At 42.6% G+C, this 72,089-nt stretch overlaps 2 protein-coding genes across 6 annotated transcripts; both read right to left on the bottom strand.

Annotated features, from left to right (window-relative positions):
* Nucleotides 1-1,655: 1,655 nt before the first annotated feature.
* Nucleotides 1,656-40,474, bottom strand: LOC147615670 (acetyl-CoA acetyltransferase 2-like). 5 transcript variants are annotated; one of them, XM_086778228.1, is made up of 8 exons: nt 40,157-40,474; nt 38,797-39,250; nt 38,444-38,510; nt 4,267-4,511; nt 3,941-4,084; nt 3,628-3,810; nt 3,396-3,506; nt 1,656-2,369 (listed from the first exon to the last, which is right to left on the bottom strand). In XM_086778228.1, the coding sequence occupies exons 2-8, from the start codon at nt 38,851-38,853 to the stop codon at nt 2,076-2,078; spliced, it is 1,101 nt and encodes a 366-aa protein (XP_086634354.1). In that variant the 5' UTR covers nt 38,854-39,250; nt 40,157-40,474; the 3' UTR covers nt 1,656-2,075. The 5 variants fall into 5 exon arrangements, with proteins under 5 accessions (XP_086634354.1, XP_086634350.1, XP_086634351.1 ...); XM_086778224.1 differs by having other exon boundaries at nt 38,797-38,903; nt 40,157-40,438; XM_086778225.1 differs by having other exon boundaries at nt 2,184-2,481; nt 3,305-3,506; nt 38,797-38,903; nt 40,157-40,444.
* On the bottom strand, nt 27,551-30,345 carry LOC147615671 (uncharacterized). Its single transcript, XM_086778223.1, has 2 exons — nt 28,121-30,345; nt 27,551-28,024 (listed from the first exon to the last, which is right to left on the bottom strand). Exons 1-2 carry the CDS (start codon nt 29,153-29,155, stop codon nt 27,566-27,568), a joined length of 1,494 nt encoding a protein of 497 aa, XP_086634349.1. The 5' UTR covers nt 29,156-30,345; the 3' UTR covers nt 27,551-27,565.
* Nucleotides 40,475-72,089: the final 31,615 nt, after the last annotated feature.

Here is a 72,089-nt window from a genome sequence, read left to right on the forward strand (position 1 = left end):
TGATGTGGTTTCCTGGTTAGCACTACCTCCTAGAATCAAGATTCATCTTGTATTTCATATTAGTCGTTTGAAAGAACGACTGGGTGAAGGTGATGAGGTTGTGCCAATGAAGGAGATTCCTAATCTTGAGGACATGACTAGGTATATTCCAATAAAACCCAAGTTGGTTCTTGATCAATGTACTAGACGATCTCGGCATACCATCTGTTTTGAGTACTTGATCGAATGGAAAGAGAACGGTATGAGGTCGAGGTTACGTAAAAGTCAATGCATAGTTTGAAGAGTTGCTTCCCCAAATTCATTGCTGGGACATCAATGGTTCTTAAGGGGGGAAGTATGTTATATCCCAAGGCTAATTAGGGTTAAGACCTTTAGGTTAGGTTAACCTTAGCCTAAGGATCAGGCATCTTAAGTGGAAGTTAGTAGCTTTCATGAGATGTGCTATATTTGGCCCCTGGTTAATAGGCGGCCTATACAAGTGACTTTATGAGTCAATTTGAGTGAGAACTCCTCAAACCTAGACTCCAGGCCTTGAGACTACTCCGTGCTTACATCCGATGTAGTGGTGGTATGGGACGCCAAGGACTTTGCACACGGAGTCATCTCATACCCCCTTGTGCTCCGGGGTGAGCCTGAATGGCTTTATGGTTGGGCGGCAAGCTAGATGCCAGTGTATATGTGTGTTTTCCTTGTTCTTTATGCTTAACCACAGGGTCTGTTAGCCTAGGGGCATGACAGCTGCAGCTGTCCCTCACTTTTGATTGACTACCCCGGTGCTCGAAACCGGTCTTTCATGTATTTTTCACTACCTGAAATTCAAAAAACTCGGTTAAACTTTGTCCTTGTCTTGAGAAAAACCAAAGAAAAGTTTTTAAGCTATAAAACCGGCCAATAATAGGATTTTGATTAAGAAAACTGCTCTCTCCAACCCTGTCCTTTTTCTCACTAGCTGGTAAAAAAGTTATTCGTGAACACTCCACTAGCCTATCTGAGCTCTAGTCCACCCGAGTAAATGATGGTAGCATGTCAATCAATGGGTGTTCACTGTGTCTGTAAACACTTCATGGCTATCAACAGCATCCTACACTCCAGATTTCTCTTGCAGACAGCAGGCATACTCTCCGGGCATCCTCGTTGTGTGAATAGGGCAGCAGCCCGACCATGTCAATGAGGGTGACATCAATACAGGCCATGTCATTGAGGGTGACATGCCACATCATCCTTATGAGTAAAAGACATGAATGTTTGATTTTTTAGGGGTGGCTACACACCACATCCATTTCTCTCCATAGGATGGGCAAGTGTTGCTACCAATATGGGGTAGGTATTTTGATGCAGCCACAACGTTTACACAGGTAAGCGGCTGCAAAAAGGTGAAGCTGTCCGGGCAGCAATACTATTTGCAAAAAAGTATTGTGAAGCTGTTATCTTCTGATTGGACTAGGAATACCTACCCATCCCAAATTCAGGGACTTGTGCAATGTGGCTGCCCAAGGTTTTCCAAGTGGCATCCTAGTCAATGAAAGTTTGTCATGAAACTCGTAATGGATGTCGGAAGGGCTCTTGCCCAATGGCTAGCTCACAACCGAGCCTACACAAAAAGAGGTCATGAGTTCAAACCCGGAAAACCCAAAAGGGTGCAGGAAATCAATCGAGAGATCCAAAAAACCTTCAAACATACTCTGAGAGTGATTACATTTATTTAGGTGTCAGGGTTTGAACCCCTTACCTGTAAATATACTGACATTTATACACTGCCTATTTTACAATCCATAGCCTCAATTATATTTGCCGGACGCACACCTTTGCAGGATAAAAAGTAATCGAGACATCCAAAAAAACCTTCAAACGTACTCTGAGAGTAATTACATTTATTTAGGTGTCAGGGTTTGAACCCCTTACCTGTAAATATACTTACATTTATACACTGCCTATTTTACAATCCATAGCCGTGATTATATTTGCCAAACGCACACCTTTGCAGGATAAAAAGTAATTCAACTATGCCTGCTGTATGAGCAAGCAATCTGTTCTGTACAATCTTGGTCACCACGCAACCTTGATGCTGGGATCTGTCAAGGCTTCCCAGTTTCCTGAGTATCTTTGTTCTGGTGTCTGTGGCCAATCTCATGCTCATATAATCTATATTTCTTCTCTCTTTCGATAACTATGGCCGAAGCTCCTCCCCCACCATTACACACAGCTGCAACTCCAAGATTCAAACCTTTGAGAGCAAGGCTTGTGATCAAACTGATAATAATTCGAGCTCCAGAGGCACCAATAGGATGCCCAAGTGACACAGCTCCACCATGGATATTCACATGTTCAGAGGATAAACCCAGCAGTTTCCGATTCGCAAGGTCCACCACCTGGCAATGAGGCTCATCACGTTTAGAATCATCTCTTGCACTCTAAATTTTTCCAGAGTATCCTTGTGTTTAGTTGCCACTTCTAAGTTTGGTCGTGGCATACCTTGCAAAACTGTTATTAACAAAAAGTTAAACAAAATCCAATAACGATACTCAATTCGATGAACTCCTTGCATCAAAGTATGGTACATGCATGCATACATACTTATGTGCATGCACCCATTACAAACATAAATACATGCATACCTACATCCATAAAATACATGCATTATAAGCATACATACATGCACACAAAAATGTATACTTGCATGCATTCATGCATACAATACATACTTGCATGCATACATTACACACATACATACATATATTAAACTCAACAAAAATCAAAGTGCATCTTAAAACCATGAGAGTCTACTCACAAAGGCTTCAAATCATCAACTCCATCATGTATAACATAGACTACATGCTATGATATCCCCATTCATGCCATCAGCACCCTAGAGTAGATGCAGATTCATGCATAAAACTATGTCTGCTTTAATAGACAGATTTTCATAAATAAACCACCATACTGAGTTCCTATCACTTCTCCCGAGGTGAAGGGCAAACTCAGCCGTGACGACGGCAAACTCACACACACACACACACACACACACACACACACACACACACACACACAATAGCTGGTCAGCAGGCAAATGCACCGCTTACAATGGAATTGGCATAAACCAGCTGGCCGCAATTTGGATGAGGACTTCAAATCTGCATGTCTGCTAATACCGCAGAAAGATATACCAATGGAAACAAATGCACATACATACATATGTACACATGCATACCAACCTATATACACACACACATGAATTACAAACAAATGAGGTTACACATACACACTTACATGCATACATGCATTACAAAGAAACAATATTACATACATAATGTAAGTAAATAGGCAAGTTGGGTATATCCAGGAGAAGACTTTGATGCACCCAGGCAAGCACCCAAACACACATCAGGTAATCTTACTGAGAAAGCTTCATTGATTTCGAACAAATCTATATCCTCCAGATGCAGACCAGCTTGATGCAATGCCAGAGGGATAGCGAGTGCTGGGCTTGTGGGGAACTTTTCAGGTGCCTGCTTAGAGAATGTTTTTAAAAAAAGGTTAAAACATGGAACTTCATCTTGCAGCAAAGAGCAAACCAGCTGCAAGCAAGACAAACTTTGCAAATTCTCTTTGAAATTTACAAGTGAATACCTGTTCAGCATCACAAAACCCGCGTATGCGAGCTAGAATTGGGAGCCCATTTTTCTCAGCATATGCAGTGGATGTTAGTAAAAGGGCAGCCGCCCCATCACTAATGGAGGAAGCGTTTCCCGCCGTAATTGTGCCACCAGCTTTAAAAACAGGAGGCAGGGATTCAAGCTTATCTGGATCAAACTGCAAACCAGAAGCTAGAGTGCTCGGAGTGCATTTTTGGGATTACTATTATAGCCAAAAAAAACATAGGCCTGATATGCCCTTTTATAACCGATTTCTAAATTTTTCCACCCCAAAGAAACATGCACACCTTGGAGCAGTCCTCATCGAAATCCACAAATATACTCTGCTTCCCCTTCTTGCCTGGAAGAGTCACCGGTATAATCTCCGCCTTAAAAGCGCCTGTTGCTTGGGCAGCAGCTGCTCTCTTGTAGCTTTGAATTGCATGATCATCCTGCCATCAAACCTATATGAGTAGAACAGCTAGGCTGGTCCCCACCCATGTCAGATGGCAGGCAGGATTGCCCGTCCATCCCTGATGGCACGCGGGCCTAGATGGGCTTGTCACTCAGGGACAGCGCTTCTCTGTAACCAGCCTTCATATTGAAAAAATAGAATTTTTTTGAAGAATCCTACCTGCTCTTCTCGTGATATTCCCATCTCTTCTGCGCACAACTCTGCAATTATCCCCATCGAGACATCCTTCATGGGGTCTTTCAGCCCATCACGCAGCAGACTATCCATCAAGCTGTAGTCACCCAGCATCTTTGCAGGGTGTACTCTGGGTAATAGATATGGTGCATTTGACATGCTTTCCATTCCTCCAGCAATTACAGCCTGACTCATACCCAACATGATGCCTTGCGCTCCAAGCATCACCGCTAAGACACCAATAGAAATGAGAAAACAAAAATTTGTAACTCAGACATTATGTAGTTGTATCCAAAGATATAAACAAAGATCCAAAATATCCTCACAAAAGTTCAGAAACCCACTAAACACCCTGCAAAAAGGTCACGCAATCCTAACGCTTGCCCCTGTGCAGTACCCCATTTGAACCATCCACTATGAAAGAGGAGGAAGAAGGGGCCTATGCAATGAAACCCGAAAGAGGGGGAAGGAGTTGGGGCCCGAGGAAGGAGAGGGGAGAGGGGGGGGGGGGGGGAGCATAAGGGCTCATGGGTGGTAAGGTAAGCTGCTCTGCATGACATGAAATTAGCGCGAGTATCAACATACACATGCAAAAGGATATTTCAACTCGTGAAACATATAAATAACGTTAAGGAGCCCCACAAGGAGGCCAAGTCTATCATGCGTCGACAAAACTAAGGCAGATGAGTTCTATGGACTCAAACAGAACGGGTCACCTATGCTTGCTTCAATTTTCTAGTAAGGTTATCACTTTAGCACAGTAGTTAGGGTTATCTAAGCGGGTCAAGATGGATCAATTCATTCGTGGATTGGATCCTAACATTCGGTTCATAGTTCATAACTTTGAACCCAGCACATATGACCGGGCTTTGACTCTCGCTCAAAATGAAGATGAACGGAGACGAGCCAAAACAACCACAGTCTAGTACCAAACCCCAACAGTAGCAAACTGCTTCACAGCCGAGAAAAGGTAATTCATCTTCTAAAGACAGTAAGGACGGTAGTTCTAGCTCTAGTCCAAGAGGTAAGAAGCATACACCTCATCATCGGCCGCCGCTGGCGAGGACTCAAGCCGGCCTTTCGCCCCCTCAGGCTCCGTCGCTCCAAACCTAAGAAAACCCCCGAGGCAAAGACTAAAGTAGGCATCACTAGAGGCTATCTTTCCTCCAGAGGAGGAAAGGAAGTACCAGATAGAAAACCGATGTTTTTTCTATCATACCATTGGGCACGGTAAGAAGAGCATATGGCTCAACATCATTCACACCCTCCGTGGTCAGTGGGGGAAGCTACAAGGAGGTTCTGACCGCATGTGAAAGCAATGGAAAGCCTTCTTGAGACTTTGGAGGCCTGGCCCTTTCCTCAATCACAGATAGAGGCGATGACCCCATTTGGCACTATAGACCACCTATGTGGTTATTTCCTCCCCCCCCCCCCCCCCCCCCCCCCCCCCCCGTATGAGATAGCCTTCTCCTCATAGAGCGGCCAGCCAGAGGAGAAGCACCTCTCCCCCTTATGATCAGTTGTTTCTTGCCCTTATATGAGGCAAGTTTGTATTTAGCCCTTCGTGGTTGTACTTAGCCCTTTGTGGTTGTTTCCTCTTTAACTAATTGAAGGATCTTTTTCCCCAAAAAAAAAAAAGAAGGATTGACAGAAATGGCAAACGGAGCAAGCCTCCAAGCAACCTTCTTCCACAGTTGCCACAACCTCTCTTGCTCCACCAGCACCACCTATTACCACCAATGCACTTCAGCTTTTACCTTCTATGCATCGTATTTGATGCTAAGTAGGAGGGTGAGAGTGATGCTCCACAGAAAAGCATGATCCAAGCTTATGGCTCTGCCAAGGGCCACCAGTTTGTAGTTCTATTTAACATGGGCAATTCTGAGGACGCCATCTCTCCGCAGTTGGCTACCAAATGAGTTGTACATTAGTGCCCTATCATTTGGATGTGGACGGGTTTACACCTGGCTTCCGCACCCACGTTTCTCAAAAGGCACAACAGTTTCCTTTCCAAGTTCAATGTTGGAATTAGGGTTAGGGTTGCAGCAATGCACACACACAAGATAGAGAAGCTTGAGAGCACACAAACTCACTAGATTAGAATAAACAAATGTGTGCCAAATACAAAAGATAAGTACACACCCCAAAATTAGTAGATAAGAGGACGAGAAAAAAACCTCTTAGTGAGGGAAAAAGTGCCTCGACGGTCCTAAGTGTGTTCACACACATCACTACTATATAATGCCCCTGGAGTGATGATGTGAACATGTACAGGGTATGGCCGATCAATCTTGAAAATGCAATAAGCCCAAAGCTTTATGAAAAGCTTCGAACTTTTCACAAGGAAAAGCCTTCGTGAATAAATCTGCCATGTTGTCATGTGTAGGCACATAGACCAAGCTGATCTTTGCGGCGGCAGAGAGTCTTTCCCTGACACAGTGGTAATGCACCTCAATGTGCTTAGTGTGAGCATGAAACACTCGGTTCCTCGCAACTGCTAATACTCTCTGGCTGTCAGTGAAAATCGTAGTGCTAGACGACTGTCCAACACCCAAATCAACCATAAGACGTATGAGCCACACATACTCAACTGTAGCTGTAAAAGCTGCCTTGTAGACTGCTTCTTGCAGAGCCATGATATACATGAATCACCAAGACGAAAGCAAAACCCACTAGTGGACACTCGTGTGTCATAACATCCAGCCCAATCTGAATCACTGAAAGCATGCAGCTGTGACTCACCCCCCTTTGGATAAAATAATCCAAAATACTAGGTGCCCTGTAAATAGCGGAAAACCCGCTTCACAGCCTGCCAATGCTTCGTACCTGGGCTATGCATAAATCTGCTCAATTGTGAGACCGCATACTGTATATCTGGCCTCGTGTTGCAGTGCCATAGTAGTTAGGAAACGCGTTTCCTACAAGGAAAGAAACGTGGAAACGTTTCCTTGTAGAAAACGCGTTTCTTTCACACAAGTTTTATAACATTTTTTTTCCCCCAAAATCCCACGTCAACATCAGGCGAGTCTTTGGATAATTTATTCTTTGATTTCCGTACGCCGCTTTCCCCTCATCGTCAACATCGAATACAAGCGCTGCCCGGCTTACCCCAAACCTGCACGTTTCCTCCCTCGAGTCGCGTGTCTACAGCTAGGTGTGTTTTTTATCAATCCTCCTCGCTAATTTTAGCCAATTTGGGGCAAGATGAAGATGCTGCAAAATGGGGATTTTCTTCACAGAGACCCCATTAAGCCTCCAACGTTTGCCTTAGACTTTGCCCAAGGGTCTTAAAAGCAGCTATGTAATCCATTACATGGCTGATTTTTGTCAATTAAAGTGGTTTGAAAATTGGGGGTTTCTCTGCAAGCAGACTCCTTCAACAAAATGCCTCGCACAAGAGATGATATGTGGACCCATGTGATTGAATCGGCCTCCTACAAGGGTGGAGGTGCTTCCAAATGGCAGTGCAAGTATTGTGGTTTGCAGTCCAGTGGCAGCATAGACCGGGCGAAGGCCCATTTCACAGGTTTAGCGGGGAAGGGAGTTAGCTCTTGTCCACTTGTGCCGGATGCTATCAAGGCATCATTACAAGAGTGGAAGAGAGCCAAATTATTAGGCCAAATGAAGTTACCGACAGAAAAGGAGAGGAATGAAGATGAGGAGGAAGATGTGGATGTCTTAGCCACAAGTAGTACAAGTGTATCCAAGAAACAAAAGGTTTCAGAAGGTAGCTTTGCACCACGGCCACAAAGGACTCCCATTGCGCCAAGGCCTTGCAAAGAGGGAGCATCAAAGCCAATCTACAGATGCAGGCAAAGCAAGAGGCCACCCGAGAGCTGACAAAGCTCTTCATACAATGTGCTTTGTCTTTCAATATTGTGCGCACCGCACGATGGAAAAAGGCCATGAGGGCAATCAGCCGCATAGGATGTGAGTGGGAGGGACCCTTTTATGCGGCTTGCGCACACGGGAGCTCAGAAGGGAGAGACAAGCTGTGGAGATGGAGATAGAGCCTCTCAACAAAACATGGAAAAAATATGGATACACTCTTCTATGTGATGGATGGTTGGATGTTAGAAAAAGGAATGTTTATAACATCCTCGTCTCATCATGCAAGGGCACAATGTTCTTGCGTGCCATAGATGCATCCATGGCAGGCACAGTGGTGACAGGTGAGTACATTTGGCGACACATTCGAGAGGTTGTCATGGAGATTGGGCCACAAAATATAGTGCAGGTGATCACTAATAATGGCTCAAACTGTGTCTCCATGGGAAGGATGATTGAGGACGAGTTTCCTGCCATTCTTTGGACTCCATGTGCTGCTCATAGCTTGGACCGCCTCATCGAGGATGTGGCAAAGATAGGTTGGGTGTCAGACATCTTTGAGACCTCTCGCATGATGGTAAAGTTTGTGACAAAGAGGCCAAAGGTGCTTGCTATGTATCAGGCACATAGCGACTTAGAGCTTCTCAAACCTTCTACTACTAGATTTGCATACACATTCATTGTGGTTGAGAGGCTGGTGAGAGTCCGCCATGGACTCCTACGCATAGTGGTTTCCAAGGAGTGGATGGCTTGGGATGATCATGATAGTCCCAAGGCCATTGCATTTGTACGTGTTATCATGAGAGACACTTGGTGGCAAGAGGCTGAAGCTCTCATAAAGGCCATTCAGCCTATTTATAGTGTTCTTCACATCACGGACATGGAGGGCAACACTCTGGGACTCCTGTACGAGTTCATGGATAGAATTGGTGAAGCTTTGAACCGCTGCACTGTCTTATCAGCAGAGAGGTATGCTGCATTATGCATGCACTCTTAGTCTCTTTGATTCTTCAATCTTGTAAAATATCATGTTTATGACATTATCCTGTATACATTTCATGGCTGTTTTTTTAGGGTTCACGACATCCAAGCTGTGTGGAACACACGATGGGATTGGTTTCATATACCAATCCATGCAGTTGCTCACATATTGCATCCTCTTTGGAGAAATGAGGAGCAATACAATAATGAGGAGCTTGAGGATGGATGGCAACAGTACATCCAGAGATACACAGGAGGGGATGCGGACCTGCTAGGGCAGCTGGAGGATGAGCTACTTATTTTCCGAAATGGTAGCTTTAAATTTGGTTCAGTGACGGCCAAAATGCGGGAGACACAGCTACAGCCAGTGTCATGGTGGGAGAAATATGACATCAGCACCCCTCACTTGGTGAGTCTTGACTCTTGGTTCTTGAATCTTGCATAAGAATCCACTTGTAGTATTATGTATACTTATAAGTTATTTCTAAATTCTAATAAGGGCTTCAACTTCTTTGGTTGCATGAATTATGACAAAAATCCCTCGCCATTCGAGTCCTATCACAGAATTGTAGCTTGGGTCCTTGTGAGAGGAATTGGAGCACTTGGGCCCTCTTCCATACAAAGAAGAGGAATCGGTTGTCCACTGTTCAATTAGAGCGGTTGGTATTTTGTCATTGCAACCTCCGCCTAATTGAGCAGGTAGGCAATCCCATCGACCTCGCCAAGTCAATGTTGATAAAATCGACATTGAGAAAGTGAAAGAAGTCCCAAAGATTCTTAGAGAGGAGCGTGACATTTATGCCATGCTATATGAGGAGATCACACCACCTGCACGTGTTAGTCGTGCACATTCATCTACAGCAACACGTGCTAGTTCCAATGCAGCAAGTGAGGCGAGTGTAGCAGCTGAGTCTTCCTCCACATCCGATTCACATTCTCACAGTGAGTCTGAGTTTGACGATGATGAGGATGAGGAGATTGAGGACTTGCAAGACTAGCTACTAGCTAGGCTGAGAGTCGAGAGCCAGAGCCATTGTCCATGAGCCATGTGGCTTATCATGATTTATTATGTATGGCTTATGGGCATTGGGCCATGACTATTGATTCATCATGATTCATGTATGATCATTGATGTGACATGAACACTTCAAACTTATAAGTTTTAACCTATGTAGTGTGACAATGTCATGTATGGTTTGACATTGATGATGGATGATTATATGGTTTTTGTTATTTGTGATTCAAAGACTATAGACTATAGGCTTCAAATTGATGTTTCCATGTATTCTATGCATTTAGTGTTATTTTTACATATTTTATATAGTATATATTTGAAATTTTGTACATGCAAAAACCTGTAGGTAGGAAACTTCGGGCTAATTTTACGAAACCTGTTTGAAACGCATTTGAAACTTTTAGGAAACCCGTTTCAAACAACCCCCTAACTACTATGTGTTGTACACATAAAGAAGGGATCCAACAGCCTCCTGATACAAACTAGCATCAAAAGAGTCTCCTGCATCTTGAAGACTAAGTCGAGTACACGTCTCCATAGGTGTAGCCACAAGTTTACAGCCTTCAAGATTAAACCTCTTCAATTGCTTTTGTATATATTTAGATTGCTGTAACTTGGTTGAACACAATGCTAATCAATACACTTAAAATACACTAAGATTTGATGGACACATGCTCAATACAAGAAGTAATTTGCTAAATTAACAAGAGATACACAATGAGCCAGAACGGCCGGCCCCTCCCTCAAATAAAGTATATTGATCTTGGAAGAAGCAAGTACATAGTGTCATGGGCATTTCTAACTAGATTTCCATACCAATGCATATGAATACAGTATTGTAAACAAGTGGTTGTCGATGTACACTTGCAACTCACACTACCCTCTCAAGTGCCCATGTTCCCTACCATCTGCTCTCTATTGTTCCACCAACACATGGTAGCAACAATCTGCAAGAGAGCACGTAGGACAAGAGAACACTACACAGGGTATGTGATCTTGTAATCCGGTTCCTCCCTCCTGCTACTTGCTTTCATATTTAAGCATAAAAGCTTACCAATTGCAAGTAGAGTCGATGACAGTGGAAGTCTTCGCGATGGAAGTCCTTGGAGTGATGAGGTCTTCGATTTGTCAAATTTCTTCGCAACAAAAGTCTTCAAGAGGATGAAGGGAACCCTGGGAAAGCTTCCCCTATGGTTCAACTTGAGGAAGGAGAACTAAAATTAGGGTTCTCAACAAAAAGACCAGAAATTACAGCAATAAAGAGAGCTATTTTGCTAAATTTCAATCGTTGGGAGTGTGTAGGAGAGTGATTAGCACCCGGAAACACTCTTGGAAGCTTGGGAAACACCTTAGCAAGCTTGGATATGGAGTTGGGAAGGAGAAAGTGCAGAAAATACAGCCCAAATGCCCTCATGAAGGAGGCGCCTACCTCTAGAGAGAGGAGTGAGGTGGTGAGTTGTCCACTCTGGGTGGCAAGCAAGTGCTTTGTGGAGCAAGCTAGAGAGGACACATGGCTGGTTACTCCCTTTGTACAAAGGGGATAAGGTATGGGCGGTGGACATTGGGTTTTGTCCACCTCGGGACATCAGTGTGTATAAACGCCGGGCTGGTCATAATTTATTAGAGAGTTTTGGTCGCCCAAAACTTAATAACATGTCATTCGGAGTGTGTGTGTAAGCACAACACCCAAAGACTCGAAGATGGGAAACAATCGGTTTCTCGCCATAAAATGCCTCAAACGGAGTCCTGTGAGAGAGAGCGATTGTAAGACAAGCAATTGTAGGGCAAGCGATTGTAGGGCAACAGTTCAAAAGGTACACCGCAGTGTTGACCGCTTCTGACCAAAGGCGTTCAAGCAACTCTGCTACAAAGAGCATGGAGCATGCAATATCCATGACGATAAGGTCCTTGCGCTCCACCACTTCATTTTGTGAGGGGGTGTTGGTGGAGGTGAGCTGGCGTTGAATGCCCTGCTCTTGCAAGAACTCGGTGAACTAATGGGAGATAAACTCACCACCATTGTCACTGCGAGCAATCCCATTCGAGACACCCATTTGGTTAGTGACTAACCGAACCCACATGGTAAAGTATTGGAAAGCATTTGATTTATGCTTCAGGAAATACACCCACATGTAAATCGAATAGTCATCTAAGCACGATGAGTAGCATGCTATGGGAACGGTGTACGATGCTGCTTACCCATTTGACATGGCCGGCAGACATCCTTGGTCAGTTTAAGGCGGGGTATGCCTTCAACCAACTGGTCCCTAAACAACTCATAGAGCGTGTCATAGGGCAGGTGACGATAGCAATAGTGCCATAGTCGTTCAGCGTCAAAAGGAGCTCTAGTCACATAGGCACGAACCCGATGAAACTCAAAACCTTGGAAAGATGGCTCAAATAGAAAAGTAGACATCCGATATAAGCCATCCTTCTGTGCTTGACCTCGGGCAACAACAAGACCGGTAGTCTCATCAATCACCTCAACAACTCGCTTGTTGAAGCAAACTCCACGATCGAGTTGGGTCAGCTGGGATACAGAAAGTAAGTTGAGGCCCAAGTTAGGAACAAGATAGACATTGTCAAAGGTTACCTAGTTGGGATCCATGGTAGTGTCAAATAAAACGGTGCCAATTGTTGCCACATCGAACTTCACCCTTAGCAGGACACTGAGAAATGAAAATGTCAGCATTCCATGCCATATGGTGTGTAGCTCCACTGTTGACTATCCAAGTGACTGGATGGCCACAGGGAACAATTGGGTGGGATTGACACAAATGGATCATCAAGTAATTGATAGATTTGAACGAGAGTAGAAGCTTCCACACACTAACTGCCTCATCTAGCTCGAGGTTTCGTCTTCCTTTCGCAAGAGTGACCAGAGTCTACTTGAGATGTGGCCTAAGTGACATTGGCGGAGGGGCTGAGATGAGCTATAAGAGATGACCAATCACACATCCCTTCCGGGGTGGTGAAGGATACTGACCCGAGGGGGGGACCTTGAGCGACCTGACCAGTGGTTCGCCACAGGGAAGGCCTAGGCCAATTTGTACCAATGCCTTGTTGCTAGTTCCTTGGTGGGGGACCCTGCAGAGTAGGTGCTGGAGCATTACCCCCTCTCGACCACCAATTTGGGGCATTGCCGCCACCTTGGTTGTTTTGGCGATTCGAGTTGGTGGTGTTGGGGTTGGTACTGAAAGAAAGTGAAGCAAATATAAAACACAGATGTAGGCTCAAGTACAAGACCTGTAAATGCTGGAAACTGATGTTTATTGCTGAAATCTGAGCACGAGGGAAGCCCGTAGGTGCTGTACAATGGTGAGAAGCAGTAGCAGCTGCTAATGACCTCAACTAAATGCTGAAAAATGAGATGAATTGAGGGAAAGGGAGCCAGCCCTTATATACTCCCTCAGGATGTTGATTGGCCAGCTGTAGCAGGCCGACAGCATGGCAATAGCATAAAATGCCTAAAAATACCAAAAAAATAGTAGAAAAATGCTGAATAATCTCTACTAACATATGCCAATGCAGGGCCTCATAAATGGCCAATACAAGCATGAAAAAAGATGATGTAGACCCTCTGGAGATGATATAATCCAACACCTCCTCTTCAATGCCAGAGGGGTGGTCCAATACCAGCACGCTAAAGTAACACCTCCATAGTAGCTCTCGGAAGTGGTTTGGTGAAGAGATCAGACACATTGTCCTTGGTAGAACAGTAAGCCAGTCAAAGTAGGCCCAACTTGATCCAGTCGTGTACAAAATGTGCTTGGATCGTCCCCGTATCACATGATTCTGTGCTGGAGCAATAGCACTCTGAGAATCCGAGAAAATAGTAACCGGGGAAGTGTCAGCACAGCACAAATGCTCCAGAATCTGATGAATCCAAAGTGCCTCAGTAGAGGAGAGAAGGTAGGATTTATACTCAGCCTCGGTGGAAGAAGCAGAAACAGTCCTCTGCTTTTGAGACTTTCAAGAAACCAATCCAGAACCAAGCATGAAGCAATATCCAGATGTAGACCTCCGAGTATCAATACAGCCTGCCCAATCGGAGTCTGTGAAGCCAACCAAATCAGCACCACAAGAGTAGGTGATGCCATAATCTGATGTACCTCGGAGATAACGAAGAACTCTCAAAGCTGCCTGCCAATGAGACCTTCAAGCGGCTGATGAGAACTGGCTGAGGACACTCATAGCATAGGAGATGTCTAGATGGGTGTTGGCAAGGTAAAGCAATGAGCCAACAATCTGCCGGTACTCTGTGGAATCCACCAAGGGTATACTCATCCTCCTTGGATAACTTGGCATTGGGATACATGGGACAAGAGAGGTGTACAATCTGACAACCCATAAAGTGTGAGCAACTTCCGCACATACTTCTACTGAGAAATGAAGATACAGTCATCTTTCTGCCAAACCTCCAGCACAAGAAAATAATGTAGAAGGCCAAGATCAGTCATCTCAAATGTCTTTGAAAGCTTGGACTGAACCTGTGTGACCTGTTGGGTGTTGGACTCACACACTCACACACACAAACCTGCACATTAGGGTTAGGTGCAAGGTAGAGAAGCTCACACACAGAAATGAGAGAGAGAGAGAGAGAGAGCCAAAAGTGTGGTATCCACAAAATGCAAGTCAACCCTTGCATGTGTGCCACATCCATATAATATAGAAGTACAAAATATTATATGTTAGAGTGTCCTTTCACACTTGATGTCCAAGGGGAAAAACCACATGGGAAAAAGTGCCCTTGGTTAAGCCCTGTTCACACATAGCACTACCATAAGTGAGCATATGCCTACAAATCCCCCCTGTAGGAACAACTCCGAACAAAGCTAGATGACAAAGCAATTAAATGCATTTTTGTGAGCTATAGCAATGAGAGCAAAGGATACCGTCTTTATAATCCAACTACACGAAGGATTTTTGTGAGTAGAGATGTGGTATTTGCTGAAAATTCAGAACAGCCCATGGTCAGCTTGTATAAAAATAATGATACAGGCTTACAGGACATGTTTGATGGACTTTTACCCATTGCAATAAGGAGGAATTCAGATCAGCCAGCCCCTACACAAGAAAATCCACATGTAGAACATGTGGACCAGCCAGCCATTCAGCCCCCTTCTATGGAAGAAGTGGAAGATCTTGTCAGGGAAGAGCAAACAGCCATAGATACAGCCAAGTCAGTGCCAAGATGGTTGCTGAAAACTTTGCAAGAAAGCAAACTTGCAGCTCCACTCACAGGTAGAACAAGGGCTAGTTCCAGCCATGCTTTGAATGTACATCGTGGGGAGTCTGCATTCGCAATGGGTGGTCTCTTTGATTCAGAAGAGCCTTCTTCTTATGAAGAAGCACATGAGAATGAGCATTGGTTGCAAGCTATGCAAGCTGAAATTTCTTCTATCATGAAGAACAATACATGGGATCTTGTGGAATTGCCTAAAGGCAAGCATGTAATTGGAACAAAGTGGGTGTACAAAGTCAAAAGAAAGTCTGATGGTACTATTGACAGGTACAAAGCAAGACTTGTGGCTAAAGGCTACTCCTAGAAAAAGGGAATAGATTATGAAGAGACTTTTGCTCCTACTTCGAGAATGACCACAATAAGATCTGTGATTGCATTGGCTGCCCATAAAGGATGGAAAGTGCATCAATTGGATATCAAAACTGCATTCTTAAATGGGGATTTACAGGAGGAAGTATATGTAAATCAGCCCATTGGTTTTGTAGTTCCTGGTGAGGAACATAAAGTATGCAAGTTGCACAAAGCATTGTATGGGTTAAAGCAAGCTCCAAGAGCTTGGTATGATAAGATACATGCTCATCTAACCAGCCAAGGTTATGAGAATAGTCCAGCTGAAAGCACATTGTATGTGAAGAAAACCGATGCCGATATTCTCATAGTCATCTTGTATGTAGATGACATGCTCATTACAGGTACAAGCAAAGCACAAATTTCAGATTTCAAAGCTGATTTGAAAGCTGAATTTGATATGTCAGATTTGGGGCCTTTACACTACTATCTCGGCATACAGTTTATGCATACAGATGATGGCATTGTTATGCAGCAAACTAAGTACATAAAAAGTTTGCTAAAAAGATTTCACATGGATGAATGTAAGCCCATTTCTACTCCGGTAGAACCAGGTGTACGGCTTACTATGCATGATATTGGAGAGCCTTTTGAGGCCGGCATTTATAGCCAGGCAGTGGGATGCCTCATTTACTTGTGTAACACGAGGCCAGACATATCTTTTGGAGTGTCTTTGTTAAGCAAATTCATGCACAGCCCAGGCACAAAGCATTGGCAAGCAGTCAAACGCATTTTTCGATATCTTAAGGATACCCTGGATCTTGGTTTGTTCTATCCCAGGGGGGGCAGCTTGCAGCTTTATGCATACAGTGATTCAGATTGGGCTGGTGATTATGATACCAGGCAATCCACCAGTGGGAATTCTTTTTTTCTTGGCAGATCATGCATATCTTGGTTGAGTAAAAAGCAACCCACTGTTGCTACATCTACTTGTGAGGCTGAGTACAGGGCAGCCTTTACAGCTACAGTAGATTGTGTATGGTTGAGGAGACTATTGGCTGATCTTCGTGAGTGTCAGCAGACACCCACCACCATTCTCACTGATAGCCAGAGTGTTATGGCCGTGGCACGAAATCCAGTATTTCATGCATGTACCAAGCACATAGAGATTCATTATCACTATGTCAGAGAGAGGCTACATGCAGGGGAGATCAGTTTATCTTATTGCCCTACACAGGATAATGTTGCAGATCTATTCACAAAGGCTTTACCTCGAGAAAAGTTTGAAGCTTTCCGCAAAGCTTTGGGCTTACTCTCATACAGAGAGTGATCTGCTACCTTGTACCCAAATGTACGCATATAATCCACTGTTGGCTTTCGGCTATACCAAGCCTCAAATGGTGTTATGGTTTTCAAAGCTTTTGTTGGACACCTGTTCAACACATGAGCTGCACACATTATAGCTTCCATCCAAAATTTGTGAGGCAACTTTTGTGTTTTCACCATGCATCTTGCCATCTCCATTAGAGATCTATTTTTCCTTTCAGCTACACCATTCTGCTGCAGTGTGTAAGGCACAGTACATTGGTGTTTGATGCCCTTTTGAAGCACATAATCCTTGAATGCATTTGACATGTATTCTCCACCTCTATCTAAGCGGAGTGTTTGGACTTTACATCCACACATATTTTCAGCCATTGCTACAAAGTGTCGAAAGCATGTAAACACATCTGTTTTCGCTTTCAAAGGGTAAGCCCAAGCAAACCTGGAGTAGTCATCAATGAATGTGACAAAGTAAAGATGCCCCCCTATGGATGGTGTCTTCATCGGACCACATACATCACTATGTATGAGCTGTAATTTACTTTCAGCTCTAACAGCTCCATCTTTGGGGAATGGTTTTCGTTGCATCTTTCCCAAAATACACCCCTCACATACATGTCTTGGTGGAGACTCAAGAGGCGGCATATTATCAACCATATGATGCTTCTGCAAAAGCATCAAACTCTGAAAATTTACATGTCCAAAACGAGCATGCCATAGCTCTGCATCATGCATAGCAGGAGTGTGGGCAGCCACTGTATTTGCATCATAAGTGCGCTTGTCATAGCTGTCCAGCTTATACAAGCCTTTGTATTGTGTTCCAGAAGTGACTATTTCATAACCCTTTGATGGGTCTTTTACCAAACACTTCCCATCTTCAAATTCAACCTTTAAACCTTGGTCGTTTATGGCTGAGACGGAGAGCAGATTTTTCTTTATCCCTGGAACATACAATACATTTTTCATACATATATTGGCACCATTGGCTGCAATAAGTATGACATTACCAATTCCCTTTACTGGATATGTGGTATGATCTGCACATGATACACTGCGGCCTTTTGAAGCATAAACCAAATGCTGAAATACATCTTTGCATGAAGTGATGTGGCTCGAAGCACCACTATCAAAATACCATGATGCATTCTGTCTGTCAGATGCAATGCAAGACATATCAGTGTCTGAAGCACTTGGTGTGTCACTAGTGCATGTGACCAAAAAGGTGTACTCTTCCTGGATTACATTAGCTGATTGCTGTGCTTTGTTATCCGAAGAGTCTGCTACTGCATTGCCTGCTTCTTTCTTTTTCTCTTTTGCAATCCGCTTCCTACATTCACTGATGTAGTGTCCAGGCTTATGGCAATAGTGACATTTGCCTTTCTTTTTGGGCTTGTTTGCATCCCCTTTGTCACACTTTTCACCACTAGAAGAGGGATGTCCATGACCAGCCTTGCTAGACTGTTGTCCCCCATGCCTAAAGCTCTTTGCTTTACCTTTATCCTTGGCTGTAAATGCCTTTTCTCCACCACGGTTGCTCGATAAGTTTGCTCTTGTTTGCTCTTCCTGCAAGAGTAAACCCACGAGCTCTTCAAAAGTGACGGGATCACCACCTCCTCTCATTGAGAGGTTGAGAGAGGTGTGAAAGCCCAAGTAGGAAGGCGGTAAAGAATGAAGAGTGTTGGTGACCATCTGTCTGTCTGGGATAACCTCATCAATGTTGAGCAATTGTTCTTGCAAATCTTTCACTTTGGTGAGATGATCTACCATGGAGTCACCCTCATCCATAGAAAGAAGATCCAATTGCCTCTTCAAGTAGGCAACTCTTGCCTCGTTGCGTACCTGATACATTGCTTCCAATGTGTCCCATGCAAGCTTCGATGTCTTGCATGAACAAATGTGCGGAATAATAGTCCTTTTCACTGAAAGGGCTATCAATGACATGGCCTGTGCATGTCTAGAGTCCCATCTCTTCTGCTCTTGTGTGGGAGCAGGTTCTACATCAGGAGCTCTTTGAGCACCTCCCCTTTGAGGCGTGGCTGGCTGTATGGTAAGTGGGCGTGTGTCATCACCACACACGATGCCCCAAAGCCCTTTGGCTACTAGCAAATTACGGATCATGAAACTCCAGAGGGAGTAGTTAGATCCATCCAGCTTGTCCTCCTGGGTGAGCACACCAAATACATCTGTAGCATTCTGTGCCATGTCAACAAAATATATCTGCAAGCAAACCAAGCACCAATGTGCACTGCCAGGCAACCAAATGTCCTGTGCAAATGTATGCCCGCAAACCAAAGCAAGTGTAAACCTGCACCAAATTGTCCAATTACACACAATGTGTATACATATGCGACAAATCGCAGCTGTAATGCCCAATTACATGCTCCAATCAGAAAATCCCCAATTTGTATGCACTCCAATCGCTTCAATGTGCATCTAATTGGCCAATTTCCACAAAAGCCCCAAATTTCTGCAAATGAAAGAGGCTCAATTTGCCGATTTTGACCTCAATTTTGAAAACCCCCAAATTTCTGCAAATGAGAGAGGTTCAATTTGCTGATTTTGACCTCAATTTCTAAAACCCCCAAATTGCAGTCAAAGCAACATGCCCAATTTTATCAATTTGTCCTGAAATTGAGAAATCCCCCAAATTGCACCTGTAATTTTCCTGTGAATTTGACTTGCACAGAAGTGTCTGCTAAATCTGCATATGACCTGCACTGGAATGGCTGCAAAATATTGTATTTGTATTTGACCCAAAATGTGCACAGAGAAATACCTTCTTGCAAAGGCAGCAGGCTTGGAGCAGACAGTTGAGTAGAGGGAGCCAACAGAGCAACGATAAGGACGACACAAAGCTGTAAATGTCGAGGAGGTCTTCAGGGCGGCTGAGGGCTGTCGGCAGGCCAAGTTGGAGCTGGAGCGTACTGAGATGCAAACGGGCAGGCAGCGTGGCGCAAGAGGCAGGCCGTGAGCACACGCAGGCATACGTCAACGGGCCGCTTGAGTGCAGGGTCGCTCAGAACGAGGCGAGCACAGCGGCCGCAGGTAAGTCGGAATGGGCGGGAGCCGGTAACGGCAGGTGTCGAGGTCGCTGGCGGCGAACGAAGGCCATGAGGCAGTCGTGGGGTAGCGCGGGGCACGAACAGAGGGTGCCTGGAGTCGTCGGCGCAGTCCGGAGCAGGAACGGCGACTGGTGTCGGGTCTGGGCGCTGTCACGGAGCAGGGACGCGTCTGAACAGAGACACCGGACGGCAGGAGCGACGGGAGTCGTCGGCCGGCGGCTGCTGTGAGACGGAGCGCAGGGCGGCAACGGAACTGGGCGCCGGCTGGAAATGGCAGAGCTGCCGGCGAGCTGGGCAGCGGTGGTGGGCTCCCCACTAGTGCCGCCCGTTCCTGGTGACCGGATGGTGGAGCAGCGACGGAACCGGCGGACGGACGACGACGAAAAAAACACAGCGTCGACGGAAAAACGCAGGCGACGGACGGAGCGCCAATTTTTGACGGAAAATCTTCCAGCTGCAAATTTCCAGGGCCAGCTCCCAGCTCCCAGCTCTGATACCAAATGTTGGGTGTTGGACTCACACACTCACACACACAAACCTGCACATTAGGGTTAGGTGCAAGGTAGAGAAGCTCACACACAGAAATGAGAGAGAGAGAGAGAGAGAGAGAGAGAGAGAGAGCCAAAAGTGTGGTATCCACAAAATGCAAGCCAACCCTTGCATGTGTGCCACATCCATATAATATAGAAGTACAAAATATTATATGTTAGAGTGTCCTTTCACACTTGATGTCCAAGGGGAAAAACCACATGGGAAAAAGTGCCCTTGGTTAAGCCCTATTCACACATAGCACTACCATAAGTGAGCATATGCCTACATGACCAACCTAGCATCTGAGCCAGAAAGAATAAGGTCATCAACATACAAAACCATGACACAAATATCTCCATCAGAAAGAAGCACATAGAGATTGATGTCAACATATGCCCTCTCAAAGCCAAGAGATAACAAGAAGGCATCAATCTTTTGATACCAGGCACAGGGTGCCTGTTTGATGATAATTGGGTCTTCAAATGGAAGTACTGCAATTGTATGGAATCCCTCACTTGCTTGAGGCCTAGACATGATGGTATGTGCCTTATAGTTCCAAAAGGACCATGACTACCCGTATATACCACCGAGGGTATAACTGCAGCTCTTACTCGCAGTATATACGAGTAAGTCTAAGATCTTGAAATTATAAGCTAAAATGCTATCCAGATGATGAATTCGAATGTGGTTGATATGATTTCAAAATTCTGGTTGAGAACAGAGCTTGTTGCTTGTGTGTTAGAAGAGGCCGCCTGTGCGTGAGAAATAGGCAGCTAAGCCTGTCAGCGACCTATTCCCATTTAATAGCTTTTTCTAGGTTGATCTCGATAATGAGACTTTTTCTAAATTTCTGCCTTTTCCTTGGACTAATTAAAGGTTTTTTTTCTCGACGACTATTTCCATATTCATTCTCAATTTCTCAATTGAATTATATTCAATATTCCTGTTTTGAATAAAAGATTTCATGGGATTTACAGAAATCAATTCTACCCATATTTCCACTTGATAAATAATCATAAATTGAATTATACTAAAAACTCCTCTTATCACAAAACCAAGAGGCTGCTCAACATAAACTTCCTCCTCTAAATCTCCATTCAAAAAAGCAGATATGACATCCATCTGGAACACGGGCCATCTGAAGTGAGCAGCAAGAGCCAAAACAATCTTGATGGTGGTATACCTGGCTGTAGGAGCAAATGTCTCATCAAAGTCTTCACCTGCCTTCTGAGCATATTCTCGTGCAACAAGGCGGGCTTTGTACTTGTCCAAAGTACCATCTGCATGAAACCTGACTTTGAAAATCCATTTCACACCAATAACACGACGATGAGAAGGTCGTGGTACCAAAGACCAAGTGTTATTCCTCTCAATAGAGGCCATCTCTGCTTCCATGGCTTGCCGCCACTGCGGCTGTGAAAGAGCCTCCTCTGGACTCTCAAGCTCATCAATCTCCTGGTGAGAACTCATGAGAGCATAATTCATTGTGTGATGAGATGTGGAAGCCCGAGATGAACGGTGAGGTCCAGGAGTGGTGGTAGAGATCTGGTTATGGAGCTATGCATCCATGAGACCAAAATCTCTAAAGAGTTGCTAAACCCACCAAGGTAGGCCAGCCTTTCTCTCAAAGCGTGAAGAAGAAGATCCAGCTACAGTACAGGACTCATTCGATGCTGCTGGAAGTGGTGATGAGGTAAGCACTGGTGAGGGTAGTCTCGGAGTCAAAGTAGGACTCGTAGAGGGACTGGAAGCTGCAGGAGCTGATGCAATGGGAACGGGTGACTATAAAGGAGCATCTGGCACCGGCGGGGTTGCAACAGGGGGAGGAGGAGGAGCTGGACGTGGAAGAGGTAAAAGATCACTATCATCCAAAAAGTCGGAAGATGCATCAGGCGAAGAGGAATCAATGCCAAACAAGCTCTCATCAAATTGAGCATCACGGGAAATGATGATGTCATCAATCTCCGGATCCCAGAAGCGGTACCCTTTGGATCTCAGACTATAGCTTGTGAAGATCATCCTCTTTGACTTCGGAGCAAGTGTGGTCCTTCTCTTATCTGGGACATGCACATAAGCAACACAGCCGAAAACACGAAGATGAGATACAGAAGGCTTGTGTCCAATAAAGGCCGCCTCCGGAGTCATCCCCTCAACCTCTTTCGGGAGAGAGCGGTTAATGAGATAAACTGAGGTAGCCACAGCTTCACCCCAGAAAGCAAGAGGGAGACCTGCATGATGCAACAAAGCACAAGCCATCTCTTTGACAGTCCGGTTCTTTCGTTCCAAAACGCCATTCTACTGAGGAGTGTAAGGAACTGTAGTCTGTCGGTGAATGCCCTTCGAAGCAAGGAAGTCATCAAATGGTACAAACTCGCCACCATTATCAGTCCGGAGGAAAGAAACTCTACTCCCAGACTAATTTTCCACCATTGCGATCCAAGTCCTGAAACTGGCAAAAGCATCAGACTTGCGAGCCAAAAAACATACCCAAACTTTGCGAGTGAAATCATCCACAAGAAGAAAATATCGTGCCCCGCCAAGAGACTCAACCTCCATAGGTCCTACAAGATCTGCATGTATAAGCTCCAGTCTTCGGGTTGCTCGATGAGTGGCCTCCTCTGGAATGCATCTCGATGATGCTTGCCCATCATGTAGGATGAGCAAATGTGTGAGAGAGACCTGAGCGGAGGTAGTCCGCTAACAACCTGCTTAGAATGGAACTTCTGTAAGGCAGCAATGGGTACATGACCGAAGCGAGAATGCCACCAAGAAGTATCTGCCTCAGAAACCAAAGCCAACACGGGTGAGAAAAGCTGATGAATATGGGAATCAGTGTGAGGGATCTAGGAAGAAAAATTAGTGATCTTGTAGAGACCCCCATCATGGACTCCATTGGCAACAACCGAGAGAGTCTTCATGTCGATTACTTCGATGACCTCATCATCAAAGTACACACCAAGTCCCTTTTGAGAAGCTTTGTATACTGAAAACAAATTTTTGGAAATTCGTGGTACATGTAGAACATCATGTAAGGTGGCAGAGGAACCCAAAGAAACATTACCAACACCGGTGACAAGAAGCGAAGAGTTGTCGCCGATATGAACTGAAGAAGAGATAGTCTGGAAGTCCTCCAAGATATGGGCCTGATTGGTCATGTGGGTAGAAGCACCACTATCACCAACCCATTCCACCCCTTCAGGTGTGACACTAACCTCTTCGGGAGAAGTCATATCTGTGACCACGAGGATTTTTGAAGAAGTGGATGAATCTGTGACTGCCATGTGTAACTCGCGGCGGGTGCCCGAGGGGACTAGGGCCTTTGACACACTTGTTGATACCATCAATGCATATTAAAACATTTAAACATGGCCACAACCTTAACACATATCCATCATCACTTTGCATAAAACATAAAAGATGGACAAAACATCCACAAATGCTGAAAATGGAGCTTGCACGTGTGACACCGCATAGAGGTCGGAATGGGCCGACCCCCCCCTTGGAGTATTTTACTACCCAAGGAGAATAATATCATGTACAAGCTTTGAGGGCCTTACTCTCCCCACAGGAGATGCCAGATTATCCATATACAAATGCCATAACACAACCCAACACGAGGCAACCAAGCCGGAACATAGGCTGTAGAAATGCCGAGCCAACAATATAATCCATATACCTCCCTTGTGGGTACTGATTCTTCCCCAAAAACCACGGGTCTTCATGCAATAGAGCTGGTACAACAAGTACAACTCTCCATTCAACCGATACAACCGGTACGATGGCTGGTACAGCCGGTATGATGGCTGGTACAACAAGTACGGCAAGTATAAATGTTGGTACAACAACTGGTACAACATGTACAATGACTAGTACAACTTGTACAATGGCTAGTACAGCAAGTACAAAAGCTGGTACAATCGGTACAATGGGTGGTACAGCAAGTACAAGGACTGGTACAACCAATATACTGGCTGGTACAGCAGGTACAAAGATTGGTACAACAAGTACAATGACTAGAAATCATAATAAATGATTAAATACCCTTGCCTTCAGTATTTCTTCGCGATGGAAGCCTCCAAAACAATCCCCAACAGCCGGTATTCTTCATGGGCAACCTTCAAGAGAGAGAGAAAGAGAGTAGCCATCATTAGGGAAGCCTGTAACGGTGGTAGAGGCTAGTGTGTAGCAAGGGAGCCTCCATTAATGAAGAGAGAGGGCTCCAATTTATAGATTTGGGCCTCCCATGAGCTAAAATGGCAAGAGAAGGCTACAATGACAAGTGGAGAGCCACACAATAGCTGAAGTGACAAGTGTGAGGCCACTTGTCTCACTTTAATCCACTTTCTAACAAGTGTCATGCCACTTGTCTCACTTTGGTCCACTTTCTTGCCACATATCCCAATCTAAGAGATGGGTCCTTCCATAAACTTTATCTCTAAAAATATCCCAACTGGTAGACATTCTGTCATAGGCACTTTGCCAACTCTTGGTATCTGCTCAATTCCAGATGTAATGACGCGAACAGAATTTCCATCGGAGTTGGACCAAAAATAGCAACTCTCCTAAATTTTAGGAGTGTGGTCCTTTGTATTCTAGGATAATCCCCCATTTCCAAAGCTTGTACTTTCCAAATATTTAGACATCCTGAAGTCCACCAGACCCCTTTCATACTGAAAAACGTCCAAGTTGGTGACATCCTCCCCAGCTTCTTAAAAGTTGTCCACAACTTTAAGCTGCAAGCCATATGTTCAATATATAATCATGTCCCATCAAGTGGGTGAGACGAGACAGTCTCAAAAATCCAATATATCTGAAGAATCCATGTCCCAAAGAAATGGGTGAGACTAAATAAGTCTCCATAATAGCAATATCATGTCTCAAAATAAATGGGCGAGACAAATCAGTCCCATAAGTCCAGATATCATAATCCATGTCCCAAGTAAATGGGCGAGACAAAATAAGTCTCCTGCCAATAAGGCATCGGTCCACATGATCCTTGGCATAGACATAAGTCCCGTGCCAACTAGGCGTCATGTCCACTTTACCACTTGCACTCCGTGTTGGTACTCTGACCACACACCTTAGATGAGAGGTGGGCTCAAGTAACAAGATAAAATAATCACTCGCAGGCATAGATAACCTGGTGTTCCATAAGCATTTCTGCTACACATAGTTTATAGGCATTTCGGCCACCAATAGTTTGTAGGCATTTCGGCCACCAACTCACACTACCCTCTCAAGTGTCCATGCTCCCTTCCATCTGCTCTCTATTGTTCCATCCAGATATGGTAGAAACAATCTTCAAGAGAGCACGTAGGACAAGAGAACACTACACACGGTATGTTGTGCTCCACACTACCCTCTGAAGTGCCCATGTTCCCTTCCATCACCTCTGTATTGTTCCACCCACACATGGTAGAAACAATCTTCAAGAGAGCACGTAGGACAAGAGAACACTACACAGGGTATGTGAACAATGAGTTTCATAAGTCCAATGCATCCCAAATAAAGGGAGCTATAAAGAATAATCCATCCTAGTAAAAAGGAGTCATAAACATAATCCATAAACCTAAGGATGGATCCAAATCCCTAGAAAAGAAGTCCAGAAATCCATAGACCTCTATACCATAATCCTTGTATACCATAACTCTTACCACATACTCCGTGCTAACCACACACCTTGGAGTAGAGGTGGACTTTATCCATAAAAGCATCATATCCATGAGATATCCAAATATTTCTTCTCTATAAACTGGGACAAATTCGTCCATAGAAATTGCTTGTGAAGCCTAATATCTATATAAATCTCGTCCAAGAAAGAAATCTCCATAGATATAATCCATCCCAATAAAGGGAGCCATAAACAATGTTTCCCTGAAACCATCTGAAGGCAAACAACACCACCTTTCTCCTTGCATGGCTATACAAGGGTTAGTGAACATCAAAAACACTTCATAGCAAAAGCACTAACTTTGCAAACTCAAAGTATACTTAGCTTTTCTTTGCCAGGTTAGCCATGAAGCCAAAAGAAATATCTCCTCACCATATCCTTAAGATATCCCGAGATATATCTCCATATAGCTTGCCTGTAAGCTTGATAATATAATCCACAATATCCATATGGAAAGAGTGCTAAACGTGTGCACATAAAGCCAACTCCACACTTCCAAGATAAATTTTGTGAATTCATAAAATCCTTAGACTAAGCTGTCTATTGCTCATGCTCTTGCTTCATAGGCTCTGAAGTGGCTGGCCATGCTTAATAGCAATGATGGTAAGTGTGGTCCCCATTCGAGATCTTTTCTCTTCCTTATTGATAGAAGGAAGCCTCCGCTTCCAAGAAAGCCTATGCTCTGATACCAATGTAACTCGCGACGGGTGCCTGGGGGACTAGGGCCTTTGACACACTTGTTGATACCATCAATGCATATTAAAACATTTAAACATGGTCACAACCTTAACACATATCCATCATCACTTTGCATAAAACATAAAAGATGGACAAAACATCCACAAATGCTGAAAATGGAGCTTGCACGTGTGACACCGCATAGAGGCCAGAATGGGCCGACCCCCCCCTTGGAGTATTTTATTACCCAAGGAGAATAATATCATGTATAAGCTTTGAGGGCCTTACTCTCCCCACGAGAGATGCCGGATTATCCATAACCAGGCTTAGTTAGTATGGAAGGTACGATACGGTACGGTACAATAAAATACGATACTAATTGGTACCTTAAAATTTTTTGAGGTACGGTACGATATTAGTACGTTTTTTTTTTTTAATACTTCCTAAACTTAAAAATTGTAGACAAGAAGTCACAAAATAGTAGAACCATGAACATAATGTCATCATGCCATTAGAGTACAAAATTGCTACAAAAGGATAGGCCAAAAACTCATGGCATGGGCGACCGCCAACATGCGTACATACATGATACTACATACTACAATACATCATCAATGGACTAGAAGGAGATAGATGCTTAATGCCTAGAGAGCTATAACATATCAAAAGTCTACATCATCACCAACATATGCATGATCATCAACATGATCACTACTAGAGTGTCCATCAAGAGAGTTCTCTGAAGAGGACTCTTCGAAGGTGGACGAGACACTCTGGGGATCATTCTCGCTAAGTAGGTTGCCGTCATCATCAAACAAGGGCTCTCTAGGCAGTGGGGTATCATCATGAGGGGGCAATGGAATATCATCATGAAGGCGGGGATTGGAGCTCGAGGATCCCCGCCTCACATATGTGCGAAGGCCACCCTCTGCCGATGTCGAAGGCGGAGGCCTATGAACTCCAACTGCTCGGTCCCATCCATGCTGACTCCTGGTGCTGCGAGTATCTGCTGCCACAAGCTCACTATAGAGCTCCATGAAGATTGCCTCCTCCTCCTCATTAGGTTGTTGATTGACACTTGCAAAGTTTTCACTCGTCAACGTGAAAGTGTCAACATTGACCTACATATTAAGGCACAAAAGTTAGAGTCTATACAGTGTACACAAAACTTAAAAGTTATGAGTCATGACAAGTTAGAGTCTAGACTTGTCACTTACCTGCTTGGGACTACCCATACTAAGAATGCCCTGCATCATGCGCAAGTTAGTGCGGCAGTAGACCAACCGCTCCAACTGTCGTGTGCTCAGTCGATTGCGTATCCTCGTGTGTATGAGAGAATAGGAACTCCAGTTCCTCTCACATGCACCCGTAGAACAATCCTGGGCTAGGACCCTTAAGGCGATGGGTTGGAGATGCTCTAGTCCATACCCAAAATTGTCCCACCAAAAAAGGGGCTTCACAAGTGACTCCCTCCTCCAGCAAGTGGGAGACGAAAAGGAGGTTTGACCTCTCTGATCAACATAGCAGCCCAACTCCTCTAGAAAGGCATTGTGCTCATCAACTGGCACAGCTCGAAGCATATTAACATCTCGATCTTGTCGAAGCTCCCTATTGGTGCAAACTACTGGAGACTTGTAGGCTGGATGTACCAATGCTGCAAACCCGTGGATTGGTTTATACATCCACCTCCATCTCTTCTGTGCAATCTCCATGATTTGTGCTCGCTCGTCAAATGTAATGTCTGTGCAAGCCTCCAACTCCACAAGGGCAGCTCTAAAGAAGTGGACAAGAAGGCCCATGGTGGACCCCTCGCAATCTGTCATCCGCAAGAGCCTATAAAATGGAGTCATAGCAATGACAATTGCTCGGACTCTAGTCCAAAATCTCTCCTCTAGGCAAAAGCGTTGCATGGCTTTGGCCTCTTCAGTGACGTGCTCATCCCATTCGTTCCACATGGTGGAAACAACTGTCTGGCGAAGGGCGGGCCTCACATCGTATAGACGCTCCAAAACCAGCCACATGTAGGCAAAGCGGGTGGCCGATGGCTTCTTCAAGTCAAGCCTGCTATGCTCACGAAACATAGCAAGCACCTTCACCTTTAGCATGAAGAAGTTGACAATAGATGTAGCTTGTTGCACAATCCTCTTCACCCACCCGAGCTTCGCCACATCCTCCATGAGTAAGTCAATGCAATGACTCGCACATGGAGTCCACACAATGGTGGGAAATTCTGCCTCAAGCAAGCGGCCCATGCGTCGACAATTTGATGCATTGTCGGTGATGACTTGCACCACGTTTTGAGCCCCAACCTACATGGTAGATAAATCATATGAGTTGAGGGCTTTGCACAAATGACAAAATCAGCCACACTTAAGTAAAATAATGCTTACCTCTATGATCGCTTGCCTAATATGGCAGTAGATGAAACTCCCGGTAGTCTTTCTCCCCCTTCTCCCGGTGTCAACCGCACGCAAGAAGTATGTGCCAAGCAGGCAAGACACAAGGATGTTGATAATGCCACGCTTCCTTTGATCACTCCATCCATCTGTGAGAATAGAACATCCATACTTCGTCCATGCGGCTCGAATCGGGTCAAGGGCTCGATCAATTCTCTCCTTCTCTTCATCAATCTTCCTCGTACGCATAGCCGTGTAAGAGACCCCCGTCCACCCCTCACATGGGCCCACATTCGCAATCGCCGTCACCATCTTCTTCCATTGCTCCTTTTGGAGTACATTGAAGGCAAGATTGCATTCAATAATGGTGCGAGCAATCTCTATCTCCGCAAGGCGTTGCCGCTCCTTAAGGAATGCAACCGAACCTCACACACTACCCGTGACTTGGTGGAGAGAGGGTTGCACCCCTTCACGCTCCACCACCCTTTGCCTTTTGCCCGGTGCGGAGGCGGACCGTGAATCCGTGGAAGTGGCAGTGGAGGATACACCAATGAAAGAGCCGGTGGCCGCTTCATCATGTGCCGATGGTGGTGCTAGTGGTAGTGGTGCCGGTGCGTGTGTTGATGATGCTCCTCTACTTGAATTTGAGCCGCCGCTCATCTTCCACGAAATGTCATCGGCAATGCTTTGCGGAATCTCCTTGCATGGGACACCTTGTCCCCCAATCTTTGAAAGGTGCTGGAGAAGCCTTGTTGCACCACTGGTGTATGACTTGCCGCAATATCGGCATGTCCAATGATGGGAGTTGGACTTCTTGGTGTCCTTCTCCACATTGAGGCAATGCAAATCAAAAGCCTCATGCTTCTCTCGAGGCATGATGGATAAGAGAAGGGCTAAAGCGTGGAGTAGAGGAGAGAGCGTAGAGAAGATGAACTATGGGAAGAGCTTGGAGGAAGAGAACTTGGAGTAGAGGCTCAAGTGGGATGGAAGGAGCTTGGAGGAGGGTGGAGGAGGGTGGAGGAGGGGCTTGGAGTAGAGGCTTGGTCCTTGAGGCTTGGAGTAGATGGAGGGTGGTGGAGGAGAGGCTTGGTCCTTGAGGCTTGGAGTAGATGGAGGGTGGAGGAGGGTGGAGGAGAGGCTTGGAGTAGATGGAGGAGAGGCTTGGTCCTTGAGGCTTTTATAGAAGGACTCAGGAGAGATGAAAGGAAAACAGCCAAAAAAACGGGCAAAAAACGGTCAGAAAAAACGGGCACAAAAAAGGCTATTTCCAACGGGCAGAAACAGGGCAAAATCGTACCTGATCGTACGGTACCGTACGGAACGAATCGTGCGTACGATCTGATCCGTACGACGTACGAAACTAAGCCTGGCCATAACACAGCCCAACACGAGGCAACCAAGCCGGAACATAGGTTGTAGAAATGCCGAGCCAACAATATAATCCATATACCTCCGTGTAGGTACTCATTCTTCCCCAAAAACCACAGGTCTTCATGCAATAGAGCTGGTACAGCAAGTACAACTCTCCATTCAGCCGGTACAACAGGTACAATGGCTGGTACAGCTGGTACAATGGCTGGTACAACCGGTACTGTGGTTGGTATAGTCGGTACGATGGCCGGTACAGTCGGTACAAATGCTGGTACAGCATGTACAGTGACTAGTACAACAAGTACAATGGCTGGTACAACAAGTACAAAAGCTGGTATAGTCGATACAATGGGTGGTACAGCAAGTACAACAAGTACAAGGACTGGTACAAGCAGTACAATGGCTGGTACAGCAGGTAAAAGGTTGGTACAACAAGTACAATGACTAGAAATCATAATAAACGATTAAATACCCTTGCCTTCAGTATTTCTTCGCGATGGAAGCCTCCAAAACAATCCCCAACAGCCGGTATTCTTCATGGGCAGCCTTCAAGAGAGAGAGAAAGAGAGTAGCCATCATTAGGGAAGCCTGTAACGGTGGTAGAGGCTAGTGTGTAGCAAGAGAGCCTCCATTAATGAAGAGAGAGGGCTCCAATTTATAGATTTGGACCTCCCATGAGCTAAAATGGCAAGAGAAGGCTACAATGACAAGTGGAGAGCCACACAATAGCTGAAGTGACAAGTGTGAGGCCACTGGTCTCACTTTGATCCACTTTCTAACAAGTGTCAGGCCACTACTTTCTTGCCACATGTCCCAATCTAAGAGATGGGTCCTTCCATAAACTTTATCTCTAAAAATATCCCAACAGGTAGACATTCTGTCATAGGCACTTTGCCAACTCTTGGTATCTGCTCAATTCCAGATGTAATGACGTGAACAGAATTTCCATCGGAGTCGGGCCAAAAATAGCAACTCTCCTAAATTTTAGGAGTGTGGTTCTTTGTATTCTAGGATAATCCCCCATTCCCAAAGCTTGTACTTTCCAAATATTTAGACATCCTGGAGTCCACCAGACCCCTTTCATACTGGAAAATGTCTAGGTTGGTGACACCATGTAATATGTATGCAACTTTGGCAGATCCCTCCTCTGAAACTTTGCCTTTATCTTTGGTGTTGTCCTTGTCAGATGCTTAAGAAGCATCGTGGGCTTTATACTTGGCTTTTGCTGCTAGAGAATCATCACGACGAGCAAAGCAGCGAGCCTCAGTATGACCTATCCTGCCACAATAATCACATTCATTGCTTTTGTCCTTGGATTCCTTAGAATCTTGTTTACCCTTGCCATTGCCATTGCCTTTGTTTTTGTTGTTGTGGCTGTTGTTGTTGGAGTTCCCTTTTCCGCCTTTGCCTTTGCCCTTGTCAGAGGCAACAAAAGCAAACTCCGACTTGCCTTTCCCGCAAAGCATGCACTTGTCGTGGAGATAACTCACGACTTCCTCAAAAGGGGGGAGAGGATCACGGAAACAAATATTATCCCTAAAAGAATCAAAGGAAGCAAGCAACTTACCAAGAAGTTTATGGATGGGATTGTTGATGGTGCTCCTGTACTAGATACGGGAAAACTCTCCAATCTTCTCAATCAGGTTAACTGACTCAGTGATGGTAAGCTTCTCCAAATCTGACTCCAATTTGGCAATCTTTACTGTCGAAACTCTCCCATACCTCCTCTGGATCTTTGTCCACATCTGATGAGCATTACTCCGAGAGGAGACAAACTGTGCCTATATGGATGGAGTCATGCAACGGATGATGATAAGACGAGCCCAAGCATCCAATATGTTGGGTCCACCAAGTGAGGTGTGGAGATAGCCATCCACACGCCGGCTCCTTCCAGTAACAACTGAGTGTAGAAAGACCAAGTATGATAGTTGGTTGCGGTAAGCTTCATGGAGTCACTGACTTGGGAAGGATTGTAGGATGGTATGTGGGTAGGAGTGGGAGCAAGACCTGGATGAGAGAAAGGGAAAGGGAGCCAGCCCTTATATACTCCCTCAAGATGCTGGTCGGCCAGCTGTAGCAGGCCGATAGCATGGCAATAGCATAAAATGCCTAAAAATACCAAAAAAATGGCAAAAAAATGCGGAGTAATCTCTGCTAACATATGCCAATGCAAGGCCTCATAAATGGCCAATACAAGCATGAAAAAAGATGATGTAGACCCTCTGGAGATGATATAATCCAACACATACCTCTGTTTTCCCTGGCTTTGATGCCACACTCATCATCAACATGTCCAGACATCTAGCAATGAGTGCGGTATCTATTCTTTTTAGGAATATGCTGCCAGTAGGAAGTGGGTGTCGAGGCAGTGTTTTTGGGATCAGTGTTGTTGCCTTGTGTTTTGCCTTGATTTCCTCGGTGGTTGTTCCCCTTCCCTTGATGGCCTTTTTGGGTAAAGGTGGTATTGGAAACAAGGACCCCCTCTTGGGTAGAGGAGGAAGAAGATGACTTCTTCGGGTGAAATTAGTCATGTAACCGGGCAAAGCGCAGGAGTTGGCTCTCACACTCATACAGGTTAGGCAAATTTTCTAAACTGATGGTCTGTGTGATAAAAGTAAAGAAACTAGGTGGCAACTTGTTCAATAATGCGATGACCTAGTCTTCTGCGCGGCAGACTTGGAGGAGCCAGTAGTGGCGTGCTCTGCGTTAAGGTGCCGATACTCGGCGACCTTGACTTTCACGTCATCCCCCTCTGTTATAGTGAATTTATGGATTTGATGCTCGAGATCAATGCGACGCATGCAATCACGTGCTGCATCTCTCTCTACAAGGTGTGCCCATCTATCAAAGACATAGGAAAACTACTAGCGCTGCGAATGAAACTCCGACAGTAGGCCTTGCATGAGCTCCACTATGGAAGTGGCATTCCCAGCTACCCAATAGCTAATGACTTTAGGAGATGCTAGTGCGGGGTGGGGTTTCAGTTCAAGTCCCTTCACCAAGTTCCAAGAACGTTGGGAAGTGAAGACCTGTTCCATAAGGTTAGCCCAAGTGGTGTAATTAGACCTATTGAAACGAGTCTTTTCTGTAAAAGCATTTCTAGACATAGATATATAGAGGGAAGGAGATGGTGGGATCCAAGATGGCTCGTACCCATATCCAAAGGGTAGAGGGTTAGGTGTCACTCCTAAATATATACCTAGATGAATCCAAGAACATGCCCAAATTCACCATATAAGAAAGTGCAATTTATAACCTCATTGTAGTCACTCCAAAATAACCACTAATACCCGGCGCACAGGTGAAGGACCTCACAAGGGTACTCCATAAGATGGGATAGAAGGTTGGGCACCTGACGCAAGTGGAATGCCTAGCTAAGGCACAAATCCTTGGATAGGCACATAAGCTGGTACGGATATAGTGCCTGTGATGGGTTGGTAAACTACCTGATACCCCCGAATGTTGGATGACAGCATAGTGCCGGTGGGCATAGTGCCGAGAGATCCGTGTGTTGGGCAAAACCCATACACAAGTCCCTATGGAGGTGCGACCGGTAATGGCTGCATTCCAACGCCAACAAGAAGAAACATGGGCTAGGTGGGAGGGTTTTGTGCTTGAGGTAGTGCAATATTCCAAAACACATTAAGAGCAAAAATGTGCTCCTAGACCCTCCTCTATTCGGTTTCACATCTCTCCAAGGATCAAGGGTAGTAGCTAGTACAATATGCTAAATCTATGCTATAGTGGTGGAGACACTCAGGTAGTGTTAGGCACATAAGCACTCAATGGTACCATAGTCACATGAAAACGCACTTCTAGAGTGAGAAACCCCGAAACGTTTCAAACACTCCAATTTTTTTGGTTTCTTATTTTTTTTTAATGTTTCTCAAAGTTAAAAGTTCCTATTTTTTGGAACTTAAGCAATGCAAAATTATATAGAAAAAAATCCGAAACCTTGGCATTTCTTAGCCAAAGGCCGAAACGTTTTGCCTCGAAACGTTTCTGGTGACTATGAATGGTACATACGAACCTAACACGGCCTCCGGTCGAGTTGATGACGATGGATCTCCAGACGACCATTTTGGTACCTATCCTCCCTGAGAGAATGACCCAAACTAAAGTCCAGGCTGTCGGCTCGATTGCGCAACAAGGCTCTCCATATAAGGCTGGATACCAGGGTCCAATACTGGCACATTGGCTGTAGCTGTGTATCCCCCTCTGGAAGGGGAGTCTGGTAAGCTCGGAGAGGAATGTTGTTACATGCGGAAGCTCCGAGAGTCTTCTTTCAGCCCTAAACACCACTTAGAACATGCTGATGCAAAAATGCAGACAGAAGGGAGAGTAGAGAGAGAGAGAGAGAGAGAGAGAGAGAGAGAGAGGGAAATTCAGTATATTCATATGGTACAAAAAGGTACATCTAAATCTTGCAGCCATGGGCTGCCTTCCATGAAAAGGTAGAACACCTATTCTAGTCCTAGTCTAGACCCACACCCAAAGGGGAGTGAATGATTAACACAATGAGCCATGAGTGCCTTATATAGGCCTTTGGACAAACTAGAGAGCCGGCCGACTGCTGGTCGGCCAGCCGACTGGATAAATATTGCAAAATACTCTTCACGACCTGCCCACCGACTGGATAAATATTGCAAAATACTCTTCACGACCTGCCCACCTTGCGGACCCCTTGCAGCCGACAGGTCTTCCTTGTACTTCTCCTAGTCCAACACTTGCCAAATCTGCACTTCATGCTCCAAAAACCCTGGTTCTAATCTCTTTTTCTGGCTGCCCCTTCAGGACTAGCTTCAGAGAATGTCCATGGCAAATCTTGCACATGACATTCCCTCTGCTAAACTTGATGACGGGATTCCAACCTGTTCTTGGATGACTGTCATCATCCCATTTTGTTCCCGGAGTCCCTCTGTCATCCCATCCATCTCTAGCACAACCCTTTTCACTGAAAGCCCAGCCCGGTCTCCAAAACCACTCAAACTCTGAATAAGATCTATGCATCTGTTCCATCCAATTCCCAATCCGTTCCTGCCCTATCTCTGAACACCGTCTTGGTCTTCATTCCTGAGAAATGAGTCTAGCACTCTCACTCCACCCCTTGGAGGATCATCCTCCCTTGGAACCGTTGCCCGAGAGCCTTTCCTGGCTCACAGGACTGCCATCCCCTTTGGGCTTTGTGGAACACCACCAACCAACCTCCTAGGAGCTCTTCCCGGTCTTGTGTTCCTTGTTTTGGGCTTCGTATCTGTGCACTTTCCTGTACCTTGGACCTCTACATCTTCATATGGGACTGAATCAGTGTTTAGCCTTGCTGAGCCTGATGCTCTGATACCAATGTTACCTGCGGAAGCTCTGAGAGTCTTCTTTCAGCCCTAAACACCACTTAGAACATGCTGATGCAAAAACGCAGACAGAAGGGAGAGTAGAGAGAGAGAGAGAGAGAGAGAGAGAGAGAGAGAGAGCTGAAAATTCAGTATATTCATATGGTACAAAAAGATACATCTAAATCTTGCAGCCATGGGCTGCCTTCCATGAAAAGGTAGAACACCTATTCTAGTCCTAGTCTAGACCCACACCCAAAGGAGAGTGAATGATTAACACAATGAGCCATGAGTACCTTATATAGGCCTTTGAACAAACTAGAGAGCTGGCCGACTGCTAGTCGGCCAGCCGACTCGACAAATATTGCAAAATCCTTCTTGCAGCCGACAGGTCTTCCTTGTCCTTCTCCTAGTCCAACACTTGCCAAATCTACACTTCATGCTCCAAAATCCCTGGTTCTAATCTCTTTTTCTGGCTGCCCCTTCAGGACTAGCTTCAGAGAATGTCCATGGCAAATCTTGCACATGACAAATGTCGTGATGCCAAAGGTGTAGAAGGTGAGTAGGTGTCGACAACCTGGTCGACTCCCAATGTCAGACCTTGAACGAGACTCTCCAAAGAGTAAGAAGTCCCATCCTCCCTGTGGTCTCAATCTGAGTAAGGAGAATCAAATTCTAGTGACAAAGGTTGGTCCTCTAGAATCGTGGGTAGTCGATCCATGCTGTGTGCTCTCAAGGTCTTCGTTCCCTTTGCTCACGATTGCTCAGATACCATGTGAGGGTAAAAGGACGAAAGAAACTAATGTGCAAGAGATTAGAGAAAATCAACACAACATGAAATGGATGAATGAATATATGTAAAATGGTGAATGTAATCTAGTACAAGAGGGCCTCTGTGTGAGGCACTCATGAAGCGACCCTGAGAAGTAAACCGGTGACGAAGCAATAACGAAACCGGAGTTGAAGCACGGTCGTTGACAAACGCTCGCATCGAGGACAACGAAGACACTCGGAGAGGTGTCGAGGGTTGCGAACCCATGGCACGAGAGGTGCACATGAGGCGGAGGCAATGTCACATGCACACCCAGTTGGTGTGCACAAGGCATGGCATTCTTAGCATTAAGAGAGCATTAAGCATGGCATTCTTAGCATTAAGTGAGCATTAAGTGTCACCAGCCAGGGCATGTCCCAGTATGAAAGGAGTCTAGTAGACTCTAGGACGTCTAAATATTTGGAAAGTACAAGCTTTGGGAATGGGGGATTATCCTAGGATACAAAGGATCACACTCCTAAAATTTAGGAGAGTTGCTATTTTTGGCCCAACTCCGATGGAAATTCTGTTCGCGTCATTACATCTAGAATGGTGCAAATACCAAGAGTTACCAAAATACCTATGACAAATGGGCTACTAGTTGGGATATTTTTAGAGGTAAAATTATGGGAGAACCCATCTCTTAGATTGGGACATGTCGCAAGAAAGTGGATCAAAGTGAGACAAGTGGCCTCACACTTGTCACTTCAACTAATGTGTGGCTCTCCACTTGTCATCATAGCCTTCTCTTGCCATTTTAGCTCATGGGAGGCCCAAATCTATAAATTGGAGCCCTCTCTTCATTTGAGGAGGCTCTCTTGCTGCACACTAGCCTCTACCACCGTTACAGGCTGCCCTAATGATGGCTACTCGCTTCCTCTCTCTCTTGAAGGCTGCCCATGAAGAATACCGACTGTTGGGGACTGTTTTGAAGGCTTCCATCACGAAGAAATACTAAAGACAAGATTTAATCATTTAATTAGCATCATGCAATGATCATTCGGGTTTTTCCAAGCAAATTTATCAGCATTTGCCATGCAGTTCCCACAGTGGATAAGTCTTTGGCTCAAAGGATTCAACTCTTACAATCGACCTCAGTCCTGACAGAAGAAGACAAAGTGGGGCAATGGTTTCAGTGGAGGGGGAGCGGCAGAAGAGTCTAAGGGTTGACAGGTGTACCACCTAGCAACTGTTTAGCCGAGGGGAATGTCACGTGCACACCCAGTTGGTGTACACGTGGCATGGCATTCTTAGCGTTAAGTATGGCATTCAAGCATTAAGCAAGCATATTTGGGCAGCCGACAGGTGTGTCCAGCAGCTGACTAGGCAATAGGCAGCCGACTGGCATATTCTGCAGTCGTGGGATTTCTCTAGTAGCCGACTGCTCATCAAAGGTAGTCATGGAGATAAGAATCCACGAATTAAAATCATCACAAATGGGCCATCCCACTGAGCCTTAAAAAGGATAAAATGGAAAAGTGTTTCCATTAATTCTGCCAAAAACATGATTAATGTGTAATAGTTGATGAATCTTTTGACACTAAATCATGTTTCAATGGCTCAATAGCATAAGAAGAAACAGACATTTCTTGAGGGAAAGATTAAGTAGGAATGGACAGGTGCTACCCATACCTTTCATGCCAGAAGCACATACTTTATTCACAGTCGTACATACAGAGCTAGGTGTTAAACCAGCACCCTGTCATCCAAAGTGAATTTTTTGTTTAGGAACTAAGTTATGCATAGAGACAATCATGCATATACCCAAAAGCTCACTTAAAAGCTGCTCTGAATTGTCCAATATAAATAAATAAGCCCATTTGAGTTCCTCCTTGTCTAATTCATTAGATCACATAAAAGAGTTTTTTTTATTTATTTAACGCCAAAAAAAGCAGTCATTATTTGTATGTGAAATAGCAATAAGAAGAAGTCCACACATACGGAAGCTAAAACTCTCTATCAAAAAGGAACCAAGATATACAAACCAGTGCAGCTTGTCGGGCAGGTGCTTGTCCTATTCCGGCACTCAACACATTGCCCATGTAAACCTCTTGCACCAGGTTGGGCTCTATCTTGGCATCTCGCAAAACACCTGTTTAAAATATTGAACTGAGCAAAAAGGCATGTACCAAAACAACTTTAATATAAAGTAAACTTCTTCATTTTATATTCATGAATAGGGGCCCGTAGTTTCTGTAAATAATTAATGTGTATGTGTGCTCCATGGAGCTATCTATTTAAGTCCTAGATCCCAATGACTGTTCTCAAGGTGGTATAGCCACAACATGGATGTTTTCAAGGTGCTAGCCACAAAACGACTGTTCTCTAGATGCTAGCGTTGTGGCTAGCACCCTCCTGTCTCCTTTGAACCCGATTGTCCCTGGCACTTTTCCACGTAGCTGAGTATCATCCCCTCCAGTATTATGGCAGTGCAGCACCCTGCAGAATGATGATTCAAAGGAACCAGCACTTTGTTCAGTGATAAATTCATTGTTTAGTTCAGAATATACATGTTGAGAAAAGAGAATTAGCTCCTTTGGAGGCAGTCGATATGCTTGTTCTAATTCTAGAGCACATTGGGCAGTCATGGGTATAAGAGTGTATAAGGGTAAAAAGTTGTTAACAGGAGCATTTTTATGCTACACATGTAAGCTTATGCACAAGCATCCAAGACATTGAGTTCTAACTTCTCTTCAGTATCTTACTTTCTGTTTAGATAACGTTCCTACTTCACCTCCAGCTTCATCAGAGCAGGGCTCTCCCTTGAAAGCTGAAATGCAAACATGGGCACCAGCCGGGGGGATAAATCACTCACACACACACACACCACCTCTTGGTGCACTGTGGCTGCAAAATACTCCAAGGGGAAACCACTTTTGGGGCTGAATCTATTTGCCTAAGGATAATCAGGTCATTAATGTGGAATGCCCAGATCCTTCTAAAGATCCACAATAGATTGACCAGAATACTGGCGATCCCTCAGCCCCATGTCCCCACCATGTGCCATCCTAGGCAATATGGTCATATCCATCATATAATTATGCCAAGCATCATAAGCCATAGCATCCCCATTGTGACGCAAGCCTACATAAAACAATCGTAACCTTATAACCATATGGAGAATCACACTGTGGATGTAAGCATGTCTTCATCCCAGCATAGCATCTCTCTATGTGTGTGAACCGGTAAGAAACAAAGCGTCAAAAAAATTCGTGTAAGGGCGGGCCATATGGCCCCACCCATCCATCCACCATAGATCTTGGCACTGGCCATGATCCCTCACGACACCTGGGCAATATGGCCTCTTGAAAGCTTTGCACTCAACCGTTTCGAGATTGGAAATACCTTCGATGACCATTGAACCGAGGCGAGGAGCAGACAGAGAGGCGAGGGAACCCTGGAAGGAACCGATGGGAGTGCGTCGAGCTGCCACAACACAAACTTCGGAGAAGCGGCCTCCTGCTGCTAATGATGAAGAAGATGGCGGAGAAGAGGAGGATGAACAGTAGAGGCGACGGACGACAGCAGCAGAACGTATTCTGCGCGAAAGAGCCATCGTCAAAGCCATGTCTTCGCGCGCATTACTTCTTAGCGTAGGACGAACCCAAAACAAAACAAAAAAAACACCCAAAACAAAACAAAAAAAACACCCCAAAAAAAAAAGGTTCACTTTGAAGGTTGACAAGTCGTGCACTTGTGAGGTTTGTAGTTCTTGCCTTCTTGTAGGGTGTGCTAGTCCTATTAGATAATTTGTGCCCTACTATGCAAAGATATCCTGCAACTCCAAATGTCTAGAGCAAAGCTTTAGTGAGCTTGTGGCGGAGAAGTTTGAAGGGATAGATGCCTAGAGTTGTTAGGGCATATGCTTCATACAAATATAAAAATTGGCTACAAGGAGAAGTTGTCAACCAGCTCATGGTCAAGTGGTGAAACTTATGCTCCCTACTCGGTGGCTAGGGTTCGAATCTGAGGCACTCAAAAAACCGAGCGAAAAAAAAATTGAGCGGGACCTAAAATCGAGCGAATTTCCATTGAAGCCTTAAGATAAAAGGCATGCAAAGTAACTACAATTTATCGTTCATAATTAATTACAAGGCTAGAGACCTTGTGTCATAAACTTTTACTACATGATTCTTGCCTTATGAACATACTAATTCTCATAAGAGGAATCATCTACAATCTAACTACACATGCATTCTGATGTCACCACACCAATCTTATTGCTTTGCATTGTGCATAGGGTGTTTGTGGGAAAACGCATAGATTTATAGGTTTTGTTTGAGCAAACCTCAAGGTGTCTTGATTCATATTAGTGGGCAAGGCAATATACACCTTGTGCATAGAATCTCAGCAGTAAGAAGTCATCAAGGTGCAACCCTTATTATTTACCCAAAATAGTTGTATAAATGTACGATGAATTGTCTGCCTTAAGAATTGATAGAGTGCAAGCACTGGGGTGCCACAAGGATAGAAGTAAGAACTATAAAGGATCCCCTCAAGATCATTGAGCAATTGGGATTATCTCTTCCCCTTTTTTGAAACCAAAATAACTGAAGCTGTGCCGACTCCCAACAGGGTAGCAAGGTTTCCAAAACAGGTGGATGCACACTAGGCTTAGTGGGCATTGGATTATTTGCAAATGTGTGTAGTAGAAGGCCCCAAGGAGATTTGGAGGCTCAAGGATACCTTGAAGGGGAGAGAGATCAAGGCAGAATAAAACCACTAGGAGCTAGTACTCATAAAGGCTAAGTTACAACATTAGGGGAGGATCCAAATACATAAGTTGGGTTTATAGGAAACCAACAAAAGCATGGCAAAAGAAATCGGGACCTCAACAAAGTTACAATGGCTAGGCAGGACAAATCAAGGAGAGGCTGGATGAAGCCATGGCAGCAGCAACAATAACCCAGTAGAAGGAAGATGCAATGTTGAAAGGGCACATGGAGGTAGTGAAGAACATCTAGGTGAGGGTAGATAAAGATAAAATCAAGCTTATCAAGGTAGAGGCTAGGCTTGCAATCTATGAAGCCCATACCCTGCATAAGGATTTGAGTTGGATGTAGCCAAAATGGAAGAATGGGAGGACCATTAAAGGGGCTTTTCCCTATGCTTACTGGCCATTTCCTTTGACATTATTAACATTGCCAACCCCATAACCGGTTCCTCTTTTTCCCATGATTACATTAATATAAGCACATCATTCTCAGGATTCTGGATCTAGACTGCCTTTCGTATGGATCTTTTCTTTTCGGATCTAGTTTCCTGTGCTGCTTTTTTAGAACAAGCCCATACCCTTTGACTAGTTTTGGCAACATCCGGACTATGTCCTTGTACCTAGCTTCCTGAAGATTTTGATGCATCCAGACTATGTTCTTGTACCTAGATTCTTGAAGATTTTTTATGATCCTGCCCATCTCATTTTTAGCTTCCATGGGTGTGGTCTCATTTTTAGTTGGACATCTTGTAATTGAACAACATCACTACATCCCCTTCCTCGAAGATTTTGAATTATGAGTTCCTGTCCACATGAAGCTTCCTCTCTTTTGAACCACTTCAGATGTCCATGCACAGTCTCTTTTCATCTAGCTTTAGGAGGCTCTATCTTATGCTTCTTAGATTCTTCTAGAGATAGCCTTTCTACTATAGCTACTTTGAGACTTGGCATTGGGAACTCCATGGGCACAACTATCTTGGGATGCACCTCCAAATGAGTACTTATTATTAATGCCCATCTTGTAGAGTTGCCTATCCACAACCACGAATGACTTGCTCTTGAGGTTCAGCTTCTATCTTTGGTCTCTTGACACACATTCTGAAAAAGATAAGTCAGACATGAATTGTAACATTTCTTCATGTTAGTTTAGTTTTTCACTATTCACTCCAAACAAGTGAGCATCTGGAAAGACATCTTCGACCCCTGTTTTAGAGCTTCTCTAGACTCCAACCTCAATAGCAGATCATCTAGTACACATTGATTACCTAGGGTGTGCTTGATGGTGAATTTGAACTCTTAAAGCAACAACATTCATCATGCCAACTTTCCTGCAAGATCACGCTTGTTCACTGGATACAGAAGTTCCTTGTGGTGCACATGGAACTAAAAAATATTCCCATTGCTTGAACAAATAAATCATCCCAAATGATTTCTTTTCTATGTGAAATAGTTCCTCTCTAATTTGGATAGCCTTCTTCTAGCATAGTACAATGATCAGAACCAGCCTTCTTGTGCTTCCTGCATCAAGGCACTTCTTATGGCCATATCTAAGGCATCCATAATGACACTGTGCAGTGTGACTTCAGCACAACCTATATGTCACCACATATGACCAGAGTACATGTACATACAACCAATATAAAAAATACATGTGAAAACACTATCTACATTCCCAAAATGCATTGTTGCACTGCAACAACCTGATTTCGACCAGAGACAATTGTCTACTAGAACTTCTCGAAACTGCGACCTACCTTGCATAGTTTTGGTAGAAGCTTGGGTCGATTCCTTTCACGTTTGTGTGTAGATCCATGCAAACATATCCTTGTATGAAGTTAGCAATTCTTGCAGGGTTCAGTATAGAACTTACTCTCACCATGTAGGGTTCTTGATCATCACCCAAATTTATATCTATAAGCTTATCCCCCTGCACTATGACATTATGCCTCTTTCCTTCTTTATTTAGTTATTTGAGTACAAGAATGGTCTTGTTCTTCTCTTTTGGATCTTCTTGCCATCTTTTAATGTCTTCTTCGATTGCTTCCTTGAGCCAAAAGAACCTTCTTTGATACTAATTATTGGAGTGGAGATCAATGTAGTAACAAAGGCATAGATGTAGCACGGGAAGGGAGTGAGAGCCAAAATAACCTTATCTAATACCAATTATTGGAGTGGAGATCAATGTAATAACACAGACATAGATGCAGTAAGAAAGGAGAGATATATGGAAGCACAAGACTCAAAGTAGATTGATGATATGTTTTATATACTTTTACTAAAATTGTATCCATAATACTATATTATAATCGTTGTGTTGTTTGGTTAGTTTAAATAAAAAAATGGAACTTATTCCAAAAGAAAATTTAATTACATTTTTATTGGAATTCAATTACATTGTTTCTCTATTCTCCTAACACCACTAAATGCCTTGTAATTACATTTTCTTGGAATTCAATTACATTGTTTCTCTAGTCTCCTAGTAGCACTAAGCACCTTATATCTCGTAAAACTTTCTTTTATCTCTTAAGCCTTTGATTCTTTTGTTCTGATGCATTATGGTAATAAACATACTCTTGCAATTAGATATAACACTATGAAATTACTTTGTAAGTATCATTGTCACATTCAAAATAATGAAGTTCTCCTACTTCAAGAAATTGGTATTGGTGACATTACAATAATCCAATCTCTTATTGATTTATTTTGTTGAATTAGGTGAAGGAGAGAATATAAGATCCATGGCAAGGTGCATAAAAACTTCACCACTACTACTATGCTAACTAGAAGTCATTCAAATACTACTACAATGTTGGGGATGTGAGTATCATTTCGATTTACCAGGGTGCATCAAAACTTCACCATTACTACTATGCCAAGTATAAGTCAGTCAAATACTATTGTAGATGTTGGGAATGTGAGTATCATTTCTTTGTTGCAAAGATTACCATTAAAACAGTTATGTGCACATAACCTTGTCTACTAACTATGTTTTCTAGACAACACTTCAAACATGGTTAGCATGGTGGGATGTCAGAGTAGGGTTTCACATTGGGGAGATATGTTGTTGTAGTAATTTCTTGCAATAATATGAGAATCTTGGATTTGTGGCAACTATAAACCTTTCAGAGACAACACTAATATACATGAGAAGCACATGGATACTCTAAATACATTTTCCTTGTATGAAGCTTCTACTACAGATTTGGCCACCATGGTTGTGCCTCAAAGTGCTTATTATAAATCATTTATGGCAAGAAAACACCTAGGGTTTGGGCCTAGCCCAAACCTAGAGAAGGTAAAAGAAAGAATACTTGCAAGGGATTCAAGTACTTATATTGAGAAGAGATTGATGGATCTAACAAATAGCCTTATTGAGAAGGCTAGGATTCAATCACTAAAAATGAACAAAGCAATCATGAAAGAGAGGTGTTAGAAGAAAGAGGGGTTTAGTAAGTCCCCACATAATCATTGAAGAACACTAGTCATAGATAATATTCATTACAAAGATACTGGTGGATAAAAGGAGACAACCCTCTTTTATAATTGACAAGGATCATGCATTATTCAAGTGCTCATGATGGTAATTCTAACTAGGTAATAAGAACAGAACCCAATAGTCATATTTTTGGGTACCTAGCAAGAATCCCAATTAGGTGTGGAGCTCTTATGAGTGAACTAGGGAATAATGTAGGTGGGATTCTTACTCCATCATTCAAGGGAAGAAAATAACATCCAAATAGTGGCAAAGAGAAATCTATACGGTTTTGTAATAGTAAAATTTCACATACTTGGACTTTAGACAATTCTATTATATAGGAGTCCCGCTGGAGTTTGGAAATTTTAACAGGTACGTGTGTGACAAAGAAAGAGAAGGAAAGTTTGTTATGTGTAGGGTTTGTGCTGAGAATGATGGTGAAACACTTTTGTCAAGACAATAGAAGCCACATACACTACTAGCCCCTAGTCATGTGTGACCAACATGTGGGGATGGAAAGTTCGTGACATGGCATAATAAATTGAATAAAGTTTCAAGGAAAGGATTCAAAGAGCTCTTTCACTAAATGGAGAGGTTGCATGAGAAGTAATTAATTCAAATGAAGTGCAAGCTTTTCACCACTAGGTTTGATTGAAAGGGGGGTGACATACATTGTACTATTTTAAATTATCGAGATGTTCATTTGCTAATTTCACTCATAGGGAGGTAAAGAAAGTAGCATGCATGCCATGCAAACATATATATTTTTTCTTCATATTATTTTTTTGTTTTGGTTACAATTAATATTCTTATTTTTTATCTTTCTAATTCTCTTACTTGAGGTACCTTAATACCCATGGGTTCATGGGATATATGACATGTTTTGGTTACAATTAATATTCTTATTTTTTATCTTTCTAATTCTCTTACTTGAGGTACCTTAATACCCATGGGTTCATGGGATATATGACATGTTTAAATATTCGTGGGTAACAATTTATTATATTTATAGGTGGTAATGTTTTTAGTGAAAATAAACCATGTCTTATTATAGAAATATACTCATGCATAATGAAATCCTATAGAGATGCATTGGATATTCATATAAGTGCTCATGCTACTTATTTTCTAGGTATCATTTTATATTAAATATACCATCAACAATTCTATTTTATAATTGCTAATTTCATAAGTGTGGATAGTGCCTTTTATTGATATGCCATTGTATGTACTTCAAATAAACTTTATTTTAGTGAAAAGGCAGCATTTATTATTATAGAAGTTATGGTCATATCTAAAGGAAATGCTCTAGAGGTGCACTAGATAGACACATAAGCGCTATGAAAATATAGAGAAGATATGTTAAAACTCACTCGGCCTCTCTCCACCCAATTTTCACCGACGATTGATTTTTGGTAATCCATGTTCGGATCATGTGCATGATGATACAACATGATGCAATGAGGACTAGTCACATAGCTCATGCTCACATGCTTTTGGTGTATTTTTTGTAGTCATTATTGTGTAATCCAAACTCTAGTATTTCACTAGAGAACTTATAAGTTACTACATGTACCGTGAGAATCACCGATGCGAACACTCAAGAATGATGTAAGTGGTCACCATGTAAGTACATTATCACATTCTCTATAGCTTTGTAACATTGTATTATCCTCCATTGGCAATATTGAAAGTGCTTATCTAAATGGGGTATTGTCTCATTCCTCTATGGTTACAATATGAAGGGACTTGTGTGAGACTCATGCCACCTCCTTGTTTTGCTGCCATACCTTGTGTATGGTCTTTTCCACTCACACGACATCATTTTTATCATAGTCAAAATGATTTATGTTAGTTAATATGTTGATGTGTAAAAATTGGAGAAAAAGTTCGACAACATTGCCCAATGAAGTTTAAAGACCTTCATTATGAGTGGTAGACTATATCCTATGTATGTTGCCATACATATATGCATCTACATGTATATCGTGCTCAATCCCTTTAGTTTCTTACTAAGCATCATCTACATATATATTTTCATGTACATGTATAGTATGTATGTAAATCATGTATGTTTACTTGCATTGTTTATGCTTGGATGACCTTTATATATGTACCTTATTTGGTTTCTCCTCTTGATCTCACTTTGAATATCAAGGTACATCTTGCTTGGTGTGATGTATTTCACATACTAATATGTATGCATACTGTTATGTTACTCCCTGAGAATAGAAGTAACCTGCAACTTCCATGACTGAAAGTTACCACCATCCAACTTGTCTGCCTCATCAAGGAAATAACAAGAGAGTGGTACGGGAGCCAAATCTGAAGTTGTCATCATTGATCCAATCAAGAGAACCAACCCTCATAAGATAAAACTGTCCAAATTAGAAAACACTGATATAGGGTCTTTCCTCCCACCAAAACGCAGCCCTAAGAGGCTGGACAGCACCCGAGAATCCTCCTGTAGCAAAAAACGCAGAAGCTTCTGTCGACTGTACCATTGCACTAAAGGTAATCGAATGACAAAGTCCATACTGATGCATTCCCACTTCATATGTGGAATGTCTAGAGGCTGAGCAAAACTGGCCCAATATCCTTTGCTGCAGGAACATCTCCAAAAGAAGTATCCACAAAATCACTGGCTGCACAGCACCGAGAAGCAGAAAGCATCTGCCGGTCATTGGCATCACCATAGAGGCCACAAAGCAACTGCCACACATAGAAGGTAGAAGCATCATCAAGAGCATAGATGAAGTGTCGAACGAAGAACCGAATCCTGACAATTCAAGAGGAGAAAGCCATAGATCTGTCCATCAGTCTTCCCCCCATGAGGGCCAAGAAGGCCGTGGCTATACCCACCACCAGTCATGGGATAGGCCATGGAGGGGCTGTAGGACAGCCCTAGGGGCAAGGGCAACCGATAGGATATCCAACATTATGATGGCTGAAGGGCAAGTGTGGGGCAGCCCACACAGGCTACCCAGCCCTAAAAATTGAAGGTATTCAGTGCTCAACCCCCTAGGGAAACATGCGCCTAATGCCCAGCCAACCATGAGAGCGTGCACAACAGCTAATAGGATTTTTCTAGCATTTATTGCTATTTATTCAGTCGTGGGCAGTTATTGAGATAGCTGACTAGTCATTCTAAGGAGTATAAATACATGCCCACAAATCATTGTGTTATCTCATAATTCACCAAGAGCCAAGGCTAATCAAGGGCCAGGACAGCCAAGGATTTGCTAACGCAAAGGGGTGAAGGACTGCAGGTCAAGGACAGAGTTATCTCAGCTAAGAAAGGTCAAGTTTTCTATATTATCTTTTCAAATTTGCATCATTCTAATAAAGCAAATACACCATTCGTGGTGGGGGCCCTACAAAGGGTATTCGGGACCCAATACTGTGTCCTCTCATCTCTCCCTCTCTCTATTTTCTGCACATCTTCATTCAGTTTTTGTGCGTTAATTTTGTCGCGAAAAGTGTGCTGATTTTTGAGCATTGAAGTTACTGATCTCCCCCGAAGCTTCCACATGTTATAGTCTCAGACAGGAGATCTATAAGCAGCTTTATGTATCTTGCTTGGTTCTTTGCATTTACATGTGTTGAGACATAGTTTTCATCATATAGAATTTTTGACTTCCTTTGCACATTGCATCTATTCAAATGCATCATGTTGGTTGTTAAAGACTTACATTTGTTTGGTTTTTGTAATGCAAAGAGTGTGAAGCTATATGTTATTGCTAATCCCATTTTGGATCGACAAATATGCTCCTCCATTTGAGGACATTAATAAGTGTCATGCAAAGGCACTATAAAAGTTATACATTATGAGATATTGGCCACCCAAGGTCTTAGTCAAGTAAGTTTTGGGCGCCCAAGTGTGAATAAGGGCCAATTGTATATAAGGCATTTTCTCATAAGAAATGGACATAATCCCCCTTTGTGTTATGCGAGTTCTTGCTTGTGTCTTGAGAGAGAGATTGAGAGAGAGCATTCTAGCATGTGTGCCTTCTCTGTACTTGTATGTTGTATTATTGATTGAGGAGTGAGAGAGAGTGATTACCTTGTGTGGTGGTGTGAGCGACTCTACAGTGACAGCGTGGAGGTGGAGCTTCTCAAGTGATCTTGGAGACCTCAAGGGACACAAGTTTGAAGCATTGGTAAGTGCCCTACGACAGTTGTGTTCTATGCTCTTTCTAAAGGTGAACGCATTGAGTTCCCTCTTGGAGGTGTGGTAGCCCATAACATTTTTGGCGTCGCTGCCAGGGAAACACCTTTGTTTCTTCCATCCTCTTTGAGTTTCAGTAAAAATGGATACATTACTAAAAAATGGATACAAGGTAAAAACGGGTATCATTCACTTCATCCAATCTTTGAATACATGGTTGAGTGTTTGAGCATGAAAGGAAAGTAGGGTATCAATCTTGCACACACTTTTGGTACAAAACAGTTCATGTCGTGAATTGGTACAAAAAGGTTCATGTTGTGAAACATCCTAAGTGGTTCACGCCGTGAACTAGTCCCAAAGGGTTCACGTCGTGAACTGGTCCTCAAGGGTTCACAATGTGAAATGGTCACATTTTCTTGAACAATCATAGGAAGACACGTGGCATTCTTCATTAAGGCAGTCGCCCACTTCGACGGCTGCACTATAAAATTAATTTTTCTTTCTTTTTTATCATTTTACATTCGTCGTCCTTCACCGTGTGTGCAACCATCGAGCTTGGCTCTCATCGATTTCAGTTTTCCTTCATTGTGTGCAAAATCAACATATAAAGGTTTGAGGTGGGAGCTTGTACCTTACTTTTGCGTTTTCTTTTCGTGTTTTCATTTCTTTTCTTCTTAAGCATAAATTGCATAAGTGAAAATGGTTGATTGCCGCCTTGTCATCAATCACATTCATTATCATCAATTCACAGACCCCGCGCTCTATGGGTAAATTACATCATGCATTCACAAATCAACTTCACTATTCATAAACAAGGTACAAAACCTGCACCTTCACGAAACCACGGCCTACACTTTCAAAGCTCCAAGCCATTTCACGACCTACACTTTCACCGCTCCAAACCATTTCATGGGATTCCCTTTCCTGGCTCCAAGCCATTTTACGGGATTCCCTTTCACGGCTCTAAGCCATTTCACAGGATTCCCTTTCATGGCTCCAAGCCATTTCACGACCCGCACTTTCACGGCTCCAAGCCATTTCATGGGTCCAAGTCATCTCACGAGATTCCTTTTCACAGCTCTAAGCCATTTCACGGCCTGCACTTTCACAGCTCCAAGCCATTTCACGGAATAGCCCTTCACACAGCCTGCACTTTTACAAGTTTAAACCATTTCACGGGATAACAATTCATGGTTTAGACCATTTCACGAGCTAACCGTTCACGTCCTGCACTCTCACGGGTTTTAGACCCTATCGTGTCACGGCACTTGCACCCTCTCAATTACTCACACCACTGACACACTTCACATCAAAATTAAGCTTGACACTTCCCAAAAAAAAGAAAGAGAAAACAACAAGGCATGGCACATGCCCTCACCAGTCTATGGACTGACCTACTTCTCAATGTACAGATGTCGACCTCAACTGCATCTGACCCTGAAAGCCCCGCAGTGACACACCACGTGGGGCCCAAAGTTGAGCTACCTAGGTCGGTATGCCCCGGTGTTCCATGGCACAATTATTAGCAAAGAACTCCACACTACGCATGGAAAGGTAGCTCTATAGTACCACAGTCCTGAGTGCTTACAAATTCTGGAAGATACTGAAATCAAGGAAAAGTTGGAGAAAGTGGGTCTAGGGTGGATGGCATAGTGTCTCCCCCAAAACATTGATACAAAGTTGTGTGCGGAATACATCAAGACATACGACAAGGCCACCAAGAGGGGAACAATAACTAAAGCAGATTTCACCACAGAGCATGTTTTGATCAGAGAAGACGATACGTAAGGCTCTACAATTACCACCACCAATTAAAATACACACATAATTACGAAAAGATGCCCCTAGATGCAATGCTGAAGAAGAGTTCGTACAACTCTAATGGAGCCGAATATGACAACATCAGGGATGAAGTAACAGAAAAAGCTTGCAAGGCAATGTCACTCATCATGTAAGTAAAGCCAGTAGATAGATACAACAGGGTGCCCCTAAACAGGATAGCCAAGGTACATGAGGAAAAAGAAGATGGCTGTGCTTATTACATACATAGAGAAATAGAAAATTATCTAAAGGCCCACCAGTGAGATCTACAACCTTTACTTGATGATACAGGTGCTGAATCACATAGCTTAGAGGCCTCGTCCAGATCTGGAACCAGAAGAAAGGATGCAACTGGCACTACACACATAACAACCACCACTTTACTGCTGTGAAGAAATACATGAAGGACAAGCCGTATTGATGGAAAATAAAGAGATCATGAAGGAGATTAAGAAAGGGAGAAAGAAGAATGAGAAAAAGATGAGAGAGGATGTCGTTGAAGAGACACAAAGGATCGAGGCTGAAGAGACACAAAGGATGCAACTAGCACTACAGACATAACAACCACCACTTACTACTGCTGTGAAGAAATACATGAAGGACAAGCCGTATTGATGGAAACTAAAGAGATCATGAAGGAGATTAAGAAAGGGAGAAAGAAGAATGAGAAAAAGATGAGAGACATTATACTGGATGTCGCTGAAGAGACACAAAGGATTGAGGCTGAGCTAGCTCAGGAAATCGTGTCATACCAAGAAGTATTGGGGCAGCAAGAAGTAAGTCTCAGCTTGATAGCACCTCAAGAGAGAACGGAAGTACATCATCTAACTCCCCCTCAAAGTCCGGCACAACTGATATTCAAGAATCTTTCTCCCTCAAGAATTCAACAATGTCAGATACACCTGCTTTTGCTGGGCTGCAGAAAGAGTCTAAACTGGAAGCATTGTTAGAAGTAGAGCCCCAAGGACACGAAGAAGCCACATCACTTCCAATACGACTCATAAAAGAGCCACTGGATACAAGAAAGCGACCAAGGGTTGAAGATACACCAAGTCCCAGTAAAAGGAAACGTTTGGAGGATGTTGAGGAGATACCAAAGACATCCTTCCTCCATAATTTGGATTATGACAGATTCTTTCAAGAGACTATGGAAGGACTGGAAGAACTCTTGCTCTTACCACACATTAGACTGGAAGGGGCCGCATCAACAAGTGCTTCCCTTTGGGAACAAGAGCAATGTGTATGGCGATGCCATCTCCTTACAAACCATATGCTTCACGACCGAAATGCAACGTTATGGAAGCAGATCCAAGAGGTTACCAATCAAGTTCACACATTGTAAGAGCATCTAACAACATCAAAAGCAACCCATAAGGATGTTATCCTAAAAAGCTTAAAGGCAGCTGAGGAGCAGGAAGCAACCCATAACCAAGCACTTGAAAACAACAATCTTGTAATGAGTCAAACCATTATGCAAAAAATCAAGGAGAATATAGATTTGAAAGCGCAACTAGAACAAGCCAAGGAGCAGATTCAAAAGGAAGTCACACATAATAGGGAACAAGCGGCTATCCAGGCTCAACAGCTACAGAAGCTAAATCACACCTCCCAAGCCAAGGAAGAAGAGCTACAAGGACAACTACATTCACTATTCTTAACTTTGAAGAAGGAAGTAGAACAAAGAGTGCTCCAACTACAACAAGAAAGGGAAAAAAGCAAATGTTAAAAAAAATAGAGCACTCAATGATACCATCAGCACCACCAATAAGTTCGAAATGTAGAAAATGATGGCTACACACCAAGAAGCTATGATGAAAATAACACAACAGCTCCAAGAAAGTCAAAATTTGGCCGAAAAAAGACTTCACAAGATTACAGAGGCTCAGGGAAGGGAGGCTGCAGCCAGACGAGCACAAGAGGAAGCAACAAGGCATTTTGAAGAGCTGGATGCTTCAAGGATGGTAAGAGAAACCGCTATTTTCGACCTTCTCACCACCAAGGACTTGTGCATACAAGAGTTGGAATGCCAGCTAGCCACCCAAGAATGTAGCCAACGGCTTCCATCCTCGAAAACATTATTGCACATCAAGCAATAATGTGAGATAAGTTGTGGATAGCATCATGTCAAAGAGGATTGATAGAAAAAGGTTAAAAAACCTTCTACATGCCACACTGAAAAAACTCTGTCATGAAGCATTTCTCAAACATCCTTTAATGATGGGATGTGAGGTATCGAACTCACTGATAATTGCTATAAATCTACCTTAGAGTGAAAGGCTAATTTTTGCACTTCACTTTAGCCTACAAGAGCTTTTTATATAGTGTGGAAGATTTTTCATCGTGTGACTTGGACACGTAGGTCTTCAAACACCCTATGTTCACCCATGAAAAGATCGTTACTTGATGGTTCACCCAACGACGGTGGGGGGAGTAGATTTGGAAAGTTGATCAAAAAGGGGTTTGTGACTTGTCGCTCTAAGTAAGTCCACCACAAACAGATCCTTTTAATTAGCATGTATTATGGATCTATTTGTGCTACTGTTATGGTAAGTGTTTCTGTATTGGGGACCTTTGGTGAACCATATGAGTCTCCACACTAGTTTTCATTATGCTTTTGGTGAAGAAGTTCTCCTTGAGTGGCCTATGGTAAGTGTTTCTGTATTGGGGACCTTTGGTGAACCATATGAGCCTCCACACTAGTTTTCATTATGCTTTTGGTGAAGAAGTTCTCCTTGAGTGGCCTATGGTATCCCGCCCTCTCATTCTATGTGATCTCTATTCCATTACCTCCACCTGGACTCTAGGTACTCCTTCAGCAGAGGTAGCTCCATTTTTTACACAAATCAAATAAATACCATAGACTTGTAACAAATTTGAACATGAATCATAACGTAAACAAATTTCAAGGAAAATAAAAATAAACATGACCATCAACACCAATTGGGTCAAATCTTCCCCCGCATATGTGGTGCAGCACCCTTCGTTCATGACATGAGTATTTTAATATTATATTCTAAAAATTAGCCCTGGAGCTAAAATAATGGATGATTCATACAAAATTGGGCTTTTCTTTTCCACTTTAACAAAAATAACAAGCACTAAGAGCTTGTTCACAAATAAAGTGTATAAAACTAAAAATCCATTATCACGTGTTAATAAAATAGACAACGTCGTGCACAAGGGCGGATAAATAATATGTAGAATCATTTTTCTCAAAACCAACCAAAAATAATAATATTCACATATGCAAAATACCAAAAAATCCATACGACATCTCAATCAATGACCCTCATACAGGTGTGACACCTCAATTGGTGATCCTCGCACACATGTGCGACACCTCAATCGGTGATCCTCATATAGGTGTGCGAGACACCTCAATCGGTGATCCTCGCAATACTCATAACCCATGTGAGACCTCAATCAATAACTGCACACACGTGTCACACCTCAGTCTCGTCATCATCGGTATTCTCATACATATCACCTAAATCTATAATAATAATCCAATCATGTTAGGTGATAAGGCACAAACATAACACACCAAAATGCACTAGTGTATAGTATCAATCCGAAAAATTTCACCTACAATACATAGTCCCAATCAACCCATAGAGGGCATCTATTCTCAGACATCCCCAGCTAGCCATAGAGGGCATTTGCTACATCCCTCTTGCTTAGGTTGGCAACTGTCCTTAGTTGCATGTTTGCTCATATGAGTGGATAATGTCAGGACAAGTGTAGAAAAACCATTCAAACGTCCATCCAGCATCTTCTGTTGGATGATTTTTAAAAGTAAAAAGGTATTTAGTGTATGTGTTACCTGTATGTGTAGTGTGTTCATGATCTACAATTTTATATGGTTCTAATTGTTCCTGATCACATCAGCTAATTGTGGAGGTTCTTCATAAATAGGATGGGTAGGAATTGGTCCTCTAAATGGCCGTGAGACAAACTGATATGAAAAGAATTATGAATTCTCTAATGGGAAGGTAGTTCTAGTCTATAGTCCAAGTCATTGATCTTATCTAACACTCGAAAAGGACCGTAAAATCTAGGTGCCAATTTGACAACAAGATTTGCTTTTGAGGTTTATTTTCTCTATTCTCAAAAGGATATAGTCTCCCTTTGCAAAAGTTGTTAGCTTTCTCTTTTTGTTTGGTTGCTTGACATATTTTTCTTGAGATTTTCTAATGGCTTCTTTTACTTGTTCATGAATAGTCTTAAAGTCTTTTATGAATGAATTAGCAGCATCCTCAATAGTATGTGAAAGACGGGTCATAGGTGTAGGTAAGGTTTTACCATACACTATCTCAAATGGTGCCTGAATGGGTGGTATTGTTAAGGCAAATTGAAGAATATGTAAATATTTATACCTAGGTTGTGATGAAACATAAGCTCTAAGAAGATCCAAGGTTGTGTTGTTGGTCACTTTGGTCTTGTCATTAGATTGAAAAATATGTAAATATTTATACCTAGGTTGTGATGAAACATAAGCTCTAAGAAGATCCAAGGTTGTGTTGTTGGTCACTTTGGTCCTCATTAGATTGAGGGTGAAAAGAAGTAGAGAAATCTAATTTTGTACCCAAATTATCAAATAAAGTAGTCAAAAATCACTACAAAATTTAGAATATTTATCTAAAACAATAACCCTTGGTAAACCATGATGAACAAATATGTGCTTTAAAAATAGATGTGTAGCTTGATTAGTAGTGAGTGTCTTTTTACATGCAATGAAATGTGTTTTTACTAAATCTATCAATGACGGTCCATATCATATCATTGTGATTAGCTGTAAGAGAAAAACATGTAATGAAATCCATAGAAATTTGCTCCCATAGTTCATTAGGAATGGGTAGTAGCATAAGTAATACTTGAGTTTTTCCCTTATAGCTTTTAATTTCCATGTCCATTCATACTTATTCACTTTCTTAAGAAGAAAATTCAAATCCAAAGTACATTTACTATTATGCGCTTGCAAGATGGGGCATGCCTCAATGCCAATAGCAATATTCCAAAGCTTTTTCGCAACTAATACATGACACATCATATATGACCACAACAAGGAATTAGTCTTGACAAACTTATCCTCAGCAGTGGAAAGCATCCCAAATACAGCACTGCCTTAAATTCTAAAATAAAACAAAGACAATTTAAAGTGACACTCCCTCGAGATATCTACGAAAACCTTATAAAATGTTAATGAGCCTTAAAACATGCCCAAAAATGCATGAAAACGCACAAAAGACTTTGTTAACATAGTTAACATCACACTACCGGGTATACTTCTCCACCTAAGAGGATAGCTCAATCTGATACAATTAAAAGCGTAGCTTGAGGAGAAGATGACAAGGGGGTGAGTGATTAATTCATGGAGGCTCATAATGATCAAGGAGCAACATTATTAAGCATAATAATGGGCTTAAGCTAGAGATATTAAGACATGAATTAATTTAATCATTAGATTGATTATTATAATTATGCATGATATAAGAAAGTATCTCTTACATCTTCTCCTAAACCTTCTCCATAAAGCCTAGAATCTCTCCATAACTCATGGGCTCTAAGTTTTCGTTCATCTACTGGTGCATTTACATGGATAAAATGGCCTCTCTCTCTCTCTCTCTCTCTCTCTCTCTCTCTCTCTCTCTCTCTCTCTCTCTCTCTCTCTCTCTCCCCCCCCACCACCACCACCATCACCATCACCATCACCAACACCTAATCTTATGGAAACCTTTCACAAAACCACTATGCATCCTATTTTTAGTGTTTCAATTATATCAACTCTCAAAGTTAAAACCTTTCACAAAACCACTATGCATCCTATTTTTAGTGTTTCAATTATATCAACTCTCAAAGTTAAAAACCCCAAAGAAAAATTTAAACATGGACATAGAGATGAAGAAGAGAAAGAGACAGAGAGGAAGGGAGAGAAGGGGTTCAACACAAGAAGGGTTAAAGTCCCCTCTTGCTAAGAGAAAATGTTTCTTACGTTATTATATAGCTAGATTTAATGCATAGGAGAAGGATCCATTTGACAAAACTACAAAAACTTGTTAGAACAATTCAAAGCATAACTTTAATAATTAACTCTTAAACATGCCAAAATGCCATGTATAGAGTTTATTCTCTATGTTGCTATTATCATTGCCCTCTCAACTCAAGAAACCATATAACACATAGATTTCATTGATAACTGTTATGGGCTACCACACCTCCAAGAGGGAACTCAATGCATTCACCTTTGGAAAGAGCAATAGAACACAACTGTCATAGAGGGGACTTACCAATGCTTCGAACTTGTGTCCCTTGAGGTCTCCAAGCTCACTTGAGAAGCTCCAATCCTCCAAGCTCCACCTCCACGCTGTCACCGTAGAGTCGCTCACACCACCACACAAGGCACAAGCATGCAACATACAAGTATAGAGAAGGCACAAGTGCTAGAATGCTCTCTCTCAATATCTCTCTCAAGACACAAGCAAGAACTCTCATAGCACAAATTGGGATTGTGTCCATTTATTATGAGAAAATGCCTTATATACAATAGGCCCTTATTCAGACTTAGGCACCCAAAACTTACTTAACTAAGGCCTTGGGTGGCCAATATCTCATAATGTACAACTTTTACAGTGCCTTTGCACCACATGACACTTATTAATGTCCAAATGGAGGAGCATATTTGTTAATCCAAAATGGGATTAACATCCCCCCTACCTGATGTAATATCTGTCCTTAGAACCTGTTTTACCGAGGTCGAAAGACCTAGTCGCCAAACTCATGAGTGACGATAGAAGTTTCGGCATGACTGAAGCTTTTTAAGGGTTCTTCTGAATGTAGTCTGTGATCTCCAGAATCTAGTGTCAACCATATCCTCGAATGTAACATGCATGTATGCTGGTAGACACCTTAGGCGATGATAATATAACATCATGCCTCTATTCATGTCGAATTGCATCTGATCAGCACCATATCCATCATATCTTTCTTTGGGTTGATCTATGAGAGGACCACACGCAGTTTCAAGAATTGAACACTGGCTACAATTTTCGGGTCTGGAATACGGCTCCATGCATGTATCCAATTCAACATTTGCTTTCTTTGCTCTCCTATATCTGTAAATGTTGCTGGCACATGGATATGGGGAAGTTGTAGCAAACATGTGCTTTGCCTCTTGAAACTCCAATAGTGCCCACCTTCTCTTCAGTGGCATGTACAAAGGATCTACTCTCTGTGTTGGTGGTGCACACATGTATTGATGGCTATATTCTAGAATTGTAAGGCACGCTTTCCTCCAATCCGGTTGTATACCAAAATCCTCCAGTTTGGGGTTAGCATCATCTGTGACAATTGCTATATAACCCCCTCTTGTGTGGACTGGATTAGCCTTCCTCCACCTATCGGAAGCAATAACTATTCATAAATGTAACAATTCTTATTTCCAACAGATCTGCCAAGTGTGGGTTTGCCAGCTTTGTATGTCATGCCATGTTGGACCATAACGTGCCCTCTCCAGCCAAAGGAAATAGCTCTTATAATTCTGGTCTTGGTGCTTGGAGAGGGTACGGTACATACGATCGCTTCGTTTTTGGTGTGACATCTGAGTAAGCTTCAGGTGAATCTATTGAGTAGGTTTAAAGGGTGTTATTTGCATTAACACCTTGAACATGAGCTTTGGTTTAAGTAGAGGATTCTCGGCTCTTATTAAACCTTTGTACTCTGCAGGCAGACAAGGACTCAAGAATAGAATCATCAGTAAATGGCCCAATTGTATCTTGTTGGTAGAGTGTGACTAACCTCTTGAGGTGGCCGTGGTAGAGTGTGACTAACCTCTTGAGGTGGTCGTGGTGGAGACGGGTCAAGTGCCGGCAACTACTCAGGGGCGAGAGTGTTAGTGGGAAATTCTAATGGTTGAGAAGGAAGATTAGAAAATATACAGTCGGCTTGAGATTTGTCAGGGTGGAGCACTTGGATATGGATTAAGTAATTTACTTTGCGACATTAGAATATACGAAGTAAGTAGGATTAGGTAATGAACTTGATGCTTCTTCTTGACCCTGTCCTGAACTAGGGGGTGGGTGGTTGGGTTTGTGGAGCTTCATAAAGTCTTGCAGCTCAATGATATCCTCCGGACATATATTAGGATACTCAATATGTGTTTTATCAAAATTATAAAGTATGGTGGTTAACATGGCTTCTACATGTTTGTGGAAATTTTGATATAGTTTGAGAATACCAAAAGGATGATATAATGTGGACTCACATAGATTTAAATGTTGGTGGAAATTTCGATATAGTTTGAGAATACCAAAAGGATGATATAATGTGGACTCACACAGATTTAAATGTTGGTGAGTATTATATACCTCTAACCACCCATGGCTTATGATCCATTGATAACGGTGAGCTACAACCTCGTAGTTGGTTGGTGTTTCAGGAATATCATCTGGAACAAACAGGTTTAATTTATCGATGTTGTTGTCCAAGATGTCAGAGTTTTGTAGCACCCGACACCAACTACGAAGGTGGGGTGCAAAGGATAGAAGTAAATATCTTTAGGATCAATACTAAGTCCCCTTGAAAAATTCCCTTGATGATGGTAGGATCAGCATCACGTTATGTATTTTGTTTAATAAGTGTTAGTTCTTCTAGGCTCAGGTCATCAGACAGGTTGAAGTAAAGAAAGGGTTAGTGTAGACAAAAAGAGAGTCATAGTTTGAGGAGGGGCCCGAGGAGTTACTGGCAACGAACCTATATCCGCGAACCTATATCCGAGGCTCGCTCAAGGAGTAGTCACATCTCAGGGAGTTGTTACTTCTTTTTCAATACTCTTTGTAATCCTCACCTTAGCTTACATATTTCACATTGTATATGGCCAAAGGCCCATTGTTATAATGGAAGTCGGCCATATAAGGCTTGCATATATAAAGAGAACATGTTTTGAGCACCCCATAAGTGTGCGCAATCGGGAAAAGCCCACTTGTATATAAGTGACTTATGGGAGTGTGTAGGGACACTTTTTATAATATAATCAAATATTAAGCTCAAGCTTGGGAGCTCCTTCCTTCTTGTATGTCTTGTTCCTTTCTTAATTCTTGCATGCTTCCATGTTTATATTTGTCATTAGCTATGGAGTCTTGTTTAGCTACTTACTTGCATGTGTGTGTGCTTGAGAGTGTGTGTGTGTGTGTGTGTGTGTGTGTGTGTGTGCTTGAGGTAAGCTATGATTGAGAGAGAGAGAGAGACAGAGAGAGAGAGAGATGGAGTGAGAAGACATGAAGCTTGCTAGCTTCTCCCTCATGAGTGATTAGATTATGGAGGTCTAAGAATTGAATTGGTAAAGCTTGATGGCTTGACCACCCTTGAGGTTTCCATTCTTGCATTCAATGTACTTTCATGATCTAGATGGGTTATACTCCTTGGTGTGTAGACAAAACTTGTTATGAAGCTATAACTTCCTTAAACACGGTACCTCCAAAGGGGATGAAATAAAGTCATAGCCACCTTGGAGAAAATGTTACATTGATTATGATGACCCATCGAAGGCCAACTCACCCGCCACCATTGAGTCATCCTTCACTGCATTTAATAATGTGGGGTCTAGTTGGATTGGGTCCAGAGGTAGAGGCTCCAAAATTGGTTCTTTTTGTGGCCTCTTAAGAAGGGCTATGGGTTAGTTTGAGACCTTTGTCAAACTCTAAGGTTCCCTCACTAGGTCTATAGTTGGTTATGGGATAGGGTTAGTGATGTGCTTAGTTGGGCAGTGGTTTGTACTTGCTCTAGTAATGGCTCTAGTTCAACATGCACCTTCCTCTCACAAGCTCTTGGGCTTGCTTCATTCTCTCTTTCTCCACACGGGGTTGGGATAATCCTTGAGTTTCCTTGGAAGGTTTTTGTAATCTATGGGTTTTTTGTAATCTAGGGATTTCTTTTCCTTGGGAAGAGGGGGTTTGTGCGAGAGAGCATGTGATGTCTCTTCAAGCTGCTTCAAAGCTCGGTCTAGACACTACTACTCTTAAGCAAGTATGCATATGAAGTCCTTAGACTTTCGCTATTTGACATTAAGCTCATGATAAGGCCACATTATATGTTCTAGCATCATCTTACAAAATTTAAGTACATGTTTAAGCAGGGAAGATGGTAAATCTCCTTATGAAGATAGGTCAGGCGGGTGAAACCATGTTAACCTACCTACGGAGTTGTTAACAATGTTCCACACCACACTTATTACAAGTAGGAGTTGTTAGGTCTATCGTTATACGTGGAGTTGCTTTATTTCTCATAGGACACTTTGTAACTCTATATACGTGGAGTTGTTAGGTCTACTGTTATACGTGGAGTTGTTAGGTCTACTGTTATATGTGGAGTTGCTTTATTTCTCATAGGACACTTTGTAACTCTATATAGTCCTTGACAATGTTAGCATTATAGAGAAGCTCTATAGGTCAAAAATGTTAGCATTATAGAGTAGCTCTATAGGCTGTCGAATTGATTCCTCTACCTCAAAAATTGGTATCAAAATTCCTTGAGATGATCCTAATAATAGCTTAGTAAATAATCTTAGGCTTTTTCCACAAATGACAGATTTTGTTCCAACTCTACTTCATATCCCAAATCTTGAGTTTCCTCCACAAACACAAGATTTGGTTTGAACTCCACTTCATACCCCGAATTTCTATTGATTAAGACTTGATTCACTAGAGTATTTCTTAGTGCTAGAGGCTTTGGTGGTACTAAATACAGGGTGTCTAGAGGAGCCTTAGGCACCTTGTATACACCTCTCTTATTATATATTCACTACATTGGTGTTTGTGTTTGATTCATGGTTGGTCTTGGGGGCTACAAGCAAGTGGTTCTTTGGTAAAACAATGGGTTTGTATCTATATGCATTAGCTTAAAATCCCATTGCATGGGCTCACATCCTTTTCCATTAGCTTAAAATCCCATTGCATGGGCTCACATCCTTTTCCATTAGTTACAAGTAGAGCTCAAGAGCATAGGTCCACAATAAATAAATAAAAATGGACTATATCTACAATTCCTACGTAACGAAGTTCCCAACAGTGTGCCAAACCCACAAGGGTTACTCCTTGGGGAAAAGAAAATTAAGAAATTTTCATAATAAACCAACTTTGGATGCCGCTGCTGGAATCGAAGAAGAGATCTAGAGGGAAGACCAGTAGACCTCGGAATCTAGAGGAAGTCCAGAATCCGGGTATCCTGAAAGAGACGGATGGTGCAGGCCCATCTAGAACATTTGTTTTTCCAAAAGAGGTTGATGCAAATTTATTAAGGGTAGCATGTTTGTATATATCACAATGTGCCACCAAAACCTCTGAAGTAGTTACAACTGTAACATCTCAGAAGGATTCCCTACAAAATGAATTGAGTTAACCAAAGCTGAGCTATAGAATACTAAAGAAGAGTTAACAGAGCTCTCTACGGTTCACTAAAAAAGTGCAAACCTTGGAAGCAGAGCAGGTGCACTTGAAAGAATCTGCAATTGTTGTAGTCTTGGTCGGTCCCCATACATCTGAATGTATGACATCCAATGGCCTTGCACTGACATGCTTTTCATGTGGGAAAGCATGTTTGGCTTGCTTACCAAGTTGGCATGTTTCACATACCTTATGCATACCGTCAACCTTAAACTTTGGCAAACCTGCAACAATATTTTGGGCCTGCATAGACTTGAGTCGCTATACATTCACATGACCAATGTGCTTGTGCCATATGTCAATATCTGCAATGACACTTGTTCCATGCGCAAACATGGCTGCCTTTATCTCAGGCATGTTCACATCCAAAGTAAACATCCTGCCATTTCTGTTACCCTTTGCAACTAAGCGACACTTATTTTTGAAGTCTTCCACAAAACATCCTTGAGGATTAAACCTCACTTGCAGACCTTGCTCAACCATCTGTCCAACAGAAACCAGGTTCTTTGTAATATTCGGAACATGAAGTACATCAGCCAAGTACTTCATTTTGCCATCCTGCACATAGACAATGGCACTTTACCAACATGCGCAGTATCATCACCTATTTCTACATAACCTGGTTTTTCCATTTTATGCATATCTCTAAACCACTCAACATGACTGGTCATGTGGTTAGAGGTGCCAGAATCCACATACCATATATCCAGAGATCCTGACACATCCCCTGTTTTGCAGTTCTAAAGTTAATTAGGCAAATAAAGATGAAGCAAAAATGTAGGAGAAAATAACAGAGTTTTAAAGAAAATACAGAGATTCAAAACTTAAAATGTCAACATTTATTAACACAACATAAATTTTCTATGGATCAGCATGAAAAGGAAGCTCAAGTAGATAGAGCTGATCTTTAAATTTTACAGAGCAGAATTAATGCTTTAACTGCTAATGAAGACATAGAAATTTATGAAATGTTTGCAAATGATGTATATAATTATGAAGTCAAAATTCGTGAGCTCATGGAGGAAAGTTTATATGCTAGATATATCAAAGAATTTCAATATATCATTAATCGTGCATGTTGTCCAGATTAACTTAAGTAGAATAAGCTAGATGCTCAATCCATTTTAAGAGGATCCGGAGGCCGTGGATCTAGGTCAGGGGCATTTGGAGGAGCAAAATCTGGAAGACACATAGGAGCATCAACATAAAAATAGTCCAGGTTACAGGCCAGACATCTAATAAAGGGAAGAAGGTTATGACAGAGCTAGATGAGAATTTTCAAAAACTTCAAAGAGAATGCATCATTTTCAAAAGAACAAGCTCATGTATTCCATCACAAAAACTTCAAAGAGAATGCATCATTTTCAAAAACTTCAAAGAGAATGCATAATTTTCAAAGAACAGGCTTATGTATTCCATCAAAGCAATTCAAGAATGAAGCTGAAGCTTTGAGACTTGCTAATCAAGAACTCGAGGAAAGAAAAGCTGAGCTTGAAGATCAACGAGTTCGAGATTTGGTGAGAATTGGAAAGTTAAGAGAAAGAGAGATGCTGTTAGGAAGCTTGATCAATATGAGGAGGATATTCAAATGGCTTCAAAGTCAGCATGCAAAATTTGAAGAACTGATGGAAAGTAAAGAAAAGCTATTGGAAACACATGTCATTGAACTAAAAAAATTAGTTAATGTCTTGGAGCGGGAGCTGGAAAGGTATTCCACCTGCGTACTAGATGCAGTGGAAACCTTGCGGTCTAGGCAGTTGCCACTTGCGGCAAACTGGCGTGCTTTTCAACATGTAGTAGCTTATTTTAGCAAAGAGGTTCCACCCATTGGACTAGCAATCATCTGCGAATGCTCCGGAAGCTCATTAGCAAAATCTAGATCATGATCCAAAGCCAAGAGATTTTACAGAGGATCTCTTCACTCATCAGCTCCAACTTGTTCACAAAGAAGAGGTGCCGTTACCTAACTATATGGTTAGAGTAACCATCTAGATGATGCTGAACAGAGTGAAGAAAATCCTCATTCAGGACATTCAAGGCAACATACAATCTTTTCAGATTATTTAGTTTCTATATTTCATTCTTATAAATAACTTTATCCTTTAGCTAATGTTATAGCTATAGATTTTAGACAGCCATCAGATAGATCCGGGTTAGGTTTTCAATAAAATCTATATAATCAAGAAGTTATAAAATCTAGATTTATTTTTACTTATTCAAATAATCCTAGCCATCAAGTGGGTTCGACTTTTGTCCCCAAGGTGGACTACCCACCACACTGGACTCCACCGAGTGCCAGGTGTTAGCTTAGGAAATAACCCACCACATTTATCTTATAACCTTAGCTGAGGGGTAGTTTAGGAATAGGATTCCAATAGTCATATGTGTCGTTTCAATTCTCAAAGCTGATAACTATACACCTGCTCATAATAACTCATTGTACTTGTGAATAGATGAATTGATAATCAAGAAGGAGAAGAGCTTTGAGTCTACTTTCTATCTTCGTATTGTCTGTGCAATGTCGTCTTCGTTTGCAATATGTAGTAATCAACTATCTATTGTTTAATTTTACCATAATGTTTACTGTTAAATCTTTTATTACTATGTTAGTTTATCCGCCAACATGAGAAGCAAGCCAAAGATTAGATCCAAAGAAGAATATCAGATCTAATGGGGAAGGTATTCTTGAATTGTGTAGATTCAAGAATATCAGATCGACTGGGGAAGGTATTCTTGGATTGTGTAGATTCTATGTCAAGCTTTCTATTGTCTAGAATGGACATATTGTTGTGTGTAGTAATTTTTAATATTTTTGTTACTGTCATGATATTCTAGGTCTTGAATTGTATTGACCCTCAACTAGGAGAAGTTTCAAAGAGAAAAGGTTATGTGCATTGCAGTATGATGAGAAAGACGCCATAGTGACCCTTGAAAAGTTGAAATGCATTACCTTGTCACCTCTCCAAATGGAGAGGAGGGTCTTTCTACTTTCTTTGCTAGAGAGTAATCCCATGATGCAAAACATGTATCACATGCCCAAGTGAGATGTGGAATACCAAGGGTTGGTTCTATCACTGACTCTTATTGATGTGTACATAGATATACTAAACTTCATAAAAGATTTTGGGAGATTTTGATAACCTAATATTTTGATGATTTGTATATGCATGCATGTATGAATGTGTGTAAGTGGCTTTTGTATATGAGATTTTGTATTATGATGTTAATTTACATTGTGTGTTTATGTTGTGATAAAGCTGGTTATCAAGGGAAGTGCTCTTGGATAAGATTGCGAGGAATGCCTTTGCCTCTTTGGAAAACCTATGTGGGGTTCTTTTAAATGTGCACCCATTAATGATTACTCCCTTTCGCATTGCATGGATGACATTAAACTAGAAGGAAGAAAGCACATGTTCACTACTTTGAGAATGAAAGATTGGTAATCCCTTTCCCATTGATGATCCTAATGCGAAAGGGATTACTCCCTTTCGCATTACATGGATGACATTAAACTAGAGGGAAGAAAGCACATGTTCACTACTTTGACAATGAAGGATATGTTGCTACATATATAGGCAGTGATGTGTGTGAACACACTTAGGACCGCCGGGGCACTTTTTCCCTCTTTAGGAGGTTTTTTCCCCCGGCTTGTATATACGCCCATCATTCTAGGGCTAACTTATCTTTGTACATTGACACAATCTAATACATTTGTGTGCATTCTTGCTTCTTCTTCTCCAAGCTTTGTGTGCTTTCCTGCAACCCTAATTTCAACAATTGGTATCAAAGCAGGCATCGGCTCCCAGGGCTACACCGCCAGGACCCTCCGACTCACGTTCTCCGATTGAGGTGAGTTTTCACGAGCGCTTGCAGGTCCCTACACTCTGCAAATAAGCCCTTGGCGTTCTCAGAATTTGCATCTGAGGTCGTTTCGGGCTCCGTTTTTGCATTTCAAGTTCTGCACAGGTGTTCGTCATTTTCTGCAGAAATTTCGACAGTGCAGTTTTCTGCAAAACAGGCATACGTGTTCTATTGTGGACCGTGCTACATAGCACAAGCTGTCTTCTGTTCAGTCTTTGCTTCATTACAGGTAGCTTTTGCATCAGTTTCAGTCAGTGGCCATGGCTGATAACAGCAATGATGTATTTCGCATGTTGTCTGGCTGATGAAGACAAACTGGATGGAGACAGCAACTACCCACTTTGGGCATACATGATGCAGCATGTTTTGGTTGCAAAAGGAGTGTGGAACATTGTGCAGGGTACGGATGTACGTCCAGTTCTGTGGATGTAGGATCTGTTGAGGATGTTGCAGGTTCTAGCAGCTCTACTGTTGCTGCTGTTTTACCCACTGCTGAACAAGCTCGTTGGGATGGTAAAGATGCGCAGGCTCATGCCTTGATTGCACTTTCTGTCAAACGTAACATCACCCCACATATTCGTTCAGCTAAAACAGCAAAACAGGCTTGGGATATTCTAGCTGGTTTGTATGCAGGTCGTAACAAGGCAAAAATTGCTTACCTGCGTAAAGAGCTAGAATTGAAGATTATGCAAGAAGATGATGACATGAATGTTTTTCTTGCTGAGATTAAAGATCTCAAAGAACAGTTGATTTCTGCAGGTGAGATTATTCCTGATCATTCTCTTGTGCAGACTGTTCTTGATGCTTTACCTGAGACATATCAGACTTTTGCTTCCACGTGGAGACTTCTTAATGAGGACAGACCTGATGCTGTCAAGTATGATACTTTAGTCAACAAGCTCTTGCAAGAAGCGCAGTCCAGGCAGCGTGCAGTTGATCAAGCATTTATTGCTACCCAGCAGCAGAGAAGAAGTGGTAAGGCAGCCCCTTCCACTGTTTCTTCTCCTATTAGTAGGTCTGCAACTTCTTCTCCTTCCACAGGTAGCAACAATAAGTCTGAGAAGGCTCTTGATAAAGGCAAGAAAAAGACCAGGTGCAACTATTGTAAGGCAAATGATCATGTCATTAAGAATTGCCCTAAGCTAAAGGCTAAAGAGGCAAAGAAGAAAGAGTCAAATGCAGCCACAATAGCGGATGCTTCTACAAATGCAGATTCTGCAAATGTTGTGCAGGATACAGAATGGGCGTTTAGCGTGTATTGCCAGTATGACCCATCTGTACATGATGCATGTTTGGCAGTTTCTGTTGACTCTCATGTATGGTATTTTGACAGTGGTGCTACAAAGCACATTACCTCGCATCGTGATATGTTCACTTCTCTTGAGGCTGTCTCTAATGGGAATACTGTCACATGTGCCAATAATGCTTCTTACCCAGTGAAGGGCATTGGTAAAATTATGCTTACTGCTGCAAATGGCAGCGCTTTCACACTTTCAGATGCTTTGTATGTGCCAGGGATAAAGAAGAATCTATTGTCTGTCTCTGCGCGGCTTGCTAGACTTGGACTTGTAGTCAAATTTGTGGATGACAGATGTACTGTTCATGATTTGACTTCTGGTGATACGATTATTGTATCTGGCACCTTGTTTCGTGGGCTGTATAGGCTCAATTCTTATGACAAGTGTGTGGAAGATTCAGCAAATGCAGTTTCTGATGAAAAGGCAATTTCAGATGCAAAACTATGGCATGCTCGTTTTGGTCATCTGAACTTTGCTAGTTTGCTGCGTTTGCAGAAATTTGATATGGTTGCTTCATTGCCCCCTCTTGAGGCACCATTGAAACATGTTTGTGAAGGCTATATTTTGGGCAAAATGCAGCGTTCTGCGTTTCCAAAGGATGGTTCTGTGCGGGCCACTCGCAAATTGCAACTTGTACATAGTGATGTATGTGGGCCTATGCAAACTCCGTCATTTGGTAAACACTTGTACTTCGTGACTTTCATTGATGATTACTCAAGGCATGCATGGGTATATCCATTGAAGGCAAAGTCCGAAGTGTTTTTGTGCTTCAAACAGTTTTTTCTTATGGTTGAAAATGTATCCAATTGTACTGTGGGCACCCTCCGTTCTGATCGAGGGGGGGAGTACATGTCTAAAGAGTTTGATGCATTTCTGGCTAGTCGTGGGATAAAACACCAATGTACAGTGCCGTATACCCCTCAGCAAAATGGTGTTGCTGAGAGGAAAAACAGGTCACTTATGGAGATGGCACGATGTATGGTCAAGAGCCAAGCTTTGCCACATGCGTTTTGGCTTGAGGCTGTCATGTGTGCTGCATATGTACTCAACAGGTGTCCCACTAAGGCTTTGCAGTCTATTACTCCATACGAAGCTTGGCATGGCAGGAAGCCTTCTATTGGTCACTTGCGTGTCTTTGGTTGCTTAGCCTATGCTTTAATGCCTGTGCAACAACGCAAAAAATTGGATGATAAGGCTGTCAAATGCATTTTTGTTGGTTACAGTGCTGAGAGCAAGGGTTACAGATTGTATCATCCGCAGTCCAAGCGTATCTTGATTAGTCGAGATATTGTTTTTGTGGAAGATGCTGTGCAGCCTTTGTTATCATGTACCAAAGAGACAGGTGTGAGCTCACGGGATGTATTTGATACATTGTTGCCTCTGTTTACAGGTGGGAATTCAAATGTAAGTCCTAATGAGACAAATATTCAGCCTATGCTGATTTCAAATGACATCATAGATCAGCCTATTTCTGATGCAGATTTACAGGATGTAATTTCTGAGGATAGGGCTGAAAATGAGCAGGCTAGAGGTATGCCTTAATGGCTGGTGCAAATCTTGCGTGATAGTAAAATTGATGCACCTATGTCTAGTCGTACTCGTTCAGGTTTTCAGCATGCCTCTTATGCATCAGATTGTTATGCTTTGGCTGTGTCTAGTATGTGTGAAGAGGAAGAACCTCTTTCATTTGATGAGGCACAAAATTCAAAAAATTGGTTGGTTGCAATGCAAAGTGAATATGATGTTATAATGAAGAATGGTACATGGTCTTTGTGTGATTTGCCTATTGGTAAAAAGGCCATTGGATGTAAGTGGGTTTTTAAATTGAAATGAAAGCCAGATGGCAGTGTTGATCGCTATAAGGCTAGACTTGTTGCAAAGGGTTATGCTCAAGAAAAGGGCATTGATTTTGATGAGACCTTTCCTCCCACTTGTCGTATGACTACCATTCGTAGCATTTGTGCATTGGCAGCTCATAATGGTTGAAATGTACATCAGTTGGACATAAAGACTGCGTTCTTGAATGGAGATTTGCATGAGGAGGTGTATGTATCGCAGCCTCATGGTTTTGTTCAAAGAGGGCAGGAAAACAAAGTGTGCAGGTTGAAAAAGGCTTTATATGGTTTAAAGCAAGCTCCACGAGCTTGGTATGAAAAGATACATGCATATTTGACTGCACATGGGTTTCAGAATAGTCCAACAGAAAGCACTTTGTATGTTAAACGTGTGGATGGTGTACATCTAATCATTGCTCTCTATGTCAATGACATGTTGCTCACAGGACCAAATGAGAGTCATATTGCTGATTTTAAGGCTGATTTGAATGCCTCTTTTGAGATGTCAGATTTGGGGCATTTGCATCATTATTTGGGGATACAATTTAAGCAGTGTGATGGAAGTATTACTTTGTGTCAGACAAAGTATATTGAGACATTGCTGCGGAGATTTGGCCTTGAAGACTGTAAGCCTATTGCTACTCCAATGGAGACAGGTTTGAAGTTGAGTCTTCATGATGCTGGAGATCACTTTGATGTCACACTCTATCAGACAGCTGTTGGTTGCCTCATTTATATATGCATTACGAGGCCAGACATTCAGTTTGCAGTCTCACAGGTGAGCAGGTTTATGCATAGCCCAGGGTCTCAGCATTGGAAGGTAGTTAAACGCATCTTTCGCTACTTGAGTGGCACCATACATCTTGGGTTGTTTTATCCCAAGGGGGGATCGTTGCCGCCAGTTTTACATGCTTTTTCGGACTCAGATTGGGCTGGTTGCTATGACACAAGAGTGTCCACAAGTGGTTTTTGTTTCATGCTCGGTAGGTCATGCATATCTTGGTTGAGCAAGAAGCAACCTACTGTGGCCACTTCTAGTTGTGAAGCTGAGTACAGGGCAGCTTTCACAGCTACGGTTGAGTGTGTGTGGCTCAGACGGCTTATGGTGGCTGACTTGGGTGTTGGACAGGAGTCTGCCACCTCTATCTTCATTGACAGTCAGAGCGCATTGGCAGTTGCGAGAAACCCAGTTTTTCATGCTCGCACAAAGCACATTGAGGTGCATTATCACTATGTCAGGGAGAGACTCTCAGCAGGAGAGATCAGCTTGGCCTATGTGCCAACACAAGACAACCTCGCCGATCTTTTCACAAAGGCGCTTCCTCATGAGAAGTTGGAAGCTTTCCGCAAAGCTTTGGGCTTGCTCCCCTATGTGGATTGATCTACTTCGGGCATGGCACTCCCCTATACATGAGTGCCAGCTCTCGTTCACACTCCCAGGGGGGATTTGTTGCTACATATATAGGCAGTGATGTGTTTGAACACACTTAGGACCGCCGGGGCACTTTTTCCCTCTTTAGGAGGTTTTTTCCCCCGGCTTGTATATACGCCCATCATTCTAGGGCTAACTTATCTTTGTACATTGACACAATCTAATACACTTTGTGTTGTGTGCATTCTTGCTTCTTCTTCTCCAAGCTTTGTGTGCTTTCCTGCAACCCTAATTCCAACAGGATACTAAGGCAAAGTCAAAAGAATGCAATGCAAGGTGATGCATCAACAACTGTGAAGCCAAATGTTGAGCTTTTATAAGTTGCAAGTTGAGTTGAATTGTGTCTCTAATACGCATGAATGAAACTATGGTTGAATTATTTGTTTTGTTGATGTTAGATATCTCTGTCCGTTGTTAAAAGAAAAAAGGATTTATGAGATGCCAAAGTAATGCATAGGATGGAAAGAAATATCTCAGCTTTTGACTTGTATGTATCCTAAAAGCATGCATGGTCTCTCCCAATGGGAGTTGGCCAATTGTCCTTGGTGGATAGACTTTACCCCAAGACAAGTGCTTATTTATAAGAAAGCGAGACATGTACAAGTTGCAGGCTACAAAGAAACGGGCTTTAATGGAAACTCATGAGAAAGTCAAGAGAAACAAAAGGGGGGAAGGGGGAAACAAAGAAGGACAAGATAGAAGGTATTGTGTGCATGCCATATAGTAATCCTAGGCAAGAACTTTAAAGTATGTTACATATATTCAATGTGGTGAGGAATGTTATATTCATTTTTCATGCATAGTTATTGAGGATGAGGATGACTCATCACCACCCCCGGCACATTAACCGCCCCCACAACATCAATAACTGCTACTCAACAAATCCATGGGAAAGGAGATGGTATGTGTTTTCAACCGAATAGTGTGTGTATTGGTAGCATTGAATTCATATTTTATTTGTTGCATAGGCTAAGGCTTTTATGTGATTCCCATTTTGCATTAGTTTGTGCAAATTGGCAAAGGTTGAGGTTTATATATTTATTGCTATATCCACCATTTCCATATGTTGTGTTGGTTCATGGATCTCCCATCAGATATGGTTGTGTGGTGGGAGACTATATTGAGATGGGGTGTGATTTCTCTATGGGCAAGAAAAACGATGTCTATGCCAAGACACATGAGTTCTTCTTATCCATTGTGCCTCCTGCAAATGAATACATAAAGATGGGAAGAAAGGTG

This window comes from Cibotium barometz, chromosome 39 (assembly GCF_041138505.1).
Source record: "Cibotium barometz isolate CiBa-2024 chromosome 39, ASM4113850v1, whole genome shotgun sequence".
Taxonomy (NCBI): Eukaryota; Viridiplantae; Streptophyta; class Polypodiopsida; order Cyatheales; family Cibotiaceae; genus Cibotium; species Cibotium barometz.

Coding starts and splice junctions, on each gene's coding strand:
- LOC147615670 (XM_086778224.1), bottom strand. CDS start 40,379: ATGGCTTTGACGATGGCTCTTTCGCGCAGAATACGTTCTGCTGCTGTC. Junction 38,904..40,156: donor CGGTTCAATGGTCATCGAAG/GTATTTCCAATC, acceptor TATTTTAAACAG/GTGTTTTGCGAGATGCCAAG. Junction 4,512..38,443: donor ATGTGCTTCTGGCATGAAAG/GTATGGGTAGCA, acceptor TTGGTGTCTTAG/CGGTGATGCTTGGAGCGCAA.
- LOC147615671 (XM_086778223.1), bottom strand. CDS start 29,155: ATGGGCCGCTTGCTTGAGGCAGAATTTCCCACCATTGTGTGGACTCCA. Junction 28,025..28,120: donor GTATGGGTAGTCCCAAGCAG/GTAAGTGACAAG, acceptor CTTAATATGTAG/GTCAATGTTGACACTTTCAC.